Here is a 72,089-nt window from a genome sequence, read left to right on the forward strand (position 1 = left end):
TGCAAAAGAAGAGCCTGTGGAGCCTCATTGAAGAGTCTCAAAACACAGGACTAGCCAGATATCCCTCTGGGAAGGACCCAGCCAAGGGGCAGCTTCTGTTAGGACACCGCCATATTAAGTGGCCCTATAGGTCAATGTAAAGACAAGGGATAAACCAAGGCTAGGTATTTATCCACATACAGCTGTTTCGGGGTGTTGCCCCTCATCAGTGTGGAGCAGGATTCTGGCTAGGTGGGAGCAATGCCTAGTAGAGCCATAAGAGAAACAGATTGCTGATATTCATGTTTCCCAGGCAGCAATGCACCTAGGACTTTACTGCATTGAGCGCTATCACTAGCAGCTGGCAGTGTTGTCGTTTGGCTGGTCCCCCTGAGATCAGCAGTCTGTTTCTCTTATGATCTCCAGAGGCTGTTCAGTGAACAGCGTCCGGAAATAATAACTGTTCACACAATGTAATATGCGGCAGCAGCTGCACATTACATTGAAGAAGTGAAGAACTCTGAGTTGTTGCAACCATTATAAGAATTCATAGGCCAAAAGGAAGGTGTGGGCGCAAAACAATCATTGACCGCTAGTCCACATCTCAGCATCGGCCATGAAATAAATTTCTTCACCTTTGCAAACGTATGTAAAGTTTTACTTTGCTACTTTAATAGTTAGCGTTTAAATGCCCTAGACTCACATCCTACATTCAGTGACCATATGCATTCAGTGACCATATGTCACAAATCACGTCATCTCAGGTTACTTCCAAGAATATGACAATAAACTCAGTGTACTGCAATGGCCTGCAGAGTCACTAAGTCTCGATCCAACACAGTACCTTTGGGATCTTGGAGATTCACAATAACAATGTGCAGCCAGAAAATCTGAGTGATGCTATATTAGATCAACGTGGACTGCAGTCTCTATGGAATATGTCCAGCAACTTGTTGATTCCAAGCCATTGGAGTGATATTTTATCTTAAAAGGCTGCTGCTAATAAAGTAACCACTGGGTATGCTTACATAAAAATCTATTTTTTTATTAAGAGCTGCATTCATTGCTGCACTGAAATGAGCAGCATGTTTTAATAACAGCGCTTATAAGTGATGTGATGCTCTTATAGGTTGCCATGGTGAATGCTTAGAAATTGCGTAAGTTCTCTGTTTAGATTGCACAAAGAAACAGTAGATACATCGCTCCTTATTGGCAGGCATCCATTATAATGTCAAGAAGTTAAGAGCAGAGCATAAGCAGAGGGAAAGAACACTATATGACTTTTGAAAACATTTGAAGAAATCTCTGCTTGAAATCTTTTACCGTTCTTGGTACTACTGAACAGCAGAACACAGACTGCACTGGTGGATAAGTTATTTGTTACATTTTGTAATTTTCATTTTCCAGACTGTTCCTCATTTTTTAGCTTTTCATTTAAATACAAGTAAATCTCCTGGATTATTATGGTGCACTAAAGTCCTGAAGTGGTAATGTGATTTGTCCATTATATTAAAAATAAAATCTCTAAATATGATCTTTTTAAATGACACCTGATACACCCATGTTAATTTACAAAGATAAAGTGCCATAAAATTAAAAGCTGTTTAAAAACAGATAGGCATTAGAGAAAAGAAGATAAGAAAAAGCACATAACGTTTGTGTATACTAATGCCAGAAACCTTACTAATAAGGCTGAGAAATTGGAATTAATAATGTTGGAAGAAAAATCTGATATAGCGGGGTAAAGTAAGAGATGGCTGGATGATGGATATGACAGGGTGGTTAATTAGCAGGGTTACAGACTGTTTAGGAATAATTGCCCCTTGTAGCCAGTAGTAATTCCCCTGTAGCCAGGTGTGCCCTATTTAGATGGTTATAATGTCCCTGCAGCAAGAAAACCACCATGTAGCTATTAATAATGGTCCAGTAGCCAGTTATACACCATGTAGGCAGATATACCTCCTGCAGCCAGATATTTTCCCCTTTAGCCAATATTACAAGCAACCTGCAGCCAAGCATACCCCCTGCGGCTGGGTATGCCCCTTGTAGCCAGCTTATATCCCCTGTAGCAAGCTATCAACCTGCAGTCAGGTATGCCCCACATAAGGCAGGAGGAGATTGTGTGGATGTTGGAGAGTTCATGCAGGATGGCAGCTACTAGGAAGTGCTTGGGTTCAGGACATGTAGGGCAGAAGCTGATGATGATAATGGAGGAAAGAAGTATCTGTGCAGCCTCCAGAGTGGCGTTGATTGGTGCTTGGAGAAATTGATGAATGATAGTTCCAGTGGCATTTTTTTTTTTTTTTTAGACACAGTGCCTCCTTAAAGGGGTTATCCAGTACTCGCACATTTTTAACATGTTGCTGCCATATAAGAAAACATAACAGATATGTTATACTTACCTCTCTGCGCTCCCGGGTGTCCCAATACAGTCGCTGATGCCCCTGCTGTCAGTACCCGCCGTTTCCAATAATGCAAAAAAAATTCTAAAGTGTCGTGTTTGGGGGTCAAACAAAATTTAGAAAGCATATTTCTGTTTTAAAAAGTAGTTGCTCCCAGATCATTAACAGACAGCACAGATATGAGGTCAGCAGCCGTACACACATATCTAAGAGTAAACTGGAAGTCCTGGCTTGACCATTGCTTACTTAGGACTTAACTCATGGCCTGCAAAATCTCTCTTTCTCTTTCTCTCTCTCTAATGTTTTTAAGTAAGGATATTTGTCATTTTGCCAAGAAAGTGTTCGCTTGTCATTAGTCATGTTTTTTCAATAAACATGATGTCATCTAACTTTTCTGTGTGAAAATGAATTCTGCTATCTGCTTAAAAAGCCTCCTATGAGTGTAACCCATGTGCCCTTAGAAGTGGAAGCACATTTATGTATAAGATTTCTTAATGTTGCTTCAGTGATAATTGTTTATTTTGGATGTCTGTGAATAAAAATCAAGAATGATAATGTGTAAGGCTTTGTCAAACAATACATCATTCATTCGCTGGTGGATCAGAGAAGAGAAAGTAAGCAGTTATGTGGAAATTTTCAAAGGTCATTCATTGACAACAGGAGGGCATAAACATTACTTGGTCTGAGAGACACATTGTTTGATTTTACTTTTTGAAGGGACTTCACTAAAACATGAGTTTTTTTATGAGAGAACATGACACTTTTTTGCATAAACATATAGTTAATTGATACACTTGGGTCTGCTTGTAACCAGGGGCCGATTAACTTTACCACATGCCCCGGGCTGTTCACCAAGCCTGGCCTCCACCCCACTGTAACTATGGCTGCATTAGCATGGTGTTTATAGTTTCTGAAGAACTTCCATTGTGAATTTGATGCCTAAATACTTTAATAGAGGCGCCGTTTTCACCACTCCCGTCTGTACCTGTGGGGGCTCCATTGTCTCTGCTCCCTGCTGTCTGTACCTGTGGCGGCGCCATTGTCTCCGCTCCCTGCTGTCTGTACCTGTGGAGGCTCCATTGTCTTTGCTCCCTGCTGTCTGTACCTGTGGAGGCGCCATTGTCTCCACTCCCTGCTGTCTGTACCTGTGGAGGCGCCATTGTCTCCACTCCCACTTCATGGGGTTAAGGTATAAAATAATTACCCCCCCCCCCCCCCAATTCAGTTTGCAACATTGTTCCAGACCTCAACCAGACTTATAAATACCACTGAGACAATATACCACTGAAAGTAAGTTTGTTTGGGTAACCAGGAGCTCAGAGCCCCAGGCTACTGCCTGAATCGGGCCTGATTGTAACCATTACTAGAAGAAGCTTAGAACTAGAGATGAGCAAAGTTACAGCAAGTTTGGGTTCTCATGAAAGCAAACTAACTGGAAATTTGGTCATCTATATTTAGAACCTTTCAGAATTTCATTATATTATAGAATTTAGAGACACATGTATCATTGAGTTTGTATTACTATTCTGGCTAATAATGAGTTTTTGCCCAAGGTGTTAAAATTGGTGCAACATTTATAAAGGCATGTGAGCAGTTTGTGCCCACTGTGCCATTTAAAAAAAACTGCTCAGAGGGGTCATGGTTTTATATTATCTACATTTTTAGTCAGATTTATCATGTGCGATTTTTCAGTGCAAAAAACTGTGCAGCAGTACTTTACTCCTACTGTGGCCTGGTTTTTAAATCTGTTTTAACCAAAAAATTAGCACAAAAATGGCACAAGATTCATCAAGGTCTATACGCTTAATGAAAAAATGTGCACATTTCCAAGGTTTTTTTGCACAGCATGTAAAAAAACACAAAAATTTGAGCAGATGGTACATCTGCCCCTTATTGTGTAAAAGTATGCAGTAAATGTTTAGCTCCCTCTAATGATGGGTGCAAGCATACAGAATTGTATTGTCCAATTATATAGGAATCATTCAAAATAACCCCTTAGTAAATACCTGTTTAGGGTGCCTTCACACCTACCGACTCGCAGCTTTAATAACGCTGCAAGTCGGCTAGGTCCTGGCAGATCACTGTCAGTACATACACGCAGCGGTCTGAACGACCGCTGCATGTATGTAAATCTGCTGGCCGCCTAACCCCTTCTGATGCCGCCCGCCTCCCGCTCTGCTCTGTATACATACCTCCTCGCTCCACGGGGTCCCGGCGTCCTGCTCTCCCGCCTGGCCAATCAGTGGCTGCGGCAGGGCAACACACTGATTGGCAGGGCGGGAGAGCAGGACGCCGGGACCCCGTGGAGCGAGGAGGTATGTATACAGAGCGGAGCGGGAGGCGGGCGGCATCAGAAGGGGTTAAGCGGCCGGCAGATTTACATACACGCAGCGGTCGTTCAGACCGCTGCGTGTATGTACTGACAGTGATCTGCCAGGACCTAGCCGACTTGCAGCGTTATTAACGCTGCAAGTCGGTAGGTGTGAAGGCACCCTTAAGGCGGTCTCTAACAAGCCTTATTCCAATCCATACTCCTTTTTTTGGTGATATCGAAATACGTGTATGCTGCATATATTGGCATTGCAGGAGATCAACTGTCAGTATGACAGCCAGACTCCCACTGTAACCCACAGTTTAACCCATTACATGTCGCTGTGAAATCATGACAGCCACATGTAACAGGTTTTGATGTAATGATGGTATCTCAATAGCCAGCGTCTGCTGCTCACACTAGGGGATAACTAGTAGTAGGTCATGCGACCGATCCAGCACCTCATAGGACCGACCTCCTAAATACCAATTACATACACATGTAAAGACGGGGGCTAACTGGCAAGAACACCTCCCAGTCAATTCCACGGCAATGCAGCTCAGCTGCTGAGTCCTGCATCGCTCGGCTGGTAACTTGAGCCTGTGGCACCCCTGGTTAGCAGGGACACCGTCGGGTCTCTCTGACAGCACCCGGCTCAGGGCAGAGATGCAGAGATGCAGGGTTCTATCTATTCGATCGAACAGTATTCGCTCATCATTAATTGTCCCCTTACTTACTGTATGTGTGGATCTCTACACCATCCACAAGCTTAGATGCTGCACATTCAGTATACAGTACATCTGTATAACACTTATCTGTGTCTTCTTTATGCTCTAAAATGGCTTAATTTCACCGTGGATAGTTACCTGCTTTGGTGACACTGTCTACCCATAAAATAAAGTTAGAGTAAGGGGAGTGACAGCATCACTTTAACATGCTGAAGAACAATTTGATGTGGTGACTACCATTTGATGATAATTTGTATGTCTGTTTCTACAGGACAAAAGATATGGGTAATCAATGCATATTGTTCATTTTTTAGGAAGATGTTGCAGAAAAAAACGTATTTGTAAAGCAGAAATTAATAGGCACATTTATGGAGTCCTAGTAAATGACACTAAACAATTTATTCTTTTGTTGTGGTTGTGTATTCATTTCTTGATTTCATGACTTTATATCAAATCGTCTGTGAAACAATTAACCTTTTAATGTCAAAAGGTGCTATCCACATCACAGTCAACATGTTCAACTCACATTGCATTTTTCATCTAATTGTTGTATATTCTTGAGAAAAAAAAGAATAAAAAAAGAAAAAAAGAAATATAGATTAGTATTTGAGGAGCTCTCATAACAACATGGTTACAGAGACTACAGCTAAACAATGACAAAGTGGGACAATGGAATATGGTTAGCCATATAAGTAAAAAGATTAAGTGCCCAAAATTCGACTCTTTATCTAACCTGTGTGTGTGTGTGCGTGTACCGCAAGACAGATATTACCAATAACACCAGCATATAGGAAGAGAATATATTGCCACCATACATATTACCGCCATACTGTTACTGACCAAATTCTGTATACTGAGACCAATATTACCAATAATATCAGTATATAAGTAGGAAATATTACTACCACACCACCATATTGTTACTGACCAAATCCAGTATTCTAAGACAAATAAAACACAGTACCAGATAAAAGTAACAAATATTACCACCACATACTGACTAACACCACCACCACATACTGACTAACACCGCCACATACTAACACCACCACTGCTACTAAATAATCCACTGTAAACACATCACTATCACCTCATACAGTCATATATAGGTGGATGCAGCTCTACACAGGTTCTGTACACCATAAATTACATACAGTACACATACATGCACATAAATTACAGTGCAGATATAGTGACTCAGTGCAGTGCAGTTAGTGACTCACAGGGGACGTCTTCTCTGATCGGAGTTCTTCCTTTTTCATCTTCTTCTCCATCTTTCCTGGGCAATTAGAACTTCTCCGAGCCACGAATCCACAGAATCTGCCAGACAGACATATTAGGCTGCTCACTCTGACACCATCCTCATCTCTCTGCAAACTGCACATCTGTATTGGCCCCTTTACACACTCATTTAGTGGGAAAGCTGACTCTATGTAACCCCCCTTATAGTATATGCCCCCCTTATCCCCCTTATAGATAGCATCCACTGCATGTTGCCCCCCTTATAGATGGCCCCTTCTCCCCCCTTATAGATGGCACCCTCTTCCCTTATGTTGCCCCCCCTTATAGAAGCCCCCTCTCCCCCCTTCTAGATGGCCCCTTCTCCAACCCTCCCTTATAAATGGCCCCTTCTACCCCCACCTTATAGATGGTCCCTTCTCCCCCTTATAGAAGGCCCCCACTGCATGTTGGCCCCCACTGCATGCTGCCCCTCCTCATAGATGGCCCCCTCTTCCCCCACCCCCTTATAGATGGCCCCTCTCCCCCCCTTATAGATGGCCCCCTCTCCCCCCTTATAGATGGCCCCCTCTTCCCCCACCCCTTATAGATGCCCCCCGCCCCTTATAGATGGCCCCCTCCCCCCCCTTTATAGATGGCCTCCTCTTCCCCCACCACTTGTAGATGGTCCCCTTCCCCCCTTATAGATGGCCCCTCCCCCCATTATAGATGGCCCCTTTTTCCCACCCCTTATAGATGGCCCCCCTTATAGATGACCCCCTCTTTCACCCCTTATAGATTGCCCCCTCTTATCCCTCCTTATAGATGACCCCCACTGCAAGTTGTCCCCTCCCTTATAGATGGCCACCTCTTTTTCACCTCCTTATAGATGGCCCCCTCTTCTCCCCCCCTATAGTTGCCCCCCCTTATAGATGGCCCCCACTGCATGTTGCCCCCCCTTATAGATGGCCCCCTCTTCCCCCACCCCTTATAGATGGCCCCCTTCCCCCACCCCTTATAGATGGCCCCCCTCCCCCTTATAGATAGCGCGCTCTTCCCCCACTCCTTGTATTTGGCCCCCTTACCTCCCTTATAGATGGCCCCTCCCCCTTATAAATGGCCCCCTCTCCCCCTTATAGATGGCCCCCTCTTCTCCCCCCTTATAGATGGCCCCCTCTCCCCCCTTTATAGATGGCCCCCTCTTCTCCCCGCTTATAAATGGCCCCCACTGCATGTTGTCCCCCTCCCTTATAGATGCCCCCTCTTCTCCCCCCCTTATAGATAGCCCCCTCTCCCCCTTTTATAGATGCCCCCCTCTCTCCCCACCCCTTATAGATGGCCCCCCTTCCCCCACGCCTTATAGATGGCCCCCTCCCCCCTTATAGATGGCCTCCTCTTCCCCCACCCCTTGTAGATGGCCCCCTTCCCCCCCTTATAGATGGTCCTTCCCCCCATTATAGATAGCCCCCTCTTCCCACCCCTTATAGATGGCCCCCCTTATAGATGACCCCCTCTTTCACCCCATTATAGATTGCCCCCTCTTCTCCCCCCTTATAGATGGCCCACTCTTCTCCCCCCTTATAGATGGCCCCATCTTCTCCCCCCTTATAGATGGCCCCCACTGCATGTTGCCCCCCTCCCTTATAGATGGCCCCCTCTTCTCCGCCTCCTTATAGATGGCCCCCTCTTCTCCCCCCTATAGTTGCCCCCCCTTATAGATGGCCCCACTGCATGTTGCCCCCCTTATAGATGGCCCCCTCTTCCCCCACCCCTTATAGATGGCCTTCCCCTACCCCTTGTATTTGGCCCCCTTACCTCCCTTATAGATGGCCCCCTCTTCTCCCCCCTTATAGATGGCCCCCTCTTCCCCCTCTTATAGATTGCCCATCCCCCCCCTTATAAATGGCCCCCTTTTCCCCTATTATAGATTGCCCTCTCTTCTCCCCCCTTATAGATGGCCCCCTCTTCCCCCTCTTATAGATTGCCCCCTCTTCCCCCCTTTTTGGATGGCCCCCTCTTCTCCCCGCTTATAAATGGCCCCCACTGCATGTTGCCCCCTCCCTTATAGTGCCCCCCTCTTCTCCCCCCTTATAGATGGACCCTCTCCCCCCCTTATAGATGGCCCCCTCTTTCCCCACCCCTTATAGATGGCCCCATTTCCCCCACCCCTTATAGATGGCCCCCTCCCCCCTTATAGATGGCCTCCTCTTCCCTCACCCCTTGTAGATGGCCCCCTTCCCTCCCTTATAGATGGCCCCTCCCCCTTATGGATGGCCCCCTCTTCCCACCCCTTATAGATGGCCCCCTCTTTCACCCCTTATAGATTGCCCCCTCTTCTCCCCCCTTATAGACGACCCACTCTCCCCCCCCCCTTATAGATGGCCCCCTCTTCTCCCCCCTGTCATTGTGTACTCATTACCCCATAATTAGGATGTAATACAAAATGTTAGATTTTTTTTTTATAATTTATTAAACAGGAGAAACAAAGATTTTGCATGGACTTAAGAATCTATGATTTAGAGAGACACAACCCTGTCTATATAAGGTCTTACAGCTGACACTGCTATCAGAGCAAAAACCTAGCCATGAGGAGAAAGAACTACTTCTAAAGCTCAGAGTTAGGATTTTGTACAGTCAGATCTCAAAAAAAGGTACAAAAATTTTTTGTTATCCTAAAAGTTCCCAAGAGCACAGTGGCTTTCATAATTCTTAAGTAGCACAACCAGGATTCTTTCTATAGCTGCTGGCCCACCTAACTAAGTAATTGGGCGAGAATGTCCCTGGTAAGAGAGGTGACCAAGAACCCAATGATCACTCTGGTACAGCTCCAAACGTAAACTGTAGCACTTCATCAATCTAGATTTTATGTGTCCAGAAAGAAATCTTTTTCTCAGTAAAAGACACACAGAAAGCTGCCTGGAGTTTGAAAAAATACTCTCCGCCTGTAAGAAAAACAGATTCTTTCATCTGAAAAAACAAAGATTTGGCCTTAATTCTAACTGTGATGTCTGGAGGAAATAGGTACTAGCCAATATCATCAATACAATGAAGCATAGCGTTTGAAGCATCATTAAACATCTCTGGAGAGACCTGAAAATGGCTGTCCACTGATTATTTCCATCAGTCTCATCTTCTGCTCCTTCATTATGCCCCTTGGGCCTCCTGATAGAGGGATTGACAAGCAGGGCTCTCACACTTATTATTGACACTTTGCTGCGCTGCCTCCCGCTACCTTACAATGTCATCTACTCCTCTTCACAATGTGATTGACAAGCAGGGCTTTCATTCGCTCTGTATAGAGTGGAAGGGCACAGCAGGGCAGGCATCATCAATGGCACAGCTGTTACCTTGGTGTAGTAGCTGAGTGGGTCTAGGGTCACTTGGGTACTTGTCACAGTAGCCTGGAGTGGACAGTTTTACAATTAACCCAAGTGAATAGAGGTGTGTGCAGGTGCGGAAGAGATAAACCAAAGTCCAGTGCTTTTGAAAGATAGAACAGTTTACTTGGAATAGCCATAGTGCAATACAAGAGGATACTTGGGGGCAACCATAAAGTCCAGTGCAATACAGTAGTTACAATCTTGTAATAACTCAGGTGCTTGTAGTTGAGGTAGAGACCAGGTGTTTGTTGTAAGAAGGTGCTTTGTAGTAGAGAGGGAGTAAAGGAGAGGAGTTGCCAGAGTTGACAATGTAGAAGTGTGCTCTGCCGAAACAGTAGAGGTGTGTAGTAGAAGAGAATAGAGAACACTCGTACTCACAGATAACTGCTAGTTTTGACCGCCTTATGCCCCCTAGTTATGAGCTACCCATCCTAGGTGGGTAATACGAGCCCCAGGCCTTGTTATCTGAGTTGAGCAGACCCCCAAGCCTTCCCAGTTGTCCTGCACTTCACAGTGGAAAACATAGACCTTTCCTAGTACATTTGTTCCACTAGGGTCACTTCCTATTACTTCTGAAGCTAACTGCCCTGCACAGTTTAGAGAGATTCACGGCATGGGCAAGGTGATCCCTCTTAGGCTTAAAGGAAGCTTTGTGAAGTCTTAGTACTGCATAGCGGTTATAGTGCTCATAAAGAAGAAAACTTGTAGCTTGCTAGCTGTGTCTCTGTTAGAGTAACTGCAACCAACTCCAACTCACTAGCTGGACTGAAACTAAACAGATTACTCCTTCCACCAGTCCTAACTGCAGGGATCTATCTAACCCTGTATGTGATTAGTGGGCTATGTGTGAGTAGAAGAGAGAGTAAAGGAGATTGGCTAGAGAAAGGAGGGAAAGCACCTGCACCTGTGAGTGGTCAAACATATTATAGAAGCAGACAGCAAGAAAAGTACCACAACACTGTATTTACATATTACTATTTATTCATGACTGTGGTTTTATAAGTAACTCTGATGTTTTAATTTCCCTTTAATTTTTCATTTTCAATAAGAAAAAATTTCTAATATATATATTTTTTTACTAGAAATTGACAGTTTCTAGAACTGACTGATAATTGCCTGTTTTTCTGATTAGATTGTCTCTGATTAAATAGTCTCAGGAGTCCCACTGAACAATCCTTGTGGTGCTTATAAAGATTACTTATGTCTTAAGATCTTTTTGAGTAGCACAACTCAATGTACTATTCAGATTGAAGGCTAGAAGCATATTCTTAGACTGAAGTCAGTTATTTAGTAATAGTACTTAAAGGAAAGGATGTGGGTGTTGCTGTGATTTCAACCACATAAGTGTTTTTCTGAAAAGGAACGATCATGAAAAGTACGACAAGAGCATCTCAAAGAACCCCTATGATTCTATCCACCCTTCACAATGCACCAAATCACTGACTGAATAGAGCTCATCTAGAATTTCCTTTATCATTGCCTGATAAAAAAAAAAAAAAAAATCTGAAAAGTCATTTTTCCTTTTTATATTACTGCAGCAGTGCTCACTGCGGTTTTTCTTTTTTATTTGCTAATTTGGAAAAAAAAATCCTTCCAATGCATCCTGGAATATTACTGCATTTTGATCTAGTCATTATATTTTCGATTAGACCAACCTACAAAAACCAGCAACAAAACACAACCGTGTACTAAATTGTCTGTATATTATTTACTTCTCTATGTAGTACAAAGAGCCAAAAGAGACAATAGGTTGATGAGGGTTTTATAATAACTAGGTTGGCAATAAAGTCTTATCAGTGTTTTTTTTTTTACTATTCTGCTTATTTCTTAATCCTGTCTGTGGAAGGTCCTGTCTGAAATTATGTAGACCTTTGCAATGAGCCAAATAATGTTAATTTGTGTTCATATGATGTGATAACTTAGATTAAAAATCTTTTAATCATAGGTGGGGGAAATAGTGGTGAATCTTTTTTAGCCATGTCTGCTTTCTGACTCTGAACCTACATTACACCCTGGCATGAATTGCTAAAAAAAAAGATTTTTTTTGTCCCTATGTTATGCTGACTTAAAGGGGTAGTTCACCCCAAAAAAATTTCTTTCAAATCAACTGCTGCCATGAAGTGCCAGAGATTTGTAATTTACTTCTATTAAAAAATCTCAAGCCTTCCAGTACTTATCAGCTGATGTATGCCCAACAGGAAGTTGTATTATTTCAAGTCTGGAGAGCAGGAGAGGTTTTCTATGGGGATTCGCTCCTGCTTTGGACAGTTCCTGACATGGACAGAGGAGGCAACAGAGAGCACTGGGTCAGACAGGAAAGAAAACACCACTTCCTGCTGGACACACAGCAGCTGATAAGTACTGGAAGACTTAAGATTTTTTAATAGAAGTGAATTACAAATCTCTGGCACTTTAAGGCACCAGTTGATTTGAAAGAAAATATTTTTTGGTGGACTACCCCTTTAAGTAGAATAGATTAACCTAACTGGCATATTAGAATAACCTAACCAGCTAGTTCACTTAAGGGCTGTCTCTACATCATTATTCCTGATCACGTGACCAGGAACAACCATGTTGCACTGCCTAACGAACTTCCTGGAGGCATGACTCCATCCATCTGGGGATTGGGCAACCCCATTCATCAAATGGGATTGTGTTGTGATTCACAAGTGGCTGCAATTGTGACCCCACAGTCACAAAAAAATCCATTTTAGCCTGGGGCTATGTTACAGCAGGTGTTCCGCTGCTTTACAGCCAGTGTGTAGATTGGTAGTAAAATGAACATATGCTCTGGGCTGGAGGGTTGTAGTTTGCACTCCACCAGTATTCTGTATAATAGTTGGCACAACTGAAGGAGAGTTTACAAAAGAGGTTAACTGTGAACGTGTTTAAAGTCATGTATTTTACTGTATATGCTGCTGTCTGTACCATTGACTTACACACATTAGTCCCTCCACTATTTTGTAGCCTATTACAGGCTAGAGTTTAGTGTCTCCTGATGTGTTCTTGCCCAATCAGACAGTTCTCTATAGTGTATTTATTCTGTGGTAGAGCAGGTTTGGGCTGATCTAGTCCAGTGTTCAGTGGGAGCTTTTCAGAGAAAGAGCAAAAAGTGCATTGTTCCTGCTGCAGTACTTCCCAGGGCCTGGCCTTGTGGCCATGACCAATGTAAGGGGACTTTCTATACAGAGGCTATTCCTTACTTCAACTATCCTCAGTCCTAGCTATGTCGGGTTAGTGTGCCCTGCAGTAAGGCTGCCGTAGACAGGGATAATGGGAATCATAACCACACCAGGGGACTATTTTTTTCTAATCCTGCTAACTTGACAGGAGTAAAAACAGCAGTTAGATTGGAGCAATCAAAGCCAATAACTCTGCTACAATGTGCTAGGTTTCCTTAGAGATCCGGGGATGGCATACACCACTCCACTCCGTGACAATAGCTTAAGAGGTACACCACCTGCCCTTGATAATACCACCTCGCTGCACTGGGATATTGACACTAATGATGGCTGTCAATTAATTGACAAATAATGGCCATCTATCGGTAATATTGGCCACAAATAATGTTCATGAACATTATTTGCTGCTGTCATTACCGATAGATGGCTGTAATCTACCACTAAAATGAAACATTTTAGTGGGAACATAGCCTTAATGTGTCACTTGAATTTAAGTAACTTTAGGTTCAGGGAGTTTCCAGGAGCATTGCCTGTAATTATTTACTATTTTTCTGCTTGTCTTGCATAATTTACAGTGTATTTAGTTATTTTGTTATCCATGATTAGCAACGCTATCCAATGTACATCTTATGCAGCATTCCTTGAACAGTCTTTTGAGGGTACATATTGCTGTGCAAAATTTGTGCACTTTGCAGATATGGAGGCCCAGATCCTGGATCTAAATTATGAACTTGCAGTACAGAGATCCAGTGATAAAATGGGAAAGAGTTTTCTCTTCACTGAGCAGGCACTTGCTGCTAAAATAAAAAAGGTTAGTAATCATGGTAGAATCAGATTTTAAAATATATTTTTTTTGGCTGTTACTGTATATGGGTTCCTTGTTATAATTTTCCATAACATTCCAAATCACTAAAACTTTAATAGAGCACTGCTATGTGTAGTGGAATGTATTGTATAGAAAAGAACACAGTAATTAAAACTAGTGCAAAAATTTTTATAAAAAAAAAATTACTTAGCTTCCAGTAAAGCCCTTTTCTGACCATCACCTTAAAAGGCAGCTGGCATGAGTGGAGATGCTGCGGGTGATATGTCCATTTTACAAGAATTTATTACATAGTTAGGCTTTAGTCACTGGGTTTCGGTAACTGCACTTTTCAGAGATTAAAAGCTGCCCACGTGTAATTTGGTGCCATCAGGAATTAGTCTGCATGTTCCACCTCTTGCTCAGGGTGTGGGTTGAATTCCAATATTTGTTCCACTGATCGCAATTCTATTTTCAGTGCACTTACACTGAACAGTGGACGGGAAACTAATGTCCTCATTACTGCTCAATTGTGTTGCTTCCTTGAAATTAATAGCTAGCATAAGTAATGTTCTCCTAGCTTAGTGCTGCTGGAGTGTTTGAGTTGTGAGTAAAAGTTCAGCTGTTATAGTTTGTCCGTCACTGGTAGAGACCATGAGAGGCTGCACTGACGTGTTCAGATGGGTTATACAAGTGTTTCCCTCCTATGTTTACTCTGTCCTAATAGATATTGACATTTACTTTTACTTATTCAAACGTTGTGTAAAATTAGCAGAGGTATTTTTATCCATACTTAGGAATACATAAATTCTCAGATGTCTTTATTAGATAATACGTTAGGGTGGGAAACTTCAGCTTCTCTAATATCATTTATGTACTTTTAACCCAACGGGACACAACTAACAAGTCAAGACAAAAAAGAAATCCAAATATTGTTTTTATACTATTGAAGAGCTCTAGGTACTGCATTATGTCATGTTTCTTAATTATTTTTTAGAAAAGCATTCATAAGTGTCATGGGTTCTAGTAATAATAATAATAACTAGATTTGCATTTCCAGGGAAATACATAGTGCTTGAAAAGAGCGCCCCTTTACCAGTGACTTCCATTTAACTTTAATCCTGGGTGCCGTCCCTTTAAGAGCGACTTGGGTCCCATCCCTTTAAGAGCAACTTGGCTCCCGTCCATTTAAGAGCGACATGGGTCCCTTTAGGAGCGACCTGGGTCGCTTTAAGAGCAACGTGGGTCCCTTCGCTCTTAAAGGGACCCAGGTCACTCTTAACGGAACCCAGGTCGCTCTTAAAGGGACCCAGGTCGCTCTTAAAGGTACCTAGGTCGCTCTTAAAGGGACCCATGTCGCTCTTAAAGGGACGGGAGCCAAAGGGACATATTTTGCTCTTGAAGGGACTTATTTTGCTCTTAAAGGGACCCAGGTCGCTCTTAAAAGGGACCCAGGTCGCTCTTAAAGGGACCCGGGCCGCTCTTAAAGGGACCCAGATCGCTCTAGCAACATGGGTCCCTTTTAAGAGCAACATGCGTCCCGTCCATTTAAGAGTAACTTGGGTCCCGTTTCTTGGGACCCAAATCGCTCTTAAAGGGACCCAGGTCACTCTTAAAGGGACCCAGGTGGCTCTTAAAGGGAACCATTTTGCTCTTAAAGGGACCCATTTCGCTCTTAAAGGGACCCATTTCGCTCTTAAAGGGACCCAGGTCGCTCTTAAAGGGACCAATTTCACTCTTAAAGGGACCCAGGTCGCTCTTAAAGGGACCCATTTTGCTCTTAAAGGGACATATTTTGCTCTTAAAGGGACATATTTCGCTCTTAAAAGGGACCCAGGTCGCTCTTGAAGGGACATATTTCACTCTTAAAGGGACCCAGGTCGCTCTTAAATGGACCAATTTCACTCTTAAAGGGACCAATTTCGCTCTTAAAGGGACATATTTAGCTCTTAAAGGGACCCAGGTCGCTCTTAAAGGGACCCAGGTCGCTCTTAAAGGGACTAATTTCACTCTTAAAGGGACGTATTTCACGCTTAAAGGGACCCATTTTGCTCTTAAAGGGACCCAGGTCGCTCTTAAAGGGACGCATTTTGCTCTTAAAGGGATATATTTCGCTCTTAAAGGGACATATTTTGCTCTTAAAGGGACCCAGGTCGCTCTAAAAGGGACCCATTTTGCTCTTAAAGGGACCCATTTCACTCTTAAAGGGACCCAGGTCGCTCTTAAAGGGACCCAGGTCGCTCTTAAAGGGACCCATTTCGCTCTTAAAGGGACCCATTTCGCTCTTAAAGGGACCCAGGTTGCTCTTAAAGGGACCCAGGTTGCTCTTAAAAGGACCCATTTTGCTCTTAAAGGGACATATTTCGCTCTTAAAGGGACCAAGGTCGCTCTTAAAGGGACATATTTCGCTCTAAGGGACATATTTCGCTCTTAAAAAGACCCAGGTCGCTCTTAAAGGGACCAATTTCACTCTTAAAGGGACCAATTTCACTCTTAAAGGGACCAATTTTGCTCTTAAAGGGACCAATTTTGCTCTTAAAGGGACATATTTCGCTCTTAAAGGGACCCAGGTCGCTCTTAAAGGGACATATTTTGCTCTTGAAGGGACTTATTTTGCTCTTAAAAGGACCCAGGTCGCTCTTAAAAGGGACCCAGGTCGCTCTTAAAGGGACCCGGGCCGCTCTTAAAGGGACCCAGATCGCCCTAGCAACATGGGTCCCTTTTAAGAGCAACATGCGTCCCGTCCGTTTAAGAGCAACTTGGGTCCCGTTTCTTTAAGAGCGACTTGGATCCCTTTAAGAGCTACATAGGACTTTTTAAGAGCGACTTGGGCCCTGTCCCTTTAAGAGCGACTTGGGTCCCGCCACTTTAAGAGCGACTTGGGTACCTTTAAGAATGACTTGGGTCTCTTTAAGAGCGACATGGCTCCCGTCCCTTTAAGAGAGACTTGGGTCCCTTTAAGAGCGACTTGCGTTCCTTTAAGGGCGACCTGGGTCCCTTTAAGAGCGATCTGAGTACTTATAATGGTAAAGATCATTGCTCGTTACCATGACAATCTTACTCATGTCAGTGAGACAAAATCGTTAAGGACCTTCCATATATTACATCTTCTATTGGCCAATAGTGGACATGTGACTGTGGATGGTGTGATACATTGCATGACGAGACCTTAGAGTTCCTATTGGCTGCTATATTTCAGCTATTTGCATATGTGCTGTGATTGGCTGTTAGCGGTTAGAGTGTGGCCATTATTTGCAATGGGCCATTATTTTCTATGGGAAATTCAGGGTCTTTAAACGTAAATTTCTTAAAAACTACAAATCCGATCGAAACGAAAAATAGATAGCACACCACACACCACCGAGGGCTTCGAAACGCAGTTTGAATGGAGTGTGTGCACAAAGCGGTTCGGGCTGTATTACGCGCAGAAAAATTGCTGGAAGAAGAAGAAGAAGAAACGGAAGAATAGGGATTACAATATAGTGCTTTTCAAGCACTATAATAATAATAATAATAGATGCCCATTTAATTTTTTAAAATTACAGCCTGTTATTGATGTGATCTGATTTATTACCCTCCACCTTGTTTGTTAGACCTGTGGAGAGGAGATCGCTGCGGCTAATATGGCTTGTGCCCCAACTGTTCAGAGGCTCTTAGTAGCCACATGGTGTGCCCCTATGATGTGCACCACCTTAACCAGTATGTTTTGCTTTGGAAAAAAAAAACAGCTCCGTATATGTTACATATTAAATATTTTTTTCCTATCCACAGGACATGACTATTTCCCTGAAAAAATGCTATATTTTCACATTTTGGAGGTTTTTTTTATGTATCAACCAAATTTTACCACTGACATAAAATATCACAAAAAATCCCTCTCAGAATCACTTGGGTTCTGCCTTAGAAACTATGGAACAAAAAAGTCAAGGCTTTGTAGATAACAGTAATAATAATAATAATAATAATAATAATAATAATAATATACCACTAATAATAATAATAATAATAATAATAATATACCAATAATAATAATAATAATAATAATAATAATAATAATAATAATAATAATAATAATAATAATAATAATAAAACTCAGAGGGTAAACCTAAGGGGGAAAAAATAGGTAGTACATAGTAACAAACTAATCAAAACGGCAGAAGATAGAAATAAAGGCCTTGTTCACATGAGCTTACAATCTATTAGGAAATAGAGGTGACACAGAGGTAAACAGCATTTGTTTCGTAAATGCTCTAGTTGGGCAGACAGACCTTGTTTAGTAGACATATAAACATTATGTATCCTCTTTATAATACTGCATAATGTAAGATTAAGCAGAAAAAAAATGCCTTTAAACTCAAGGTCTATCAACATTTAATGTGCAGTTAAAATTTTATGAAGTCTATTGTGCCTGAGTAGCCATTTGAGACTGACCATTATGTGATTATAACTACTAGTTCACTGCTACTTTCTGCATTTTTGGCAACGTTTATAAAAGCTGCAGGAAAATATTTTCCAATAATTTGGAGATTATCATAAAAAAACACATATTAAAGGGAAACTAGCAGCAAGTTAGACGTATATCCCTATAGTGTGTGGGGATAAAGATGAAGGTAGTTTCCTTACTATGATCCTCAGCACTGTTTTTGTTCAACTTGTAGTATATTCCCTATGTAAATTAGGTGGTTTTTGCACTGGGGGTACCAAAGCAGAGGTGGTTGCTTTTCTTGCCTTCCCATGCACAGATTGACCCCTGCCACCCCACCCGTTTCTGAAGAATTAAAGCATCAAAGAAATATTTATAACTGGTCAGATACTCAGCTACTTTTTGCCTGCATATATCACATTTTGGCAGTGTTTTTTCTTCTTTTTTTTTAATGGGCTGATCGCACTGCCAGCTTCATATCCTTTAAACTTGTGTAGTACATGCTAGCTAATGCATAATTGCCAGGTGGTTGAATGATTCTATTTGTTTACTGTAAGTTGCTTCTAAAATATTGTGTCTTTATTGCACAATAATACATTCTTATTTCTTTCATATACTTGTTGTGGCCCAGGGCACTGGATACTTGTGTTGGACAAGCTGGTGCCCTCTGGTGTTTTGGGGACACTTGTCATGGTGGCCAGGAGTGGTAGTACCAACTCCAGCACACAGGAAACGGACCTTTGGTATAACTAGTGTGAGGTGCAGGGTGTGGTGAGATGACAGTTAAACTTAACCAACCAATGCTTAAAGGGGTACATCATTTTCCAAGTATTTGAAACACATTACAAAGTTATATAACTTGGTAATATACTTCAATCACCTATCTCCCCCCTTCCCTATCCCCCCCCCCCTCAATCCCCCACCAGGAATTGAAGTAAACTCATTCCTACCTAATGACTGTTGACCCCAGGTTGTTCTGTGGAAGCCATTTTGTGACAATGACACCATCAAGAAGGAAACTGGTGTAAGCCCTGTTAAGCCAGCCTCCCTTTGTCTGATGACTCAGGTTGCTCAGAACTGATTGGCTGAACAAGCTGTAAGCCATCTAACAGTTTTAGGGAGTCAGTTAAACATCACAGGAGACAAAGTGCATCAAGGGAAAGCCCAAACCAGGAAGTGAAGAAAAAATGAATCCACAAACTGGAGCTTCAGGGACCTGCAAACAGCGGAAAATTCAAACAGAAACAGAATCCGGAGGGATGGTAAATGTAAAAAATATGTTTCATTGATTGTTTTTTGTTTTTTTTAATCAGCACCGGAGCACCCCTTTAAACTTTACTTAAAAATTTCTTCAGTGCAAAAATGTAACAGTTTTTTGGTGCAATAAACAGTAGATATCTCAACAGTAGCTTTAGGTTAAGGTAAAGTAGAAATAAACTGTAGCAGTAGATAGGGGCTGAATAGGAGCCCTTGTCTAGGTAATACTTTACTCTACCGGGATGTGTGTGAAGTGTGTATCTTGAAGAAACTCCTTGTACTCACATTTAGACAATTCTGCGTTATCTGACCTGCCTTTGCCTACACAGTATCAGTGACCACCCTGCGAGGAACAGTAGTATGAGTCCCAGGCCTCTGTCTCTGGGTGAAGCTAGCTAGTAGAAGTTTTCGCACATAATCGAACATAGTCAGTAGAGAACGGCTAACTTGCATCTGTGCTTTACTGATGGGTCACACATCCTCTCTTTCCTAGGGGGTGACTGTCCTGAAGTGAAGAATATACGGCATCTGCAATATTATCTATATTATATCTAAATGAATTATTGATAACTTTACTCACGTTTACATTTTTCCTTTTTTCCGACAACCCTGGGGCCGATCACCCCGAGGTCTGCTGGTTTTGGTTCTATCTACTTTTATCGTTTCGACTTTAGGACTTTTTTCCTATAAACATTTTTTGTTCATGTGCAATATATAACTGTTTTTAATACTCTTATGATTTATTATTCCTTTAAATTATTAGTATATCATATATTTTATGCATTTATTATAAGCAATGACTCACATAGTAAATAAATTATATGCTTTATACCATCTACTACTATCTCCATCTATATTTTGCCAAATAGTCTTCCTTGAGGACCTGTCCCACCTATTTTTCTATAAGTCTGTAGTAGTCTGGCCCAGGCCTGCATAGTGTGCACATCTCCCAGTTCCTACTCCTGATGGGGAGAATTTTTCACAATGTTAAGCTAATAAATTATCTTTTTTTTACATGAATTATGAAACCTCTTTCAAATGTATAAGAATCTATAATCAGTGAAATACCAAGTGAAAAGTGAAAAGATAGCTATATACAATGCAGAGGTAAAAGAAAAACAATATTGTAAAAAAAAGTGTTGTTGAAACATACCCATGAATATATAGAGAGAAATGTTAATTCAATCCATTATGTAAATCAGTTCTGGGCATTAGCCCATAAAAAAGATGCCCTGGCATTGGAAAAGAGCCCAGAAGGGCAACTCTATCGATAACAGACACAGGGGAACCTTAATTATGGGGAAAGAGTAAAGAATTACTTGTATTTAGCCTTGAAAAGAAACGTTCATTAGATCCGTTTGTACAAATATATAAATAAGCTATACAAATATACTGTGGAATGTTGCTCATTGCCTTAAGGACCTAAAGATTTTTTTTTTTACTCTCAACATTTTTGTGGGGCTATTTGTTCTTTCTTTTGGTACCAATTTTGTGCACACATTTATTCCAACTATAGTGAAATCCAGTATGTGTACATTATTTGTTGACTTTTAAAGGAAATCTGTCACTAGGTTTATTCTGCCTTATATAAGTGAACATAAACTTGTCACAGAAATTCTAAAAAGATCAGTGTTTTACTTGTATTATTATGTTCAGCCGTTCTCCTAATAAGTAAGAGAATAGGATTCTTGTCACATTACTACTCTCACCCTAACATAATAAAGAAGTATACTTACCAATCCCTGTACCACATCACCACCTTACAGATTTCTGACAGCTGCTAGCCTCCTGCAGCTCCTGCTGATGAAACCTCACATACTCAGCTGATAGACTGCCTGCTCAGCCAATCAGTGACTGGTACGGGACACTGCTGCAGTCACTGACTGGCTGAACAAGCAACTTATCAGTTGAGCCATGACATTGCAGCAGCAGGAGCTGGAGGAGACTGGTGGCTGTCAAAAATCGGTAAGGCAGTGCTGTGGGGGACGGGGATGGGTAAGTATACTTTCTTATGTTATTATGTTCCTGCATGCCCCTGCCTGCCTGTGATTTTTAAGTTTCATGGGTCTTCCTCTTTAATTTAATCTCTGTAAAGAATGCTGCCTGATTAAAAGTGGATTGGACATTTCCAAATAATAAGCATTATATCTAGATCTACCACAGGTGCAATTGCTGTTGAATTCCTTACACTTTACATAGAATCTCTAGGAGTCTCTGCAGTAGCAATCCTAGTGATTATCTTATTATCAGGGGACCTCTCTAACAATAAAGGGTTGTTCAATGCTCAGAACCACTTCAATGAGTTTGTTGCACAACAAATTGTACCAGACTGTCTCTTGAGAAATATATAATCTTCCATCCCAATTGACATCTCTATTCAGAACTCCTCTTTCATTCCCTGGTAGTGATGAGCGAACCTCGAGCATGCTCGAGTCGATCCGAACCCGAACTTTCGGCATTTGATTAGCGGTGGCTGCTGAAGTTGGATAAAGCCCTAAGGCTATGTGGAAATCATGTATATAGTCATTGGCTGTATCCATGTTTTCCAGACAACCTTAGAGCTAATCAAACCGGCTAATCAAATACCGAACGTTCGGGTTCGGATCGGCTCAAACCCGAACCCGGTTTGCTCATCTCTATTCCCTGGCTTTCTCCTTATTCAAGACAATGCTCAGCTTCATGTGGACAGACTGTGGAGGCAGTTCCTGGATGCCATTGACTGGCCCTCATGTTTCCTAGACCTGAATCCAAATGAGAACCTGTGGCAATTACTTCAATTGTATATAAAAACCCTTTAGCAGACACATTGGGGGAGATTTATCAAACATTGTGTAAAGTGAAACTGGCTCAGTTGCCCCTAGCAACCAATCAGATTCCACCTTTCATTCCTCACAGACTCTTTGAAAAATAAAAGGTGGAATCTGATTGGTTGCTCTGGGGCAACTGAGCCAGATTCACTTTACACCATGTTTGATAAATTTCCCCTATTGTACTTTATATTATTGACAAATTTCAAAAATTCATTTACAAAATTCAGTGCTTATTAAAACGTATACATTTTTTAAAAATAATATGCCATTTTCAAAATGTTTAAGATAATGCTTAAAAGATGACTGAAACAAAATGACGGAGAAACTTAAGAAATGTAAGATCTCCTTTATAGTAAGATGTTCTTCAATCACCATTTTGGTTTTCCAGAAGCCTTATTATTAAATTATCTAAATAGAGGTTTTAAATTATAGAGGTATTAAATTATCTAAATAGAGGTATACGCTAGAGATGAGGGAATTTGCCGGTTTGAACCTGAACTACCGGCTTCTGATTCCCGCTGTCTTCAGCCTCCGTGAACAGGGTGGATACAGCCTAAGGACCGCCTGGAAAACTGGGATACAGCCTATGCCAATGTCTGTATCCCAGTTTTCTAGACGGTCCTCAGGCTGTATCCACCCTGTTCACGGAGGCTGCAGACAGCGGGAATCAGAAGCTGATAGTTCAGGTTCATACGAACCCGAAATTCGGCAAATTCACTCATGTCTAGTATACGCTGGTCCAAGAATGGGTGCAGAAAATTCCCCACAATTTACCCTAGAAACTCCCTGGTGTAGTTTCCCTACCTATGTAAACCTGTGGGTGTAATATTTAGTACTTTCATACATTTTATATAAATTTTAATTCCATGCTTTGTCCTCTTAAAGCAGGCATGTCCAAAGTCCGGCCGGAGGGCCATTTGCGGCCCGCGTTCCGAACTTTTACGGCCCCCCAGGTATCCAGCTTGCTATTATCTGCCTGTGTTATAAAGCATATAGCATGTAGCATGTAAAATGGTCGGCCCTCGCACATGTTCACTTCATCAAATTTGGCACTCTTCGAAAAAAGTTTGGACATGCCTGTCTTAAAGGAAGATATTAATAGCATTATACTATATTTTTAATATGTATCAGAGACTAGAGACATGGAGGTAGTAGCAGCAGCAACAGCAGCACTCTCTTTGACTCAAAGGGGCCAAGGACAGACAGTTCAAGGTGGCAGCAGCCAAGATAGCTAGAAAATACTTTATGGGGTAATAAAAAACTGATGATGATGCCAAAATATATCCAAAACAGGGAATGGACATAATATGCCAGGGGCTTCAGTGGGTTAAATTCACCCAAGATAACCAACAAAAATGTTGTTGGGAACATTGACATAATAAGCATAGTGCTGCAAACTTAACACAAGGAACTGATATAACTTGCTAGTGCCTCAGTGGGTTAACTGACACACTGATTGACAGCTCCTTCTCTATAGCAGTCCTGCCTCACTTTCTATTTCTAAATTGCCCTGACTAAAGCTATAATCTCCCTTTATCTCTCTGTCCCTCAATACTCTATTGAGGTGCTTCCCTGCCTGAGTCCAGCAACTGAATGGTGACTTCCTGTTCCCTGCTACACTATATAGAAGGGGCGTGTTCATAAATAGGGGTAGACTTTGAGCAGAAATTACACTCACAAAAGAGATTAGGGATAATCCCATGCTCAAGCCACTGTCCTAAAACACCTGAAAAATATTTTACACCGCCATTTTGTTAAAGGTTCTATTGAACTCGGCCAAAAGATTTTCTGTCAAAGTTAAAAACGAACCAAGGTTCAACAGTTTGGTTCACCCATCTCTACCTATCGCCTTGATTTACAGTGGTGTCATGAACGAGAAACCTCGACTGCTATGAACTGAAATATCTTTAGAGATTAATCCAAGTTCTGTTCGGGATCTAAAGGTGGCCTGGTTTGCAAATGGAGACCTTGCACTACAGTCCTGGCTGGAGCAACACACAGCCCCAACTGATGGTGTAATGATCTGGGCAGTCATCACACATGACAGTCAATCACCCCATAAAGTGATTAAAGAGACACTAACAGCTCTGTGAAGGACATTGTGCAGCCACAAAAGTTGTCTCTCATGGCAGGGCATTTTTCAGCGTCATTCACAAACACTGAGCAAATGTTTTTAGCCAGATTCCAACACCGTCTTCCTGTTTGGTCACCAGATTTATTTCAAATTGTGCATTCATGGTAAGCTTTGGCAACCTAGAATGTCACCAGATGCCATACAAAACATGTAAGCCTCCTTTCAATTTTACAAGTTTGCCCAATAAACATATTATTTTGCTATGAAATTGATTTGTAACTATAGGATGCAGTTCAAGTTTTAATACTAAACTATACTCAGTATGCTTCCCTCATGATGTGACTATGTGAGAAGACTCCATGCCAATTGAAGAAATATTTTTATAGTAAAATATTTTTTCATATCTCTTGATAGATCTAGGAGTGTTGATAGTTCATCTTTAAAAAACTAAATTTAATTAATATTTCCCACCATCAAATAGGTTAGATAGCCTTGCTAGGTTGTATAAAGCAAAGAAATATTTTCTTAAACATTAAAAAAAAAAAAACTTACACAGATAATTTAATCTCTTCACTCCAGGGTGCTGGGAAACCAGTTTTCTTAGTTTACCTGCACAATACTCCCTTTGTTTAATCCTAATTTAATTTCTCACATTTCGTAAAGCATATTATTATAAAGAAAAACATATTAGTGCTTAAAATCCAGTACAATACAAAATGTGGAGGAAAAAAAGAGTGTGCTCGCTTTAATTAAAGGGTTCCACTGTGTAGGGAGTGATCTTTCAATGGATGATGACATCACGGTGCACCAGCAATACATAGGGGAACTGATTCTGAAGCAAGAATAACATACACAGAATCATTTACTATACATCACAAGCTGTCACTACTGACAACACAAATGGCAAGACTATTAGGATATACCCTACAATCATGCAGTCATTCCCTGGTTCCTAGAAGTGACAAAGCTGGTTAATTTGGTGCAACACATGATAATTAATGTTAATGTTAAATAGCGTCACTTCAGCTTATGCCTGATGCTGCGACAATGTTAAAGTTTTCCTTTCCTATCAAAAACTATTGGCTCTTTTTTTCCAGTTATCGGATCATCACTATAAACAATTTTATCATGATGATCCCTGAAGCTGTGACCTGTGCCTGCTCTTCTTTCTCCCCTGCAGCTGTCAAAAGATCCCCTGAGCTGCCGACATCTTAAGAGCCCCTAGTGTAATGACAGAACCTATTGGTTTTGTCATTGCAATAGAAGCTCCTATGATGCTTCTATTGCAATGACATAACCAGGTTCTGTCATTACATGAAGGGCTTTGAAGATGTCGGCAGCTCAGGGGAGCTTTTGACAGCTGCAGGGGAGAAAGAAGAGCAGGCACAGGTCACAGCTTCAGGCAATGGGATCATCATGGTAATAATGATTGATTATTATGATCCTATGGCAAGTGCAAAATTTGACCTGGACACTGCAGCATCAATGACCTTTGGTCCTAAAAGGGTTAATACAAAGGGCATATGGCCTCCTACAACATACCATGTAACTGCCATAGCAGTCTGTGACTCAAAGGCAGCACCACAGGAAATTCTTTATAGTCACACACACAGAAAATACCCTTTTTCACTTTTTGCACTCTTCTCTTGGGTGCTTATCATAGTCTAGTGAGTCTTATTGTTGTCTAGTTTTTTTTATTTTATTTTATTTTTCAAGTTGAGTATTTTCCAAGTTGAAGTTATATAAACACCTTTACTGTAAGGCCACAATGTCCCTTTCCATTGTTAATTTTGACAATGTTGTGACTTCTCTTTTTCTAAGTATAGACATTTTTAGCTTGATATCATTTACATAGATAACAGAAAGTTCTCTTTCTACTGTACTGAGTTTTTTTTTTATACACAATGAAAAGCAATGGTGGATTTGCAAATACAGTAGCTGTACTCACAAGTATTTGCAAACAATAATGTGTTACAATATGGGGAAGTTGACATTTGAAAAGAATTGGTTGCAATCACTTTAAATGAGCAAAGTTTTATAACTTTTTTTATTATGTTCTCGTAATTTCTTAACTTGCAGTTGGGGGGGGGGGGGGGGGCCATGACTGACAGCATAAAACCTTAGAGATAGAAATGTATTTAGGATACACTATGGCCAAAATTTACCACACTGCCTAAGGCTAACACTGTCTGTTTTTTTTCCCAGAGAAACCAATCAGCTTAAGTTTCATTTTACCAGAGCTCTAAAAGATATAAAACCGGAGTTGTGATTGGTTGCTGTGGAAAACAAACAGACAATGTGAGCTTCAGGCAGTGTAAAAAATCTGGGCCTAGATGTGGTACTTTAGAAAGGACACCCTGTAGCTAGTATTGTATGCGAGCCATGCTGTGAGTGGATCTGTATGGGAGATATGTGCCTTACACTTTACAAGAAAAATACTTTGTCTAGCACCATAATACATGTCAGCAGCTGCAGATTCCAATATTAAGGCCGGGTTCATGCTGCATAAGATACCGGCCGTTGTTTGACCTGACCGTCTCACAGAACGCCAGTGTCTATGAAGATTATCCCGGTCGGTACTGCAGTACCTGCCGGATGAACTTCAATTCTATTGAATTGGGATGTGGGCACATCCATGTGCGCCCCCATCCCAATTTACCGAAGCACACAATAGAAAGTGCGACCGGAGCCACACTCTACATTGTGTGAAAAGTCAGTGGCGTCCAACGGCCACTAGAGATCCCAGCCGGAGCGTATACTAAGTGTATACACTCTGTCTGGAATTCCCTCTGACTGTCAAAATGGCCGTGATTAATAGAAATATTTAAATTCAAAATTATAGTAGTATAATGAATTATGTGATCACCTAATATAGTTGGAACTACATCTGACTATAAACTCTTTCCCATTCTTACTTACAAGAATAACATTTCTTCAGAAAATGTAAGCCATAACATATACCACTTGTACTTCAGCTCTGCTTAGCTGCCTATATTTACCCTGTCAAGCCTGTGCTAGTAATTGCAGGTCTCGTGCTAGAACTCAATTATAGCTATTTCTATTAATTGGGCCAATGATTTTATCTGTGTAATCAACCTTGTTGCATAGTAGAGACTTCTGGATGCTTTCAGATGGCTATCTTTACTATACAGATTCACATAGAAGGATGTTAACCAACCTAGCAAAACTAAGGAAAAACACTCAATGCTTTGATGCCCAGATTTAGTAGAGCATGGCTTTTATGTCAGTCTTTATCCAAAAACTTTCCAACCATTTAATATAGTCATTTTTACCCACATACCCTGTATTAAAGGGGTTATCCGGTTAGGTAAAGTATATGATGAATCATCATATTCATTTCTATAGATGTCATTACCTTATCTGTTGCCTTTCTGCTAAAGACACAAAAAACTGTGTGAAATCTGTTTAGTCCGTCTCTGCCAGATGGATGATATAAAAAAAAAGTACCTGAAGATTTTTCTGCAACACTGTAGCTTTTTTTGGAATTCTGGGAGGGATAATGTGAGGTCAAGTTGCTGATGAACTCATTGTGATTATTCCTCCCAGCATTACAAGAAAGCTACAATGTTGCAGATAGGGAGTTGTTTACATGAACCATCTAGAAGGGAGGAGGGAGGAAGCGGTTGAGAGCAGAGACAGACTCACCAGCTCTCACACAGTCTATGTTTTTAGCAGAAAGTAGCAGCTCAAAACTAAGGGAAGGAGACAGATGAGGTAATGACATGAATTGAAGTCTTCAGGAGGGGGATGATTCAAGATATGTTTCACCAGTTATTTTTTTGCATGTACAATAGTGCCTTGGATTATGAGCATAATTTGTTTCGGGACCATGCTTGTAATCCAAATGACTCTTAAACCAAAGCAAAAAGAAGTCATGACCACAATGGGGAAGGGGTGTGTGTTCGGTATGGACCAATCAGAAAGTGAGAATGACAGAGCTGTGCAGGAGGACAGTGACAGAAACCTTTCTATACAGCAATGTGAATGGCTGTGTGTAAGTGCAGGCACATTATAATAGCAGTGTGTATAGCTGAGTGTGAGTGCAGGCACATATTAGCAGCAGTGTTTATAGTTGAGTGTGAGTGCAGGCAAATTATAGCAGCAGTGTGTATAGCTGATTGATGTGCAGGCACATCATAGAGAGGATGAGAAAAACAAGGGATGACAGAGACTGCAGGAAGGAATGAGCAGGGCATGTGTGGGCACAGTATAGCAGTACTCTCTGTCCAGGAAAAGAAGGGTTACAGCTATTGAGAAATTACCTCCACAGTCCTGTCCCCTAATGCAAGACCCAGCCTGAAGCGGATCTGCATTGATTTGGAAGGTAAGGAGGACTCCCTGGGTCAGAGTACAGTGCTGTAGACCACACTATGCAAATTACTCTTAAACCAAGGTACTACTGTATAGAATGGCATTTCAACAGCATAATAGTTGTATTTTAATGATGTTGTTACAAAACTATTTTATTAGGTGTATATATTCTGCCAAATATTCGTAAAATGCATAGGATACTACTGTTCATTTAACAGGTCAAAAGTGGAAATAGGGTATTGAGTATTTGAAAAAGAATGTTCCAAATGAATCATGTGTCACATCTTTGCAGATATGGCATCACACCATACTTAAGATGCTACATTACAAACTACATAACTCTGAAAGTATCGTACATTATATCTCATGAACTATAAAGTATTTTTGTTTTTCTTAACCTGACTACCTAATTACTAAACCTGCCAGTGCCCTAAGATCAAAGTATCTGTACTGAGCCAATGTAAACACCAACTCACATCCTGTTAATACACAGTGAAGACTTATTTATTGTAGACTTAGTATGACATGTCCCTATGGCCTGGGTGTCTTGTTGCTGTACTGTTGAGTCATGTCTGCATGCTTTAAAGGAGAACTCTGGGGAGGGGTAATTTTTGGCAGAGTGTTGGGGAGGGGACTTGCCTCCACTGCTGAGTGGCTATGTGGGCCTAACACATCACACCCCAAGTCCCCTCTCAGACCCTGAAGGGGGGGACCGGAGGACCGGGGGACCTGAGCTGTTGGACACCAGCACCTGTGCTAGAGTCATGGAGTTGAGAGCATGTTACTTTTTTTCATCCTTCCTAGCACTCTGCCAAAAATCAGCCCAGGCCAGAGTTCTTTAATTCCTTGTGCCTAACCTGATATGAATTTATCTTCTGGATTTATCCTGTAGTACCCACCTTCCATGGTATTAACTCCACCCATGCAAGTATATCAGTGTCAGAAATTAAGATTCTAGTGGATACTGTTTGCCATAACAGCATGGAGAATGGTCCAACTAATAATTGGGGGGATGGTCATGTAGGGTAGGGCAACACATGTAGTTGCTTTAGGGAATTCTATAATCAGGAAGACAGACAAAATGCAAAAGAATGGTTTGGACCATCTTCTTTGTGCCAGGGTCCTTCATGGGTTTAAATGGGTGAATATATTATTGGGAGGGGCTGCTGATGACCCTACTGCTATGGTCCTTGTAGGTACCAATGACAAAGAACATACTGGATGGAAGATTCTTAAGAATGATTCTACTTCCCACCTCATTTCCACCATTCCACCGCAACATTTTTTTGGGGCGGGGGGGTTAGGAAAGATAGCTTCATATTGAAAGTGTATGACTACCTTAACTATAAAAGGCCCCCTCTTCCCATGCATCCTCTTGTTATGGTCTATTGCCTCTATACTATGTACACTGTTGATTTTATCTTGCAGATGTGGGGAGGGCCATATAAGAAATAGCACAGTACTTAACCGTTGAATAAGGCAATGGCTTAAAGGCCCTTTTCAATAAGCCAAAGCCATTTGTAAACATCTTGGTGACCAACGCTCCATTACAGAGCCTCCACTAGGGTGGAGCCATTGTGCAACTCTTTCCGGCAATCAGCTGCACCTCCCTCTATTTCATGGGGAGCTGTACAGCCGATGGCTGTTCGTCCCTATGGGCTGATAGCTAGCATTATTACACAGGAGGATATACTGCTCATAATTGCCTCATGTAAAAATACACGGAAAGATTATTGGCCGATATCGGCTGATATCGGCTGTTATGGACGATAATCGTTCTGTGTAATAAAAGGCAACGATCAGCTGACATGAACAATGTCGGCTGATCGTTGGAGTCGTTTGTCTTTCAACATTTTTGATAGACAAACGACTCATACAGCAACGATCTGATGCCGTCACTCCGTGGAATAGGAGCCTGGCAGCAGACCACCGCTATCCTCTATGAGCTGCTAGCGATCACCCGGGCAGCCCCCCGCAACTCCCCAGGCCCCCCAGCTTTCACCTGCTCGCTGCTCAGCGGCAGCAAGTGGGCAATGAGAAGCAAAGGGTCTTTAACCTTCTGTTAAGCTTCTCTTGCACATTGTGTACTGACATGTTTGATAAGCCACTGTATCTTTTTTATTATTTTGTAATAATTAGTAAGTCATGTAAATCCTTTGAGAATCAATACCAGCAAAGAGGAGCTATTTATTTTAGAATAGGCACAGACAAGAAAAAATTAATAGGCGTTGTCTGTGTCTATAAATATTCTTTATTTAGTTTAGGAATTGTAGCTAATCTGAAATTATCCTAGATTCAGCCATTAGTCACGCATACATATCACACTGTTGTTTAAGCCTCTAAGCTTTTAATGAACTGCGTGTAATAGAGAAGTATGAAGTAATTGCTATAAATCTGAGCAGTTACCCGATTTAGATGTTATCTTCATCATTATCATGTGTCTATGTGTTTACTGAAAGTGTAGCTTTCCTTTGTGACAGTTTCCTATTCTGTCCTAGTTAAAGGGGTACTCCAGTGATTTTTTTGGTTGTTTTCAAATCAACTGGAAAGTTTCATAGATTAGTAATTTTCCTTTATTTATAAATCTTAAACCTTCCAGTACTAACTAGCTGCTGTATGTTCTACAGGAAGTGGTGTATTTTTTCCTGTCTGACCCAATGCTCTCTGCTGCCACCTCTGTCTGCGACAGAACCTGTCCAAAACAGTAGCAAATCCACAGGTTCTCTCACGGATAGAGGTGGCAGCAGAGAACATTGCATAATTAAAAAATCTGCATAACTGAATGCATGAATTTAAAGGGGCTGCAGGAGATATGTCTGGCTGGCTATATTTCCTCCCCACATGCATAGAGTTTTGAATCGCTATAACAGCACTAATAGAGGCATCCCCCATCGTGATGACCCTTTTTTGTGTGTTCTAGTTTGCAGTTTGGTATAGGTACTAAATCTAAATCTAGCAGGCAGCTGTGATACTTTACACTGGGTCACTTAAGCAGTTTCCCACAATAAGATGTTTTAAGTTTGCCAGCTATCTGTATGCCAATGAAGGATGTTTTATACACTAGTGTAATCATAATATGGTACCATTGTTGTTGCCCCAACGGGCAGTAATGGACCATCATAGGGGATTGTTGCCGTACTTGAGTCAGCACAGTGTCCGGGAGCATCAACATATAATGAACGCCATCAGGTGTTTAGCAGGAAGTGGGAAAAAAGATGGAAATATTATAATCTCCAGTAAAACAATAAATCTTACACCTTTAAAGAGTCTTGTCTATTTTAAACAACTCCTATCATTCTTTTGTTAAGCTGATACATAGAATTCCTGTCAGAATTCCTTAAAGCGATGACAGTTGCGGTTAGCGGGGGGCCCGGGAACCAACAGCTGTGGTGGAGCTGGACAGGTAAGTATACCTACCTATACTTTACCCAGTGCCCCGGCAGAATAGTAGATTTTCAATTTGAGGGGAAAAACAAGCAATCTGATATGTAGCTAGGTGCATGGTCAGGGTACGGGTTTTGGGGTACTTTCCGAACTGAAATATTCTCTGTAAGAGTGCTTTTGTTTCTCTGATTGTATATATCCTTTATACTTTAGGTTTCCTAGGTTTTGCTCCATTCATAACAACAACAGACTTTAAAGGTAATAAAGATCTTGAAATCAGCTTTGGGTAATCCCTAAGGCGGACATTTATCAAACATGGTGTAAAGTGAAACTGGCTCAGATTCCACTTTTTATTCCTCATAGACTCTATGGAAAATGAAAGGTGGAATCTGATTGGTTGCTAGGGGCAACTGAGCCAGTTTCACTTTACACCATGTTTGATCAATCTCCCCCTAAGTGTCTATTAGCTATATACTGTTTACAGGAAGACTTACTTCTGGGGACGTATGGATTAGCTGTAATCTGTAGGACAATTTTGAAGTAAGTCTTCATATTCCAAATGTGCTTGTGATAATTTATGATTTATGACTTCCACAATTTTTTAAATGTTTTATACTATTATATGATTTCAACTATAATACCTATAATAAGCTGACAATCTGAGGCCGCATTCACGTTTTGCATGGAACACGGATGTGGAATGCCTGTAACGGACCCCCCCTCCCCCCCCCCCCCCCCACACACACACCTGGGCAGCATCTGTGATAAGGTGCTGGGAGCGGGGGAACTGTATGCATATGCGCTGCTTCATTACAGCGTGGCACATATGCATACAGTTCCCCAATCACAGCTAAGCCTGCCTAAATTCCTGGGCAAGAACTGTGTCCACATTTTGTAAGATGTCTTCAGACTATTAGTAAAGCAATCCATGAGTTGTTTTCAAGTGACACTTGAGTCTGGCTACTTTTTTTTTCACACAACCACCCAGGGCGCCCCAAATGCCATCAACCAAGACATCTACACAGGGAGAGTTAAGGGGCACTATGACCTCTGGCACCAGCTTAAGGAGTGTGAAGAGTTCCTGGGAAAGCTCTTTGCTCATTGTCACCATAGTGACTTAGACCATGATTAATGTGAGGACTTGAAGCCTCAGCATTCCCAGAAGTCTCCATCCATTGTCCCATCTAAACTTTCTTTAGACTGTTTCATGTTTTAATGCATGGGCACACATGGTCCTTTAGAGTAGAAGGGCATTCTCTTTAAAGCAAATGTACCAGTAGTACATAATTTTTTATTTATATGAATAGACTGGCGCTGGCACAGGGATGCCAGTGCCACAGTCCTTATTTTGAACCGAGGCCTGGTTCCCGAGCATGGCGCCGTTTTATTCCCAGGCACAATCCAGGCACAAAGCTGTGAAGGTGGGCTGGCCGATCCCCAGTGTGACGATCTCCTTTCTCCTCTGTGACGCAGCTCAATTGATTCTAATGACTTAAAAGCAATTTGTATGTACTAGGGGTCTAACATGTAGCTGTAATTTTTTTATATTCCTGTTCTTGCAACTTGAACATGATTAGAAATAGAGTCTGAACATTGCAAAAAACCTTAAAGTGATCTTAAATAATGTTTTGCATTATAGGATTTCAGGTTGTATACTGGAAATGTTTCAGATTACAAGCATTGACTTGTCAAGAAGTTATCTGGCTATGACATATGATGGTAGATTTCAGTGAACAACAGTTAGAACCAACAAAGATCTTTGTTCATTCTTAGGGCCCTATTCCACAGAAGCCATAATCAGCTGATCATATCGCTCGGTGGAATAGAGAAAACGATCAGCCGATGATCGTGTCATCGGCTGATCGTTTATTTAGGGCCAGACCTAAAATCATTGGTCCCCCACCACGCATCGCTACGGTGGAATAGCGGTGCGCGGCGGGCGACCGACGATTTGAGAAGCAGCAGCATCATACGTTACCTGTCCGGGCTGCAGGGCTTCTCCTCCGCTCCGTCTTCCTCCCCGGGTCCCGCGCGCTCTAGCTTCGGAATGGCCTGTCAGCTGTCAGAGCGCTCAGCTAATCACAGGCCGGGACCGCCGCGGCCTGTGATTGGCTGAGCGACCTGTCAGCTGACAGGCCATTCTGAAGCTAGAGCGCGCGGGACCCGGGGAGGAAGACGGAGCGGAGGAGAAGCCCTGCAGCCCGGACAGGTAATGTATGGTGCAAGGGCTGCAAGGAGATCGGTAACGATGTCCCTGCAGCCCTGGCTCAAAAATCATCGGACCGTGGATCTAGCAGATCGGCGCTCATTTACATCATTGATTGGGCCCTCCTCGGCCCGTGAAATAGGACCCTTACAATTGCATACCTCCCCACTTTTGCTCAGAGGAAAGAGGGACAGTCACGGCAATGTGCCACGCCCCCATTGCTTATTACCATTATATAGGAAACAAATATTCCCACCAGATCTTCACCGCATAGTGACTTATCCCCCCCATACTATTACTGCATAACATCCACTATACACAAAGCAGTACTGTCCCTCAGCACTGACTATATAGCAGTAGATGAGGCTGTACACCTGCAGACCTTATAGGTGATTATAGTGCAGTTATTCAGTCACTCACAGGGGACGTCTTCTCTTGTTGATCACTTTTGTGGTTCTTCGCCATCATGCACGGCTATCTTGAAAACCTCTCCGGCCATCTGTGAGACAAACATTTTAGGCTCCTGTCTCCAGTATAATCCTCATCTGCTTCACAGTAACTCTCTGTGCCCCATATCCCATTGTAGTAACCCCCATCTCCCCAAAGGTCCAACTGTAGTAACCCCCCCTCCCCCTAGAACACACTGTAGTAACCCCCCCTCCCCCTAGAACACACTGTAGTAACCCCCCCCTAGGGCACACTGCAGTAACCCCCCCTCCCCCTAGGACACACTGTAGTAACCCCCCCTCCCCCTAGGACACACTGTAGTAACCCCCCCTTCCCCTAGGAAACACTGTAGTAACCTCCCCTCCCCCTAGGACACACTGTAGTAACCCCCCTTCCCCTAGGACACACTGTAGTAACCCCCCTACCCCTAATACACACTGAAGAAACTCCCCTTCCCCCTAGGACACACTGTAGTAACCCCCCTCCCCCTAGGACACATTGTAGTAAAACCCCCTCCCCCTAGGACACACTGTAGTAACCCCCCTCCCCCTAAGACAAACTGTAGTAACCCCCCTCCCCCTAGGACACACTGTAGTAACCCCCCTCCCCCTAGGACACACTGTAGTAATCCCCCCTCCCCCTAGGACACACTGTAGTAACCCCCCCCTCCCCCTAGGACACACTGTAGTAACCCCCCTCCCCCTAGGACACACTGTAGTAACCCCCCTCCCCCTAGGACACACTGTAATAACCCCCCTCCCCCTAGGACACACTGTTGTAATCCCCCCTCCCCCTAGGACACACTGTAGTAATCCCCCCCTCCCCCTAGGACACACTGTAGTAACCCCCCTCCCCCTAGGACACACTGTAGTACCCCCCTCCCCCTAGGACACACTGTAGTAACCCCCCTCCCCCTAGGACACACTGTAGTAAGCTTTCTCCCCCTAGGACACACTGTAGTATCCCCCCTCCCCCTAGGACACACTGTAGTAACCCCCTCCCCCTAGAACACACTGTAGTAACCCCCCTCCCCCTAGGACACACTGTAGTAATCCCCCCCCTAGGACACACTGTAGTAACCCCCCCTACCCCTAGGACACACTGTAGTAATCCCCCCCCCCTGGGACAAACTGTAGTAACCCCCCCTACCCCTAGGACACACTGTAGTAACCCCCCCTCCCCCTAGGACACACTGTAGTAACTCCCCCCCTCCCCATATGACACACTGTAGTATCCCCCCTCCCCCTAGGACACACTGTAGTAACCCCCTCCCCCTAGAACACACTGTAGTAACCCCCCTCCCCCTAGGACACACTGTAGTAACCCCCCCCCCCCTAGGACACACGGTAGTAACCCCCCCTACCCCTAGGACACACTGTAGTAATCCCCCCCCTGGGACACACTGTAGTAACCCCCCTACCCCTAGGACACACTGTAGTAACCCCCCCTCCCCCTAGGACACACTGTAGTAACTCCCCCCCTCCCCATAGGACACACTGTAGTAACCCCCCTACCCCTAGGACACACTGTAGTAATCCCCCTCCCCCTAGGACAAACTATAGTACCCCCCTCTCCCTAGGACACACTGTAGTAACCCCCCTCCCCCTAGGACACACTGTAGTAATCCCCCCTCCCCCTAGGACACACTGTAGTAATCCCCCTCCCCCTAGGACACACTGTATTAATCCCCCCTCCCCCTAGGACACACTGTAGTACCCCCCCTTCCACTAGGACACACTGTAGTAACCCCCCTCCCCCTAGGACACACTGTAGCAACCCCCCTCCCCCTAGGACACACTGTAGTAACCCCCCTCCCCCTAGGACACACTGTAGTAACCCCCCTCCCCCTAGGACACACTGTAGCAACCTTCCTTCCCCTAGGACACACTGTAGTAACCCCCCCTCCCCCTAGGACACACTGTAGTAATCCCCCTCCCCCTAGGACACACTGTAGTAATCCCCCCTAGGACACACTGTAGTAACCCCCCTCCCCCTAGGACACACTGTAGTAATCCCCCCTCCCCCTAGGACACACTGTAGTAATCCCCCCTCCCCCTAGGACACACTGTAGTAACCCCCCCTCCCCAATTAATCCCACTGTAGTAACCCCCCTCCCCAGTTAATGCTATTGTAGTAATCCCCCCTCCCCCAGTTAATCCTATTGTAGTAATCCCCCCTCCCCAGTTAACCCCACTGTAGTAACCCCTCCACCTGTTAATCCCACTGAAGACCCATCCCTGACAGAAAATAATAAAAACAACATATACTCACCTAGTCAGATTCCAGCCGGCTGTCTGTCTTCTCCCAGCTGGTCACAGGTCAGGGACACTGCAGGAGAGGAGCAGGCAGCCTGACACGCAGCTCCTGCCCCACGGTGTCTGCTTTCATCTTCTCTGGCCTGTCCCTGACCGGCGAAGTCACCAGCAGCCGCGGCAGCAGAAGGAGATAACAGGAGAGAAGATGAAAGCAGGTATCGTGCGAGGCTGGAGCAGAGGGCTTCCGGGGCAGCAGCTGAGCTGTGTGTGAGGCTGGCTGTCTGCTCCACAAGCTCCCTGCTTATGCAAACAGCGTCCCTGAAGCCACCTGACACTGTAAGCAGCCGCAGAAGCCGCTCACACTGTCAGATGGCTTCAGGGACGCCTGCGGGACACAGGGGAACCTTCCCGGGACAGCGGGACATCACCCCCAAATCGGGACTGTCCCGCTTGATCCGGGACGGTTGGGAGGTGTGCAATTGTCGTAGCCACATTATTACACCAACAGATTTCTGCCCAGTTTATCTGACAGATTTTTGAAGCCAAAACCAGGAACTGACTATAAACAGAGAACAGGTCATAAAGGAAAGACTGAGATTTCTCCTCTTTTCAAATCCATTCCTGGCTTTGGCTTCAAAAATCATATAAATTGGTAAGAAATCTGTTGGTGTAATAAGGCCCTAAGTCTTGACTTGTTGATGCTTAAGAAGATGGAAGTTTTCTTCTAAACCAGAAGCACAAAATTCAAGATGTTATCTGGCTACGAAAATTGTTAATAAATTTGGGTCGACAACAGTTAGAACCAAGAATGATCTTTAAAGGCAATCCAAGGACCAGGCATATTGATGTTAAGTTCCTTTTTCTAAAGGGAACTTTAAGAATAAAAAATTCCGGAATTATAGTATTGCCCAACAAAGATGATGCTTGCAGATATATTGAAAAAACCTCAAAGTGCAGAAACATTCCACGAAGAAGCTGGACCTAATGGATTAAACTTTAGCTGTTGAGTAGGGGTGTTGGACTACTAACAACAGATTCAGTTTATGCTGGAGGACCTATATCATACAGACAGCAGGTGGCACTGTTTTAATGTGTATTTAAATGCCTAATTCTACTAGTCCTTATGTTCACTCATTCATTCTCTGTCTGGTTCATCTCTGTTTCCTCCATCTTGTATTGACTCCTGTAATGGATGCTGCTTGTCTCAAGTAAAGCAAACTAGTGAATGTCTCCTACTATGTCTGTGTGCTGATGCTTCTGCTCTATAAAGCTGCAATCTAAAACAGGAAATACATGTAAGCCTTGTTCTGGTTACAGTGGCTATGATTTAAATGTATTGTCACACTAACCTGTGTATATAACATATATTATTTGTAAATATGCAGTACTTTATGCCTCTTCCATTGATGACTTTCACTGTCTGACCCTCACCTGAAGCTGCATATCCTGCGCCTGTTCTGCTGTATTGCTGTCTCATCTCTGGTACCATGCTGATTTTCTTGTTGTTGACCTAGCTTGCTAACTATATTTAATTGGCCTGTTTCCCTTTGTCTCACAACAGTACTGTCCGGTCCTTTGGGCCAGCTGCTACCCACACTGAGACTACAATTGTAGAGCAATCTGGTCTTCTGTAGCTGAAAAAAGTCCTGCTTCCACATTCTGGAGCTGGATAAAGGGTGAAGACCTAGAGGACCTGGTTGGGTAGCACAGTGGGTCCATATTTTCTGCCTGTTACAGAAAAGATGTTGGGTATGTAAATAAATACTGGCTACGGTCAGCTGTATTGTCCTCTTACATGGTAAAACAGTTTAACAGCAAGATGGAAAAGTAAATCGTAGACCATAGAGACTGTAACTAAACACATGCAGTAATCCGTAATGTAAGACCCCAAGTCTATTACCCAGTATCTCAAAACAAACATTAGTTCATCACAATAATACTATCTCCTACAGACTTTAGCACAGCCTTCATTCCCCTTACTGTGATCACTGGTGGAGAGGTTGGGAGGGAGATCTACTAAGAGACTTTAAAGGGGAACTCCAGGTAGAGTTTAAAAAAATGAAACTTCTGCAGAAGCATAAAGCATTACTTACCTATCTATTCCATTTTTGAAACTACCAAAAATACATTTGTTTTGGGGGGGTTTGTTCTGTTTTGTGTTTCTGCACTTCTTGGTTTATAAGTTGTACACAGTACTACAGGTTCGAGAATGCAATGCTTTCCCTCAGCTGTTCATCACAGTCCCCCACCCTGCCCATTTCCCACTTACATCTGTTTCAGAACATTTAGGCTGTGTTCACACATTGCAGTTTCATTGGGTTACTGAATTATTTGCAGCAATTTATGATTTCATTGTGGTCCCACCCACACAGCGCACTGTATTCTCTACCTGTAACACCACACAGCGCACTGTATTCTCTACCTGTAACACCACACAGCACACTGTATTCTCTACCTGTAACACCACACAGCACACTGTATTCTCTACCTGTAACACCACACAGCACACTGTATTCTCTACCTGTAACACCACACAGCATGCTGTATTCTTTACCTGTAACACCACACAGCGCTCTATTCTCTACCTGTAACACCACACAGCACACTGTATTCTCTACCTGTAACACCACACAGCACGCTGTATTCTCTATCTGTAACTCCACACAGCACGCTGTATTCTCTATCTGTAACACCACACAGCACGTTGTATTCTCTACCTGTAACACCACAGAGCACACTGTATTCTCTACCTGTAACACCACACAGCACACTGTATTCTCTACCTGTAACACCACACAGCACACTGTATTCTCTACCTGTAACACCACACAGCAGGCTGTATTCTCTACCTGTAACACCACACAGCACGCTGTATTCTCTACCTGTAACACCACACAGCACGCTGTATTCTCTACCTGTAACGCTGATATTGGAATAAAGTAAATAACTTTTTGATTTTTTTTTTCTTTTCATTTCCACACACATATTATGATCAAACATCTTTTATCTTTGAAGTTGAGCCCTACAAAAAGGCTCTGATCCTCTCTGCCATTCAGCATCATTTACTTGTGTTTTGGTGAATACGCTGCAGTACTGCATTGACACTCCAACATGTGTGAACACAGCCCTAATTTCACTGCAAACTTCTGCACAATTACAGAAATCAGTGCAACAGCTGCTTCTGGCTGGTCAGAGATGGTGAATCACTCAGGGGATTCGGGGATCCAACCAAGCCTCCTGTGACATCACGCCCTGCCCCCTGTCTGCATCATCAGCCTGATCTCAGCAAACACACACAATGTGAGACAGAGGCATGGAAGATTTGTCTCCTAAGGGGGGGATAGCAGACGGAGCAGGAGACAATGTGGATTTACACAGATGCCATTTTTTTCACTTCCTGGATTTCTATCAGCTACCAGTGTGGCAGAACCGTACAGATACGGTAATACATTGTATAGACACATATATTTAACTTTTAATGTACTTTTAATAGAAAACAAGTTTTTCTTATCCGGAGTTCCCCTTTAAATTACACTAAAAAGCTTAAAGAGTACCCGTCAGAGGGCATATTTAGACCCTGAACGATTGGTAGAATGAGCGGAGAGACAACTAGGGATAATCATATAAAAATATGTTGTGGACATAGCCTTATTTATGTGTCCTCATAAATCCTAATATAATATTATAAAAAAAAAAAAATCACATCTCATACAATTTCATGGCATCTGACAACCTTTTCCCAATGCAGATGAAATAATTGTAGGATTTTCCACTATAAGTTAGTGTTAATCCTCTGTAGAGACATCTTGAGAAGAAATTTATCTAGTATGATTAACTAGTCTTTTCCGAATTCCTAATGGGATTTATTGCCATGCAGTCACCAGTGTAGCAGCTGATGATGGTTTTTGATGAGATGGTAAATTATGGATGCTGAGCATCTGTTTTTAATGCTTAAAAGATAAAGATGTTTCAATAGCGACTATGCACTACAAGGATTAGGTAAAGGCCTGAGAATGCATATGACCTCTTCTGTTTAATAACAGTACATGAAACAAGGTAAACTAAGTATCCTATTAATATAAATAACCTGCCATGCATGGAATGTGTCCATGTAGGCTGCCACTTACGGCACATCTGCTTTACATTTTCTGTTTGAGTTATCTCAGTCTCCCACACTGGTTATAAATGTTAGGTGGCAACCATTAGTGGCCACTATAACAATGGCTGTGAGGTTGTTTTTTATTATTTTCTTCTTGGAGATCTGTGGTTTTGACATTATATTTAGCAATTATAAACTGTCTGGAAATAAAAAGACAAAGAAAAAGAAGAACTGAAAAATGCTAATGTACAGTAATACACAAATGCTTTTGTGGACATTTTATCACTAGGCAAAGTTAAAGGACAAGTGCCATGAAAACCTTTTTCCCAGTAATTGAAGCACATTACAAAGTTATATAACTCTGTAATATGCTTCAATCACCTATCTGCCTCCCTTCCCTGTCTTTGTCTCCCTTCACCCACCCCCCCACCAGGAAGTGTCCTGACTCACACAGACCTGATTACTGTCGTCACCGTCACCAGGCAGCTCCTTCTTGTGAGGATGAGTCATCAGCAGGAGGGCTGCTCTAGGTCCTGTTACACCAGCCTCCCCCTCCCCCTCCTTGTCAGGTCACCCTGCTTGCTCAGCTTATCTTCTCCAGTGACATGACTCCTTCACTGAGTCCACAGCAGCAGGAGAGAGGGTATGAGGGGAGGGGGGAGCTGCCTATGTGCCGGAGTCAGTCTGAGGGAAGATAAGCAAGTGAGATGTGACAAGTGATGGCTTGCAGTTGTTCAGCCAATGGGAGCTGAGCAAGCTGTCACCTGACAAGGCAGGGGAGGGGGGGAGGCTAGTGTAACAGGAGAGGGAGCTGAGAGAAGAGCTTGGTGACGGTGACGACAGTAATCAGGTCTGTGTGAGTTAGGACACTTCCTGGTTGGGGGTGGAGGGGGGAAAAGACTGGGAAGGGAGGCAGATAGGTGATTGAAGCACATTACAGAGTTATATAACTTTGTAATGTGCTTCAATTCCTGGGAAAAAGGTTTTCATGGCACTTGTCCTTTAAATATTCTTCATTATATTCTTTATTATGGGGTCTAACATCTGCAGAGAGGCTTCCACTCACCCAGAGGCAAACAGGTAAATCCTCTGGTGTACCCCTGGGCTGGAGAGGGTCCATTACTGTGTCTCTGTGGCTGTCTGGCTGGCTGTTCAGGTGACAAGATACAGTAACAATGTATCGAGGGCAAGTCATATTGCCACTTGCACCCCGTGTCAGAGTAACATTGGGCTCATCTTCTTCCTTCCTTGGCCCCCGCCTAGGCTCACAGTGATGCCAAATGCATTTCCCTTAACCTAATAGCCTGCAAATTCTTGCTGCAGGCATCTCCTCTGCCTCAGCATACCACTGTACATTGGTTGCACAATACTTTATACAGTGGTATATTATAGTGCAGTAGTCACTAACTCCTCACTCATCCTTTACTGTATAGTGCATCCCCACCCCCGGTACTGTACAGGATGGGGGATGGTGGTGCACTGACTGTACTACTACTGTACTGTACATGCACTCTAGCAGTTTTATACAGTACTGTACTGTATGTAAAGCCTCACCAGTGCTAAACTCCCCAGATACAACCTACAATTCATGCTCGCAAAAAACTTTGGACCCCGAGCAGTTCGAATTCCGAATGTTACTTCCGGGTAAATTTTAGTTCGAATGCCAAACATTTCAAATTCAAATGCTTTTGAACACCAAGTAATTACTGTGCTTTAACCCCTTAAGGTCAAAGCCAATTTTCGTTTTTGCACTTTTTCTTTTCCCACTTTATGTTTAAAAGTCCATAGCGCTTGCACTTATATGAGTAGTTATTTTTTGCGAAACCAATTGTACTTTGCAATGACAGGCATTATTTTTCCATAAAATATGCTGCAAAACAGGGGAAAAATCATTTTCGCTGTCAAATTGAAAAAAAAAAAACGGAATTTGTTTGGATTTCGGGGAGTTTTGCATTTACGCCGTTCACCCTGGGGTAAAACTGCATGTTCCTCCAGTCGTTACGATTACAACGATATGTAACATGTATAACTTTTATTTTATCTGATGGCTTTTAAAAAATTCAAACCATTGTTAACAAATATATGTTCCTTAAAATCACTCTATTCCCATGCTAATAGCGCTTTTATGCTTTGGTCTATGGTGCTTTGTGAGGTGTAATTTTTTGCGCCATGATCTTTACTTTCAATCTGTACCTTGTTTGCACATATGCAACTTTTTGATTACTTTTTATTACACTTTATCTGGATTTGATGCGACCAAAAAATGCGCAATTTTGCACCGTGCGAGATCAGGAATGTGATAATTTAATAGTTCGGGCGATATTAAAAATATTTATTTATTTGTTTCTTTATTTATTTATAAAATGGGAAAAGGGGGGTGATTTGGACTTTTATTAGGGGAGGGAATTTTTTATTAATAAAAACACTTTTTTTTACTTTTTTTTTACATTAAGAAGAAGTCCCCCTGGGGGACTTGTATATACACAGCACTGATCTCTTTATAGAGATCAATGCTGTGTATATACACAGCAAAGATCCATTTGATCAGTGATACATTGCATTGGCCTGCTGCAGGCCAGTGCAATGTATTGCCGAGCCGGGATCAGCGTCATTGCAACGCTGAGGGCCGGCATGGGCAGAAGAACAGATCTCCGGAGATCCGTCCCACTAGACACCAGGGATATGAAGTGTAAAGCACTTCAGTGCAGCTGTCAGGTTTGACAGCTGCATTGAAGTGATTAATTAGCCGACGGAGCAACGGGACCCGTGCCAGCTAATAGAGGCGCTCCCCTGCTACAGATCACAGCCGGGAGCGGCGCCGTTCAGAGCGGGGTCCCGGCGGGACCCCTCTCTGAACTCCCCCCGTGGCACCATGACGTACCAGGTACGTGATGGGTCGCTAAGGGGTTAAAACTGGGTGCCAAAAGTGTTTGAGAACCGAACAAAAGTTTGAGAACTAAAGCAAACTTTCCTGGGAAATATTGTTTGACAACTGAACAGTTTGAGTTTGTCATAAAAACAAATAGCTTCTTTTAGAAGGAGGAAAAAATTTGAATTGGTTGCAAAATTAGGGTTTAACTCCTTTCCACACTTAACATAATATACCACAAGGGCCTTAGACAGTAAGCTACCATAAATTACTGTTACAATGTGTTACTGTGCATGAAACCTAAAATGATCAGGTGATATTTTCATCTACAGTAACTACAGTAAACTACAGTAACTACAGTAAAGTAGGTGCCCCCCTCCCAGAATTCCATCCCTTGGCACCCCAGTCTGATATTGTCTATGCAGCAATGTACACAGTACACTGTATGCATTGCATGCATACACATACATATGCATGTACACTTGTCTAGATCACACTTACCAACGAGCGCATTGTGGTAGCAGGATCCACTGCTGTGCTTATAATAGTGGGCCCTACTTTAAACTTATGGCCGCTGGCTGTCCGAGCAGACCAGACACGTCACGACCAGGGTCCCAACTCACATAACTATAATTTTCTTTTAACAAATGTACCTGTCAAGAGGTGGGTTATATTAAAGGGGATAATGAATGCTACAAAAACATTGCCACTTCCTTTCAGAGACAACAGGACTCTTGTCTCCAGTTTAGGTACGATTTGCAATTAAGCTCCATTAACTTAAATGGAACTGAGCAGCAAAACCCCGCCCAATCTAAAGACAAAAATGGGTCTGTCTCTGGAAGAAAGTGGCCATGTTTTTGTAGCGCTGGATAACCCCTTTAAGTTGCAAATCAAGAATTAAAAGGCTAGACTAAATCACAGAGAGACTTAGGTGGATATGTAACTCAGGCATCTACCTGGGTCTGGGCAGAGATCACAGAGATCGCAGAGAAATTCCTTCAGTTTTCCTTCCTCTATTCCATAGTCAGCATTCCAATGTGGTGATGTACAAGCATTAGCCATCCAGCACTTGTGCCATCACTTGTGCCACCACTTTATATTACACATTACATTTCTAAGTTGTTCTATATTTAGAACCAATAAACCTGAGTCATTTTCCTTCTTACACAAGTGCAGTCTACAGTAGCTGAAAAGCAGTAAAAAATGTGTATAAAGTCATATTCACGCATACTGGTCCAGATGTATTAATCTGTGTGGAACTGGACATACTTTTGTCGCAGACAGATAGCAACCAATCACAGTCCTTGAAAGTTGAGCTGTGATTAGTTGCAATTAGAGATAAGCAAGTACTAAAATGCTCGGGTGATCAATTCTTGAGACAAATATTTCCCGATGCTCGGGTGCTCCTTTCGAGTAACGAACCACATTGAAGTCAATGGGAAACTCAAGCATTTTTGCAGGGGACCAAAGCTCTGCACAGAGAAGGTTGCGTGAAAACCTGGAAACCTCAGAAAATAATGGAAACAACACGGAAATGGACAGGAAACAGCAGGGGCAGCATACATGGATGCCTCTGGGGCTGGCTAATCGCAACATTACGCCAAAGAGAATGTCAGCAACAGGACAAATTGACTACTGAAAGCAGATTTGGGGGTAGTCGTATAGAGTATGTGTGTAACTGGTGCAAAGGACACAGCACAGTGAGGATAGGTATAGCTGAACTATAGATCCCAGCCAGCCAAGAGAATGTCAGCAAGAGGACAAATTGACTACTGACAGCTGCACTACAAGTCCAAACCGGCAGCCAAAAGTAGCAAAAAAATATATGTTTTAAAAATTTTAAGCCCTTAGAAGGACTGTCATTTTTTTTTGTATTGGATTCCTGCCTAACTGCACAATAATTCCCTGCCTAACACTCTCCCTGACAGACAGCAGCTCTCTCCCTAAGCTCATCCAGCCTGTGTCTGAAGCGAGCATCGCGAGGCCTGATTCTTATATGCACAGGTCATCTGATCTGGCCAGCAAATCGCTGCTATCGACATATAGGGTTCCCACGTGATGCTATAAGCTCACAAAAGACTCTCCTGCATGATGATTGGCTGAAAAAAAGCTATCAAACATGCAGGAAGTGGAAGATGCCATTGTCTCAAGTATCGCAAGATGCTCGTCCGAGTAACAAGTACCCTAATACTCGAACGAGTACCAAGCTTGGACGAGCATGCTCGCTCATCTCTAGTTGCCGTTTCTCTATTGAGACAAAAATGTGTCCAATTATTGTCAGATTGATAAATTAGGGCTGTACTGTTTGTAGCACGGCATTAGTGATACAGTCCTGAACTGCACCACTATCACAGCAAATACACTTGTTTTACTGGCACCTATAGCTTCAGGGTACATGGTAGCTTTGTTAGATTAGGAGTAAAGGATACATTTTAAGGATTGCTTGCAGGGGTGTCACTAGATCAGGGTGCACCGGATTACTGCTCCTAAAAGATGTTCCCTGCACCCGTTCAATTTCAAATGTATTTGCATCCAATAAAGGGGATCATAAATTCCCATCTATACCAATAAGGTACAAATAAAACTTTAGATCATGACACAAAAAATAAGTCTCCAAATAGCCCTGTCAGTGGAAAACTTAAGTGGTCACGATAAGGCATTTTATTATATTAATTTGTAAAAAAAAAAGCAAAAAAAGGCATTGCAAAGTACAATTGTTCCTGAAAAAAATAAGCCATAATATGGCCCTGTAGAAAAATAAAAATAAAATATAGCTCTTAGAAGGTGAAAAGGAAAAAAAAATGAAATGCAAAAATGTTTTCAAAGGGCCAAAATCTACTGCGTCCCTGAGGGGTTGTGTCTTTTTTTTTAACTTTTAAACTTATGGGTTGATAATCATAATATCAGTTTTTAAGTTGCTAAAACTCTCAGCAAGTTAGTTTCCTAGTGATTTTTTATAGTCTGGTATCTTATTAGAGATGAGCGAATACGATTCGATCAAGATGATATTCGATCGAATATTGCGGTATTCGAAAGATTCGAATTCAATCGAGTAGTGTGACGAATACGCGGAAAACATTCGAAAGCCCTCCCATCACACTTGCCACTTTTTTTAATCCAATCACCGTGCAGGGAGGCCGTGAGGGACCCTGGGAGTACGCACGCAGCACGAAAACGGCACCTACCCTCATTGGATGGCTGAACCACATGACCTCGAATATTTAATAATAATATTGACTTCTGCTTCTCGACCGCAAATGCGCTTTCAATCTGGCCAGGGAGAGATCTTTGAGCAGTGAGAGATAGGTTTTAGTAGCGTTTTGGTGAGGAAGGATTACTACTGAACCCAAAAATCCTTTTCAGGGCTAAGATCAAGCGAAAAAGTCATCTCTGAATCCAAAGCACTTCTCTGTGCTAAGACATAGATGATATAACAGCATCAGCAGCAGCAGCAGCAGCTGTATTCATTCTAGTACCCTGTGTGTACAAGTGACTTATATTGTCCCTGGTTTAGCCCACTGAAGGCACGTTAACGTTATACATATTGTTCCAGTTGCCCAGTAAAAGGCAAGTGATACCTATTGTTCCAGTTGCCCAGTAAAAGGCAAGTGATACCTATAGTGGCAGTTGCCCAGTAAAAGGCAAGTGATACCTATAGTGCCAGTTGCCCAGTAAAAGGTAAGTGATACCTATTGTGACAGTTGCCCAGTAAAAGGCACGTGATACCTATAGTGCCAGTTGCCTAATCTCTGCTCTGCTGTGGCCTAGCGTTCATACAGCGTAATGCGTGATACACGCGAATAACGTGACGCTCAACGGACGCACATTGGAATCATGTAGGTAACGCTGCGCACGAAATTTCAAAGGAAATATGTGAACATTGCCATAAACATTCGTAAAGCGTTCACAAATATTTTTCCTTCCCAACTGCGGAGAGTGGCATTATACTGCGATTTTGGGGCTTTGGGTGCACCCAGGCATGCTCCACCTAATGTCCCAGTGTCATTCCGGAGGTGTTGACATAGTTTAGGGAGGTTTCATGGGGGACTTGGTGACCTCCAAGTAGTCGAATTTGGATTTTCAAGTGCTGTGAATTTTTTCCCATAGATTATAATGGGATCGAATATTCGAATAGTCGAATATCGGTGCCTATTCGATTCGAATTCTCTAAAGTCGAATATTTCACTACTCGCTCATCTCTACTTATTATCCTGTATGATGAAATGTGAGATCAGACAGTGCTCAGTGAGGCATTCTATGGAGACAATGTCTCCTGAATAATCACAGTGTGAAGCAGATATCTGGGAAGAGCACATGGATAGACACATGGCTCACTTTCCATGCTTACTGGAAGTCACAGCTGCCTTTCATGCCTGTGTCACCTTGCTACTATTGTAGGCACATCCTGTCTACCACTTATGTACTAGGATCCTGAACATTACATTCCAGAGATTACTTTCTCACCTAAAATGTTTTAAATAGTAATCCCAGAACGCAGACCAATGATTCAGAGGGGTTACTGTCATTCCAAATGTTCTTATATAACAGATAACTGTTATCTCAAGGGAAGTAAACTGACTTGCAGTACATCACATTATAATTAATTCTATAGTAAATTTATACACTGTGGGGGACATTTATCAAGACGGGTGTACGAGTACCCTAGTCTTAAATACCCCCCCCCCTTTTCCCCCGCCGGCCCTGTGTTTGGCACAGGCATCGTAGAACTTTTCCATGGTGTACACCAGGGGCAGGTGTTCTTTAGTCTCTGTTACATTAAAGAGGTACTCCAGAGAACCAGAGAAAGAAAATGTTATTAAATCAACTGTATAAAATCAAGTGTATAAAAGTATAATGACCTCAATTTACTGTGCACTGCTTTGAGTAATTACGTACTGGAATTATCTGAATCACATAAATGTCCAAAAGGCACCAAATGACCCTTTATTAAAGGGGTATTTCACCAAAAAACATTGAAATTATTAAAAACCCCACCCACAGCATTATATATTTGCAAAATAAAGTAATTATGAGTTCTGCACTATTTTCTCTCTGTCTTGCTCCTTCCTCCTGACCCACACCTTATAATATGTGGGCTGGGTTAGTGTGATTAAGGACACGTGATCCACTGACATCACCTCCAGTATGCTGTCACCCAGGGCCGGCGTCAGCACCCGGCTAAGTAGGGCAAATGCCGGGGCCCCCAGCTCCTCTAGGGGCCCACTCCCGTTTGTTACTACATTTTTTTTGTTAGTAAAAAAGAAAAAAAAGTGTAGTAACAAAGAGGACTGGGCCCCTAGAGGCCGCATGTGACAGTTAGGGGCCCGCCGATCCATACTGGGGCCCCCGAGCACCTGTCTTCCATCACAAATCTTCCCTACAGCCGAGTAGGAAAGAGGACCTTTGAGTCTGAAGGACCTTTGATGATGTCACGGGTCATGTGATCGGACACATGACCTGAGGGCAGCAGGTAGGCTCTGCAAACTAAGTGTCCTGTATGTGCTGGTTCTTCTACTTGTTTTGTGTATAGAGGCCCTGCTGTAATATATATCTATATCTATTACAGCAGGACCTCTATACAGAAAACAACTAGATATCTGTATCTATCTATCTATCTATCTATCTATCTATCTATCTATCTATCTATCTATCTATCTATTTCCCTATCTCCTATCTATCATATGAACATGGTGAGACCTCTAGTTCTCATATATCCAGGCCCTGCAGTGATATACAGTGTGTGTGTGTGTGTGTATATATATATATATATATATATATATATATATATATACACACACACTGTATATCACTGCAGGGCCTGAATATAGGAGAACTAGAGGTCTCACCATGTTCATATTATAAATAAATATATATATATATATATATATATATATATATATATATATATATAATGCTGGTGCTGCTAGTTCTCTAGTATACAGCTCCTGCTCTGTGTGTGTGTATGTATATACACACACACACACAAACACACACAGAAGGAGCTGTATACTAGAGAACTAGCAGCACCAGCATGATATATATATATAATCCTGTGACTGGGTCTGACTCCTCTAGAGTCCTGACTACCACAGAGATCAGGAGATACAGGAGGAGAAAGATATGCAGCAGCCGCATGTTTCTTCTGCTGCAAATCTTTCCTCGCCTGTCTCTCCATGATTTGCTCCTCAAAGGGGCCCGCCGAGGCTCTGTCGCCCAAGGGCCCACAAAAAGCTGGAGCCGGCCCTGCTGTCACCACTCATCCACCCTGCCCCCAGCAGCACTGTCCATTACAGTACCCCGCCCCCATCACCACAGCCCATCCTGCGCCGGGATGCAGGGAGAAGGGAGCAATTATTTGTGTATTACTTGTGGTTGGTTTAGAGGCCTCGGTGCACTTATCCACCCATCGGCCTGCCTCTTTTCAGGAATAATGATCTGGCGTTCGGCAGAGGTTAGATTTTTCTAACTTGCTGTTAGTTTTGTAAACATTGTTTTGTTGCATTAGTGTGATTTGCTAGGAATAAAAAAACCTATGTGAGCATCCTCCAAATGTGGTGATTTTATAATTTTTGCCATAGGATGTCGCAACCCCTGAGTAATGTGAATAAAAGCTTTGTGTCAGTCTATATACTTACAACCTACGCTTAGTGCTATCCATACACTTGTGTTCATGATACAAAATATAAATTCCATCTGTATATATTCCATTTGTGTATGTTTATGTCAGATTTCTAAATCTACTGTGGGTAACATTGAGCATATGGTGCCTTGTAGTGTAGTTATTAATCTGTTAGCTTAAAATATATTAAATATTGCCTTCTTTCAAACCTAATGTATCTGAATTGATTAGTAGTTCAGCAGAGCCTATGCACCTAGATGTACAGTATACTGTCATTGGAACCCAAAGCCTTGGCTCTGTTTGCTGCTTGGCAGCTGTGGTGGGTTACTACAGCTTACATTTCATTAGAGTTAAAGGAAGTAAGTTGACCTGCAGCATACAATGTACTGGACCGAAGCTTCTGACTCCCAGCGTGCCATACCTTGCAAATCAGATTTTTTTTATTTCACTACCCCAGGTAAAGGGGGTGCCTTAGGATAGACATTGTTGGAATATCAATGTATGAACTGCAATTGTCTATTAGATTGCCTATCTGACACAATCCTGCAATCACTGTAATTCCCAAATATTACATTAAAGTTCAGGATTTTCTACTCCATTTATCTTTTACGTTACCTGTTATGGCAGACATTGTGATAATTATAGTGCTTGAAAAGCACTATATTGTAATCCGTATTCTTCTTCTTCTTCCGTTTCTTCTTCTTCCAGCTATTTTTCTGCGCGTAATACAGCCCGAACCACTTTACACACAGACTCCGTTCAAACTGCATTTCGAATCCCTCGGCGGTGTGTGGTGTGCTATCTATTTTTCGTTTCGATCAGATTTGTCGTTTTTAAGAAATTTACGTTTAAAGACCCCAAATTTCCCATAGAAAATAATGGCCCATTGCAAATAATGGCCACACTCTAACCGCTAACAGCCAATCACAGCACATATGCAAATAGCTGAGATATAGCAGCCAATAGGAATTCTAAGGTCTTGTCAGGCATGTATCACACCATCCACAGTCACATGTCCACTATTGGCCAATAGAAGATGTAATACATGGAAGGTCCTTAACGATTTTGTCTCACTGACATGAATAAGGTTGTCATGGTAACCGAGCAATGATCTTTACCATTATAAGTACCCAGATCGCTCTTAAAGGGACCCAGGTCGCCCTTAAAGGAATGCAAGTCGCTCTTAAAGGGACCCAAGTCACTCTTAAAGGGACGGGAGCCATGTCACTCTTAAAGGGACCCAAGTCGTTCTTAAAGGGACCCAAGTCGCTCTTAAAGGGAAGGGACCCAATTCGCTCTTAAAGGGACGGGACCCAAGTCACTCTTAAAGGGTGCCATGTAGCTCTTAAAGGGATTAAAGTCGCTCTTAAAGGGACGGGACCCAAGTTGCTCTTAAACGGACGGGACGCATGTTGCTCTTAAAGGGACCCAAGTCACTCCAAGAGGTATGGGACCCATGTCGCTCTTAAAAAGACCAATGTCGCTAGAGCGACCTGGGTCCCTTTAAGAGCGACCCGGGTCCTTTTAAGAGCGACCTGGGTCCCTTTATGAGCGACCTAGGTCCCTTAAAGAGTGACCTGGGTCCTTTTAAGAGTGAAATATGTCCCTTCAAGAGCAAAATATGTCCCTTTAAGAGCGACCAAGTTCCCTTTAACAGCGACCTGGGTCCCTTTTAGAGCGAAATATGTCCGTTTAAGAGCAAAATGGGTCCTTTTAAGGGTGACCTGAGTCCCTTTAAGAGCAAAATGGGTCCATTTAAGAGCAAAATGGGTCCCATTAAGAGCGAAATTGGTCCCTTTAAAAGCGACCTTGGTCCCTTTAAGAGCGACCTGGGTCCCTTTAAGAGCCATCTGGGTCCCTTTAAGAGCGATCTGAGTCCCTTTAAGAGTGAAATGGGTCCCTTTAAGCTTGAAATTGGTCCCTTTAAGAGTGAAATTGGTCCCTTTAAGAGCGACCTGGGTCCCTTTAAGAGCGACCTGGGTCCCTTTAAGAGCTAAATGGGTCCCTTTAAGAGCGAAATGGGTCCCTTTAAGAGCAACCTGGGTCCCTTTAAGAGCAAAATATGTCCCTTTAAGAGCAAAATGGGTCCCTTTAAGAGCGAAATTGGACCCTTTAAGAGAGATCTGTGTCCCATTAAGAGCGAAAAGGGTCCCTTAAAGAGTGAAATTGGTCCCTTTAAGAGCAAAATATGTCCCTTTAAGAGCGAAATATGTCCCTTCAAGAGCAAAATGGGTCCTTTTAAGAGCGACCTGGGTCCCTTTAAGAGCGAAATGGGTCCCTTTAAGAGCGAAATGGGTCCCTGAGCAACCTGGGTCCCTTTAAGAGCGATCTGGGTCCCTTTAAGAGCGAAATGGGTCCCTTTAAGAGCGAAATGGGTCCCTTTAAGAGCGACCTGGGTCCCTTTAAGAGCAAAATAGGTTCCTTTAAGAGCAACCTGGGTCCCTTTAAGAGCGAAATATGTCCCTTTACGAGCAATATGGGTCCCTTTAAGAGCGAAATTGGTCCCTTTAAAAGCAACCTGGGTCCCTTTAAGAGCGACCTGGGTCCCTTTAAGAGCGATCTGGGTCCCTTTAAGAGCGAAATGGGTCCCTTTAAGCGTGAAATTGGTCCCTTTAAGAGTGAAATTGGCCCCTTTAAGAGTGAAATATGTTCCTTTAAGAGCAAAATGGGTCCTTTTAAGAGCGATCTGGGTCCCTTTAAGAGCGAAATGGGTCCCTTTAAGCGTAAAATTGGTCCCTTTAAGAGTAAAATTGGTCCCTTTAAGAGCGAAATTGGTCCCTTTAAGAGCGATCTGGGTCCCTTTTTAGAGCGAAATGGGTCCCGTTAAGCGTGAAATTTGTCCCTTTAAGAGCAAAATATGTCCCTTTAAGAGCGAAATATGTCCCTTTAAGAGCAAAATAGGTCCTTTTAAGAGCGACCTGGGTCCCTTTAAGAGCGAAATGGGTCCCTTTAAGAGCGAAATTGGTTCTTTTAAGAGTGAAATTGGTCCCTTTAAGAACGACCTGGGTCCCTTTAGGGTCCCTTTAAGAGCGAAATAGATCCCTTTAAGAGCAACCTGGGTCCCTTTAAGAGCGAAATATGTCCTTTTAAGAGCAAAATGAGTCCCATTAAGAGCGAAATTGGTCCCTTTAAAACCGACCTTGGTCCCTTTAAGAGCGACCTGGGTCCCTTTAAGAGCGATCTGGGTCCCTTTAAACGTGAAATTGGTCCCTTTAAGAGTGAAATTGGTCCCTTTAAGAGCGACCTGGGTCCCTTTAAGAGTGACCTGGGTCCCTTTAAGAGCGACCTAGGTCCCTTTAAGAGCAACCTGGGTCCATTTAAGAGCGACCTGGGTCCCTTTAAGAGCAAAATGGGTCCCTTTAGAATCAAAATGGGTCCCTTTAAGAGCGAAATGGGTCCCTTTAAGAGCGACCTGGGTCCCTTTTAGAGCGATCTGGGTCCCTTTAAGAGCAAAATGGGTCCCTTTAAGCGTGAAATTGGTCCCTTTAAGAGTGAAATGTGTCCCTTTAAGAGCAAAATGGGTCCCTTTAGAATCAAAATGGGTCCCTTTAAGAGCGAAATGGGTCCCTTTAAGAGCGACCTGGGTCCCTTTAAAAGCGACCTGGGTCCCTTTAAGAGTGACCTGGGTCCCTTTAAGAGCGATCTGGGTCCCTTTAAGAGCAAAATGGGTCCCTTTAAGCAAAAAATTGGTCCCTTTAAGAGTGAAATTGGTTCCTTTAAGAGCAACCTGGGTCCCTTAAGAGCGAAATATGTCCCTTTAAGAGCAAAATGGGTCCCTTTTAAAGCGACCTGGGTCCCTTTAACCCCTTTGTGCTGCAGCTAGTTTGGGCCTTAATGACCAGGCTAATTTTTCAAAATCTGACCTGTCTCACTTTATGCTCTCATAGCTCAGTGATGCTTTAACGTATGCTAGCGATTCTGAGATTGTTTTTTCGTGACATATGGCACTTTATGTTAGTGGCAAAATTTGGTCACTACTTTGTGTGTTTTTTGTGAAAAACATCAAAATATCATGAAAAATTTAAAAAATTTGCATTTTATGAACTTTGAAATTCTCTGCTTCTAAAAAAAGAAAGTCGTAGCACATAAATTAGTTACTAAGTCACATTACCAATATGTCTTCTTTATTCTGGCATAATTTGGTAAACATATTTTACTTTTTTAGGGTGTTATGGGGCTTAGAAATTTATCAGCAAATTATCACATTTTCGTGAAACAGATTTTTTTAGGGACCAGTTCTTTTTTTAAATGGATTTAGAAGTCTGGTATCCTGAAAACCCCCATAAGTGACCCCATTTTGGAAACTACACACCTTAAAGAATTAATCTAGGGGTATAATGAGCATTTTAAACCCTACAGGGGCTGGAGGAAAGTATTCACAATTAGGCAGTAAAAAAATTGAAAATTTAAATTTTCCAATAATATATACGTTTAGATTAAAGTTTCTCATTTTCAAAAGAAATATGAGACAAAAAGCACCCCAAAATTTGTAATGCAGGTTCTCTTGAGTACAACGGTACCCCATATGTGGGCGTAAACCACTGTATGGGCACACAGCAGGGCTCAGAAGGAAGGGAGCGCCAATTAGCTTTTCCAATGCAGATTTTGCTGAAGAAGTTTCTGAGCGCCAGGTGCGTTTGTAGTGCCCCTGTAGTGTCAGCAGAGAGAAAACCCCCCATAAGTCACCCCATTTTGGAAAGTACACCCCTCAAAGAATTCATCTTGGTGTGTGGTGACCATTTTGACCCCACAGGTATTACAGGAAAGTATTCAAAAGAAGACAGTAAAAATGAAAAACTTGAATTCTTCCAATAATATGTTCGTTTAGTTTGAAATTTCTCAATTTCACGAGGAACAAGAGGAAAAAAGTACCCCAAAATTTGTAACGCAGGTTCTCCTGAGTACAATGGTACCCCATATGTGGGCATAAACCACTGCATGGGCACACAGGAGGGCTCAGAAGGGAAGGAGCGCCAATTAGCTTTTTCAATGCAGATTTTGCTGCAGAAGTTTCCGAGCGCCAGGTGCGTTTGCAGAGCCCCTGTAGTGCTAGCGGAGTAAAATCTCGCCATAAGTCACTCCATTTTGGAAAGTGCACCCCTCATAGAATTTATTTTGGGGTGTGGTGAGCATTTTGACCCCACAGGTATTTGAGGAAAGTATTCAAAAGTAGACAGTAAAAATGAAAAACTCGAATTTTTCCAATATTATGTTCTTTTAGTTTGAAATTTCTCAATTTCACGAGGAACAAGAGGAAAAAAGTACCACAAAATTTGTAACGCAGGTTCTCCTGAGTACAATGGTACCCCATATGTGGGCGTAAACCACTGCATGGGCACACAGGAGGGCTCAAAAGGGAAGGAGCGCCAATTAGCTTTTTCAATGCAGATTTTGCTGAAGAAGTTTCTGAGCGCCAGGTGCGTTTGCAGCGCCCCTGTAGTGCTAGCGGAGTAAAATCTCGCCATAAGTCACTCCATTTTGGAAAGTGCACCCCTCATAGAATTTATTTTGGGGTGTGGTGAGCATTTTGACCCCACAGGTATTTGAGGAAAGTATTCAAAAGTAGACAGTAAAAATGAAAAACTCGAATTTTTCCAATAATATGTTCCTTTAGTTTGAAATTTCTCAATTTCACGAGGAACAGGAGAGAAATGTCACCCCAATATATGTAAAGCAGGTTCTCCTGAGTACAATGGTACCCCATATGTGGGCATAAACCACTGCATGGGCACACAGCCGGGCTCAGAAGGGAAGGAGCGCCAATTAGCATTTTCAGTGCAGATTTTTCTGAAGAAGTTTCTGAGCGCCAGGTGCGTTTGCTGAGCCCCTGTAGTGTCAGCAGAATAGATTCCCCCCAAAAGTCACCACATCTTGGAAAGAGCACCCCTCAAAGAATTCATCTTGGGGTGTGGTGACCATTTTTACCCCACAGGTATTAGAGGAAAGTATTCAAAATTGGCCAGTAAAAATGAAAAACTCGAATTTTTCCAATAATATGTTGGTTTAGTTTGAAATTTCTCAATTTGACGAGGAACAGGAGAGAAAACGTACCCCAAAATCTGTAACGCAGGTTCTCCTGAGTACAACGGTACCCCATATGTGGGCATAAACCACTGTATGGGCACACAGCAGGGCTCAGAAGGGAAGGAGCGCCGATTTACAGGAGCAAAACCGCAGCTAGTAATGGTTATTAGAATAGCGCAGTTACTAAAATAAGATAAAAAAAATTAGATTACAGGTAATGTGGGGTGGTTACGGACAACCAGGGATGGTTATGGGCAACCTGAGGTGGTTACAGGTAATCTGGGGTGGTTACGGACAACATGGGGTGGTCACGGGCAACCTGCTGTGGATACAGGCAACGTGGGGTGGTTACAGGCAACGCGGGGTGGTTACGGGCAATGTGTGGTGGTTATGGGCAACGTGTGGTGGTCACGGGCAACCTGCTGTGGTTACGGCAACGTGGGTTGGTTACAGGCAACGTGGGGTGGTTACAGGCAACGTGGGCTGGTTACAGGCAACGTGGGCTGGTTACAGGCAACGTGGGCTGGTAACGGGCAATGTGGGCTGGTTAGGGGCAACCTGCTGTGCTTACAGACAATCTGGGATGGTTACGGGAAACGTGGGGTGGTTACGGGCAACCTGCAGTGCTTACAGACAATCTGGGGTGGTTACAGGCGACGTGCGGTGGTCAGAGGCGACGTGCGGTGGTCAGAGGCGACGTGCGGTGGTCAGAGGCGACGTGCGGTGGTCAGAGGCGACGTGCGGTGGTCAGAGGCATTGTGGCGTGGTCAGAGGCATCGTGGCGTGGTCAGAGGCATCGTGGCGTGGTCAGAGGCAACGCGCAGTGGTTACGTGCAATCTGGGGGGGTTACATGTAATCTGGCATGATTACGGGGAACCTGGGGGGGTTATGTGCAACCTGGAAGGGTTACAGACAATCTGGGATTGTTACTGATAAACTGAAGTGCTTATAGGTAATCTGGGGTGGGTACATGTAATTTGGGGTGGTTACGGGCAATCTGGAGGGGGTCACTGGCAATTTGCGGTGGTTACGGGCAACGTGCGGTGGTTACGGGCAACGTGCGGTGGTTACGGGCAACGTGCGGTGGTTACGGGCAACGTGCGGTGGTTACGGACAACGTGCGGTGGTTACGGGCAACGTGCGGTGGTTACGGACAACGTGCGGTGGTTACGGGCAACGTGCGGTGGTTACGGGTAATCTGGGGAGGGGTTAGGGGTAATTTGGGAGTAAACTGCAATTATTACTATAATAAAAAGTGTGTGTTTTATTTTTTTGTATGTTTGTCACTTTTTGTACTTTACATATTCATTTTCACTGTATTACTATGATTATTGTGATATTTTCTATCTCAGTAATCATAGTTCAGTGACAGAGACCAAATTGGTCTCTGTCACTTTAAATTTTCAGAGTTGGCTGGTTGTGAAGCGCATGCGCACTTCATAACCAGCCAGGACGTCGAGGAGGAAGGAGCTCCGTCGATCCGGTGAGTATATGGGGAAGGGGGGGGTGACTGGGGGACGGGGGTGACAGGGGGGGTGGGGGGCGACTTGGGGGGTGGGGGGACATCACTTTTTATCCCCTGTCACCAATCATTCATGGTGACAGGGGCTAAAAAGTGCCGGGAGCACATGGCACAAGCGATTAGCGGTATATAGTATATACCGCTGATCGCTTGTACCGGGACCCCACAGGGGGGTCCCCGATGACTGCCCCATGCTCTCCGCTACCTCCGGTGGCGGAGAGCATGGGGCTTTCATTCATTTTAACCTTTTAATCGCTGTGAACCAACGTTAGTCGGTTCACAGCGATAGCGGCGGCCATCTTGGAAATGATGGCCGCCGGGGGAGGGGGGTTAGTTATCGGGGCACTAGGGGGGGCTGATCTGAGGTCTGGGGGATACTTATTTCATCTCCCCCCGCCGTAGATTCACGTCGGGGGGAGATGAAAGGTGGCGGCGGCACCGGTACTCTCATTTACCGACGGTCGCCGCTATAACGTTAATAGCGGCGATCGTCGGTAAGGGGGGGGGCCGGGACGGACCTCACACACTGCCCCAACCCCTCAGCTACCTCCGGTAGCCGGGGGGATGGGGTGGGGGCCGTCCCGGCCCCGCAGCCTTATTCTCTGCCATCGCCGTAAAAAGCTGATGGCAGCAGAATAAGGCCCATTAGTGACCGCCGTAGAAAGCCGTATCGGCGGTCACTAAGGGGTTAAGAGCAACCTGGGTCCCTTTAAGAGCGAAATATGTCCCTTTAAGAGCAAAATCTGTCCCTTTAAAAGCGACCTGGGTCCCTTTAAGAGCGACCTGGGTCCCTTTAAGAGCGATCTGGGTCCCTTTAAGAGCAAACTGGGTCCATTTAAGAGCGAACTGGGTCCCTTTAAGTGCGAACTGGGTCCCTTTAAGTGCGATCTGGGTCCGTTTAAGATCGACCTTGGTCCCTTTAAGAGTGAAATGGGTCCTTTTAAGAGCGACCTGGGTCCCTTTAAGAGCGACCTGGGTCCCTTTAAGAGCGACCTGGGTCCCTTTAAGAGCGACCTGTGTCCCTTTAAGAGCAAAATATGTCCCTTTAAGATCAAAATTGGTTCCTTTTAAGCGTGAAATTGGTCCCTTTAAGAGTGAAATTGGTCCCTTTAAGAGCGACCTGGGTCCTTTTAAGAGCGAAATAGGTCCCTTTAAGAGTAAAATTGGTCTCTTTAATAGCGACCTGGGTCCCTTTAAGAGCAAAATGGGTCCCTTTAGGAGCAACCTGGGTAAAGTTAAAAGGAAGTCACTGGTAAAGGGGCGCTCTTTTCAAGCACTATGTATTTCCCTGGAAATGCAAATCTAGTTTATTCATGTAAAGGCTCTGATTTAAGAATATGCAGTGGGAATTCATACTTGGCCATATTCAATGACCTTGTTTTGATTTATTTTCTTATTAACAAGCTGCTCGGAGTTTAATAGAAAAAGATCTCTCTATAGCATATAGTTTACATTTGTCATTTTAATATCTTATCTCACTGAGATTGACTGTCCTCAAAATTCATTATGTACAAATATTGTAGTTAATATTACTGAGGATTAATACTCACTATCACTTGTGTTGTATTATTACTAGTTTCCATTTCCAGATTTTCACAATCTCATGGTAACTCAGCACAGCAATACAAGGACACATATTTTCTTACTTATTTTCCTGACACTAGTTGTCCTTTTCCAGCAGTTATCCTCCTATTATGTTTATTTCTAAATACTCCATATATCTGATGTACGATGTGTGTGTCCAGTATGTAACAGCTTAAGTAATAAGGAAGAATATAAGTTGATCAAAGAAAGAAGCAATACTTGCAATATTTTATAGCAAGTATTAGGTCAGGCTTAGAAACCTGTCAACTAAATTGTGGCATATTTGAAAGATCTACAGCCCACAGCTGAGAATTGCACACAGGGACCTGTGTACCCCACAGTTGGAAATTAGACTGGTTGAAATTGACTGGAAAGAAAATGTATAAAACCAGCTGTCTGCCTAATTTAGAGACCTGACTACTGAAGGATAGAAAGAAACAAACAGAAATTTGGGAAACAACTTCAACAAAAACTGTTTGGAAAAGACTGGTTAAAGACTGGTAAAGACTAGTGATGAGAGAACTATGAGCAAGTTCATTCACCAATAGTAAAGACATCTTAAAGTGGAAGCATTTGCCAAGTAACAACCACTTGGCAATAAATGGTTTACGTTACACCAGTCTTTGGCTTTGCTGCACCTCATTATGAAACCCCCAAAATATCATAACAAAATGAAAATAAATAAATACATACATAAAAAATTAAGATTTAAAGAATAAGAAGAAGCAGATAACTAATATGGGTAAATCAAGTCCTTACGTACAATTGTCAGAAAGAGCTACTGGAGGCTGTCCTGTGCAGATGACACAGAAAAATAAAATGATGCCATCCTTACCTGGTGCCCAAATAAGCAACTCATACTGGCACAAGTAAAGAACAGTACAGGACATGTAGTATCACATTAACGGTAGAGAGCAGATACTAGACACACACAGCAGTACAGGACATATAGTATCAAACAGTATTGTACAGAGGAGATACTAGACACACACAGCAGTACAGGACATATAGTATCACACAGTATTGTACAGAGGAGATACTAGACACACACAGCAGTACAGGACATAAAGTATCACACAGTATTGTACAGAGGAGATACTAGACACACACAGCAGTACAGGACATATAGTATTACATGGCATTGTACAGAGGAGATACTAGACACAGCAGTACAGGACATGTAGTATCACACTGTACTGTAGAGTCCCTTTAAGAGCGAAATTGGTCCCTTTAAGCGTGAAATTGGTCCCTTTAAGAGTGAAATTGGTCCCTTTAAGAGCGACCTGGGTCCCTTTTAGCGTGAAATTGGTCCATTTAAGAGCAAAATGGGTCCTTTTAAGAGCGACCTGGGTCCCTTTAAGAGCGAAATAGGTCCCTTTAAGAGTAAAATTGGTCTCTTTAATAGCGACCTGGGTCCCTTTAAGAGCAAAATGGGTCCCTTTAGGAGCAACCTGGGTCCCTTTAAGAGTGACCTGGGTCCCTTTAAGAGCAATCTGGGTCCCTGTAAGAGTGAAATGGGTCCCTTTAAGAGCAAAATGGGTCCCTTTATGTGCGACCTGGGTCTCTTTAAGAGCGACCTTGTTCCCTTTAAAAGCAAAATAGGTCCCTTTAAGAGCGACCTGTGTCCCTTTAAGAGGGAAAAGGGTCCCTTTAAGAGCGACCTGGGTCCCTTTAAGAGCGAAGGGACCCACGTCGCTCTTAAAGCGACCCAGGTCGCTTTAAGAGCGACCTGGGTCTAGTAGTCGAGGAGATACTAGACAAACACACAGCAGTACAGGAACGTGTAGTATCATGTAGGTGATCTCAACATCAGTGAACTAGCCAGACTTTCCTCCGGGAAGGAACAACCAAGCCATATTGCATATACAGTATTGCATATTTGATTTCCCAGGGGGCAATGTTCCTACATTGACTGACATTTAGAAACACATGATTGTTTCTCTGCAGTGTTGTGGTTGATCTCCCTAAGGTCAACCATCATTCTCTTAAATGCATTTACTAGGCTTTGCTCCCTCTAGCCAGAATCCTACTCCACACTGATGAAGGGCAAATACCCTGAAACAGCTGTCTGTGGATGGATACCTTGCTGAGGGGGTTTCCTTGACTGGAGACCACCCTTGTCTTGGTTGTTCCTTCCCGGAGGAAGGTCTGGCTAGTTTACTGTCTTGGTTGTTCCTTCCCGGAGGAAGGTCTGGCTAGTTTACTGCCGTTGAGAAACACTTGATGGTATCTCCGCAGTAGTTCTGCATATTTGATTTCCCAGGGGGCAATGTCCTAGATTCACACTGTACTGTAGAGAGGAGATACTAGACAAACAAACAGCAGTACAGGACATGTAGTATCACACTGTATTGTAGAGAGGAGATACTAGACACAGAGCAGTACAGGACATGTAGTATCACATTATACTGTACAGAGGTGATACTAGACAAACACACAGCAGTACAGGACATGTAGTATCAGACTGTACTGTAGAGAGGAGATACTAGACACACACACACACACAGAAGTACAGAACATGTAGTATCACACTGTAGAGAGGCACTACTAGACAACCAGTCAGTACATGTACTTTAATAATACTGGGGTTTACCAGTAAAATGGCTACTTTTATTGGTCAATCATTTAGTTATTCACATGTGCCACAGCAGATCCTGTCTGTAGCATTGTATGTTGAGTCTGGTCTCAAGTTACAATGGTTTAGAAAGGAACATTGTATGTTGAAAATATTGTAATCTGAGGCCATTGTAAGTTAAGGGATCACTGTATACAGTATGAGGAATTGCATATAACAAGATCCCTGCTTACAAAGGTCAATAGACCGACTATGCATAGAGAGCCCCTGAAGCAGGGAACCACAGCAACAGAAACCTATTGTTTAGTTAAAATGCACTGGACCTGCCAGGTTACTGTATAAACAGGTTTGTGCCTCTTAATTAGAACCAGGAAACAACTAAAAAAAAAGAGTTGTTTGAGCATCAAGTTTTGACAAGTGCCCAGTAATATGAAGAGTCAAAACATAACCATATTTTCTATACACTATTGCGCACAATAAAGGCAGGGAGTCAGGGAGTGAAGCGCTTAGCCACATGCTTCTCCTCATTCTAGCAATACAACAACACACCCATACGCTAACCAATCAAAACTTTTAATATGTCTGTGGGACGCTTTAAGAGGTGTCAGAAGGCTCGGTTTCCCCATTCTAGTAAAAGGCATGCCTGTTTGCCAAGAAATGGGTAATACTACATGTTAGCTCAAAGGTGGGTCTAATACTATATGAGATATGCAAAAGTACTGTGGAGACACCATCACATGTTTCTCAATGTCAGTTCTCCGGGAAGGAACAAGTAAGCCATATTGCATATATTGCATATTTGATTTTCCAGGGGGCAATGTTCCTACATTGACTGACGTTTAGAAATACATGATGGTGTCTCTGCAGTGTTTTGGTTGATCTCCCTAAGGTCAACCATCATTCTCTTAAATGCACTTACTAGGCTCCCTCTAGCCAGAATTCTACTCTTCATTGATGAGGGGCAACTACCCTGAAACAGCTGTCTGTGGATGGATACCTTGCTGAGGGGGTTTCCTTTACTGGAGACCACCCTTGTTTTGGTTGTTCCTTCCTGAAGGAAGGTCTGGCTAGTTCACTGATGTTGAGAAACACTTGATGGTGTCTCCGCAGTACTTTTGCATATTTGATTTCCCAGGGAGCAATATTCCTAGACGTTGAGAAACATGTCATGTTGTCTCTGGGGCCTAATACTATATGGGGCACAGATGTATGTCAAATACTATAGAGGGCCATGGTGATGGGCCTAACTACTCCATGAGGGTACAGAGGAGCACAGAGGGGTTATACACATGGATGTGTATAGAGGGGAAGAGATGCTGAAGTATGGAGCCTAAAATGTTTGGCAGATTCTGCATAGATAATTCACAGCCAGGAATCGTCTTCATGATGGCTTCTACTGGATGAAGAACAAAAATTGAACAACTCTGATCATATTAGACATCTTGTTTGTAGAGCTGGTATCTACCTGCATATGGCCAATGTATGGATGAAATGTTGGTCTGTGTATAGTGGATTTTATTTATTAGAAGTATGGTGGTATTAGTTAACAACAGGTTGTACCGTGTTTATTTCTACACTGTGCAATATAATGGTATTTGGCATTGCACAGTACAATTTACTTGATGGTGACGTTCCAGCATCAACATGGGTTGGCTGGTGGGGCCTGCATTAAAAAAGTTAGAGACGTCCTAATATAATGTGTAACTGTCATTTAAATTTTTATTACAGAAATCAATAGTACAACTTCTTATCTGTTCATTATCAGGCAAAGCTGTCTTCATTACAGAGGAGCAAAGTGAAGACAGATTTGTTGAGTCCATTGTGCTCTATGGAGGGGGAGGGGGCAGAGGTGAATGAGTGAGCAGGAAATGCAGACAAACAGCAATACAGTTTGCAGCTTGTCTGGGCACATAAAACACTGGATTCAGGGGTCAGAAAGGTTAGTGCTTAGCTGGGAGCTTGGTGAGAGAATATTGCAGTATGTAGTGTTTTGTACAGCCCTGCTTTTCTCCTCTACGTGTTCACTCACCCTCCTAGACCTCTTCCCTCTCCATCGAGCATAATGGATACAGAAATCCTTCTTCTTCTGAAGTGAAGGGGGAGGAAGGAAATCAGCTCGTTGAATACAGAAGGAAACTCTTTTGCTTAATAGCACCTTTTACGGGGTTTCTTAAAATCGCTTGTACTATTGATACTTATTGATTTCTGAAAAATTACATTTAAATAACACTTAAAATAAATATATAAGACCTAAAAATGTAATTACATTTGACAACCTCCCTACTTACCAGCATGGCTTAAAGGGGTACTCCAGCGAAAAGCCTTTATAAAACTTTAAAAAATATGCTTCAATCACCTATCTGCCCCCCTTCCCTATCTTTCCCCCCTCAACCTCCCACCAGGAAGTGAAGTAAACTGATTCTTATCTAATGACTGTTGACCCCAGGCTGTTTTGTGGAAGCCATTTTGTGACAATGACATCATCAAGAGGGAGGCGGGTCTAAGCCCTGTTAGTCCAGCCTCTCTTTGTCAGATGACTCAGGTTGCTTAGCTCTGATTTGCTGAGCAAGATGTAAGCCATCTAACAGTTTTACAGAGTCAGTTAGACATCACAGGAGACAAAGTGCATCATGGGAAAAATCAACCCAGGAAGCGAAGAAAAAATGAAGATAACAACTGGAGCTTCAGGGACAGGAACAGCGGGAAATTCAAACGGAGACAGACTCAGGAGGGATAGTAAGTGTGAAAACTATGTTAATGATTGATTGATTTTTTTTTTATATCAGTGCCAGAGTTGTTCTTTAAATATGTAAAGGCAATATGATTTATTAAGTTGAGCAACTAGTCCAGCAAATAAACAATTACAAATTAAATTAATTAGTATTAAACACACACATAAAACACATAAACACAAACACACACACACACACACACACACTACCTCTCAGTTCACTGCAGACAATACCAAGCCATCTTCGTGATGACTGACAATAACCCCCATACATACATACATACATACATTATACTATTCTTTGTGATCTTCTTAAAAAGTAAAGGTCCAATATTAATACAATTTACTCTGTTTCCATGGCTGCTAAAAACCTTGGTGCCACTTCAGTAGGCTATTCAGTAAGTACTACATGCTTTACTTATTTATTACTTGGCCTAAAAGCAATAACATATGACCATTCAAAATAATCACTTACAAGCATAATAGGGGAATCAAAGCAAAATGAAAATTGGGAACAAGAGCAGGTAAAATTATATTTCTGTACGCAAGCACAGTTTGTTCTCATGCATCCGTTTAATCCCTGCGCTCATTTAAGTGAGTGAGAGATCTTATCCAGCAAACTGGAAGTTCCGGGTGATAGATATCTAACGATGGCATCATAGATTTCATCCATGCTGTTTTTCCAAATAATCCTTATTCAATTGTATTTTGCAATGCGTTCACATGAATTTAAACAGATCGAATATCAACATAACAAACACAAAGGTCACTGTTAAGGCAGGTGACATTAAAATAAATCAAAAACATCCTTATTACTAACTATAACAAAAGATGGATTATCATATCAGTATAAATATCATTATCAATTGTAGAATTTCAGAAGCTTTTAAAGTCTTAATAAAATCTCCTTCCTGAATCTAAAATAAAACATATGTGATGACTAATAGAAAGCTTTGTGGACATTTTCATATCTTTTCATTACGATACCTGATAAGAGGAAGAATAAATTAAAAGCATGTTCACAGAAAAAAATTGCCCATTTTAAAAGTATTTAGTTTTTTAACAAATTCAAATAAATAACATCAATTCAGGCTAACTTAGGCTAAGTTCACACCAAGAGATTTTGCAGTCGTCATTGACGTCTGTTATTGGGTAATGATGGCTGTGTTTAAGGAAGGATCATGATCATTATAGAAGGCCGTCTTTGGTAAATAACAGACGCTTTTTTGATGACCATCATCAATGATGGCTGCAAAATCCCATCGTGTGAACATAGCCTAGGAACAATACAGTAATATAAAACAGATAAAGATCCAATACGGGAACAAACCAAGGCCTTATTCACACGTCCCACAAAATTGTCACCCGGATCCGCAATCGTGAGTCAAATTAGTGATCATTGATTTCTATTGTGCTATTCATATATTCCACTTCTTCACGGATTTGCAATACGCTACATGAAAAAAAAAGGATATGACCTAGTGTGGATCGTGATTAGCCAATAGAAATCTATTGGACCAGTTTTTTTCATAGACATCACAGATGTTACATCCATCCACAAACACTGACAAATCCCCTTTTAAGAAACTGTATACAAAACATAGGTTTACTTGGATTAATTCAAAAGGTCGTCGAACATAAGACAAAGGTTTGGTACATTGATCATATGCTAAAAATTCTGGCACAGCCTATATTCAAATCGATAATGTACTGCACACAGAGGGGCACATTTACCGCAAAAGATTAAAAAAATCCAAAATCTGAACAGAACACAGGTATGTCAAGGTCTGCCCCATGTTGAACATGGCATACGGCATGCTTCACACTCATGTGCAATGTGTGAATACCAGCGTGCCTGTCTGCCAGTCTGAGCTCACTCACCTAATCTGTGCTTCTCATGCCCCTGTGGTTGTCAGCTGCACTTACTTGTGCTGCACCACCAACCAAAAATGAGTCGATGTGACTGTACAAAAGGTACATTAAGGCTATGTTCACACAATGCAAAAACAATGGCTGTTTTCGTCGCTCAAAAGCAATATTATAGATGCAGGTTCAGAGTATAATGATGCAAAGCCTTAAAGTTTACTTAAAAAAAAGAAATAGTAAAAACAAAGTAAAAGTACTGTGATCATAGTGACCTGCAGAACATTGTGAATAAAGAGATATCCAACCCCAACTTCTTTTTTCTGCCATTTTAGAGCCGTAATTTTGAGCATCCATTATTTTGAGCTGAAAACGTATGTATTCTGCAAATTGAGGTAATAATTTGATAATATGGCCTCATTTTCGCTTAAATATTTTGTCCATCCAACAGGATAACCTAAATATGGCCAAAAGAAGACATTGTAGCTGATTTACTAACAATCCATCAATTTTAGGCCGCTATGCTGTCGGTTGTGTCTGTTTTTTTTGCGTCAAATTCATTAATGTGGTGCATGCCCTTAGTAAATCTGGAAGGTTTTTAACAGAACAAATTTAAAACCCGATCATCCCGCCAAACTAGAAGTGGCTGTTTTTTAGAATAGAAACCCCTTATTAAAAAAATGATGGTTTGGCAGGTTTTGAAGGACTGCATGACACACCCACTAAATGCTCACTTGGCAACAAAGCAGGTTTGTCGGGTTTTTGGAAAAATTGTATTGCACACCTTTAGTAAATATGTCAGAATACCAAACCAACAGGGAAAATGGACAAAAATCCTTCACCTTTTTTGACAGGAACACGTTAGTAAATCAGCTCAATGTGTGAATATAAAAGTTACTTTGCTTCAACTTCCACGAATTGTGCTATGCAATCATAATGGCCCACAAACAATGTCATAAATATTCAAATGGCCCTTGGCGAAGAAAAGGTTCTTCACCCCTGCTTTTTACAGACTGTAAAAACAGTGCGCTTTCCTTACCTGAATTATCGTCTGCCACAACACTGCCACAATAAAAAATGCAATCCAATGTGTCCATACCCTTCAGATAGCCGAAATAGTCATAGTCAAAATCAATATCTCTACACCTTTTCATGACATAAGTGATGTAAAAATGTCAATACTTCACAGCAAATGCTTTGCTTGGTTGCTATGAGCAAATTACACCATTTTCATTCACAAAGATTGATGAATCTAGGCCAAAGTGTTTTCTACATACATGATGTTTTACCTTTTTACATGTGTAAGATCTATATATTTAATATGGTACATCAAATAACTATAAAAAGCCACAGAGATGTCTACCGTATTATACAGCTAACACATACATACATCTTAAAAATAAGAGCCAATAAAATAAAGAACCAGTAATAAAAAACTAGACATTGCCCACTTCAAACAATTCTGCTATGTTTTTTCTCCTTTTGCTTTTCTTTTTACTCTATTATTTTTCCATTGCAACCATTTTCTTCTTTTATACCTTGCAATTCGTTCTTTGCAAAACAGGCATTGGTACGCCGTGGCTTGTTATATACAGCTTACAGTATATGATGATACAGCATATTCTTAAAGAGAAATTGAAGTTAGGCCAGTAAATATATCTTAGCAATGGAGCTCCAAAAATGAATCACAATGGAATTCCTCAGCAATTCTTTCCCCTGCATGATGTAGACATGTTATGTGCTTTAGATCAGAGCTTCTTAACCCTTAGGCGACCCTGGACGTACCCATACGTCCAGGGCCGACTCCCCGCATCCAGAGTGGGGCCGCGCTCCCAGCCGCCATGGTTCCAGGTGCCGCTTGTAGCCCCGGACCGCAGGTATTAGCAGGCACGGTCTGATCGCCATGCCCGCTAATACAGTAATCGGATGCAGCTGTCAAAGTTGACAGCTGCATCCAATTATCAAATGCAGCCATTCCCTGGTGTCTAGTGGGGAGGATCCACACATCTTACCCCGTCTGGGGTCAGCGCCATAATGGCGCTGATCCCGGCTCGGCACTCGATTGCTTCCGGCTACAGCAGCCGGAAGCAATCAATGTGCCTATCTCATCGATCTGTGCTGCATATCTATGTAGCACAGATCTCAATGAGAGATCAGTGCACTTATACTAGAAGTATTATTACAAAGCCCCCTCCCCTAATAAAAGTCAGAATCACCCCCCTTTTCCCATGTTATAAATAAAAATAAACAAATAAATAAACAAACATGTTTGGTATCGCCGTGTACGTAATCGCCCGAACTATTAATCACATTCCTGATCTCGCACTGTAAATGGCGTTAGCGCAAAAAAATCCCAAAGTGCAAAATTGCGCATTTTTGGTTGCATCAAATCCAGAAAAATTGTAAAAAAAAAAAGCGATCAAAAAATTGCATATGCGCAGTCAAGGTATCGATAGAAAGAACACATCATGGCGCAAAAAGATTACACCTGAAACAGCTCCATAGACAAAAGGATAAAAGCGCTATAAGCCTGGGAATGGAGCGATTTTAAGGAACATATTTATGTTAACAATGGTTTGAATTTTTTACAGGCCATCACATACAATGAAAGTTATACATGTTACATATCGTCGTAATCGGAACAACTTGAGGAACATATATAACAAGTCAGTTTTACCCCAGGGCGAACGGCGTAAAAACGAAAAAAAAAACAAATAAAAGAAATGCTTTTTTTTTTTTTCAATTTCACCACACTTTGAATTTTTTTCTGGTTTCACAGTGCACTTTATGAAAAAATTTAGCCTGTCATTGCAAAGTACAATTAGTGGCGCAAAAAATAAGGGCTCATGTGGGTCTCTAGGTGGAAAAATGCAAGTGCTATGGCCTTTTAAGCACAAGGAGAAGGAGGAAAAAACGAAAATGCAAAAATGTAAATTGGCCGGGTCCTCTAAGCGTTAAGCTTTTTCTACTGGAGCCTCAGCCTACAGACCAAGGCAATGCCTGAGCCTCACTATCTGTGGTGAAAGTCCAATTAAAAGTTGAAAATAATGCTAGGGCTACCTTTCACCTGTCTCCTAACCTCTATATGCTAATAAAGCAAGTACAACATAAGTTAATAATGTTGCTAAAATGGAGATTTTTGCAAACAGCAAAAGGACTGTGCAGATCATAGCTACTTTGTGAAAACTGGCTCCTCAGCTGGGCCTCACCAACAACTAGGGGGCGCCTCACTGGTGAGGCCCGCCTCACAGTTTGAGAAGCATTGCTTTAGATTAACAATAGCTCCAAGTAGGGATGGTCCGAACCAAGTTCGGTTTGGGTTCGTACGAACCCGAACTCTCAGTAGTGATTCCCGCTGTCTGCCCGCTCCGTGGAGAGGGTGGATACAGCAGGAGGACCGCCTGGAAAACTGGGATACAGCCATAGCCATAGGCTGTATCCCAGTTTTCCAGGCGGTCCTCCCGCTGTATGCACCCGCTCCACGGAGCGGGCAGACAGCGGGAATCTGATGCCGAGCGTTCGGGTTCATACGAACCCGAACCTCGGCAGTTTCGAACCATCCCTAGCTCCAAGCATTACTGGCTTCAGCCCAGGGCTACAGCCTGCAACTTGGTTGCTACTTAGTTAGGCATGCATGGATGCATATATCTACATACTGCTTTTATATAGTGTGCTAACTGCTGGCAAAAAGATTAACCCTTTGAGGACCAGGCCCAAAATGACCCAGTGTGGACCACGCAAATTTTGATCTTTGCGCTTTCGTTTTTCCCTCCCCCCCCCCCCTTCTAAGAGCTCTAGCACTTTCAGTTTTCTATCTAAAAGCCATGTAAGGGCTTGTTTTTTACAGGAGTAGTTGTACTTTGTAATGGCGTCTTTCATTCTACCATAACATGTATGACGGAATCCCAAATATATTATTTATGAAGATATAAATAGGTGAAATCGTAAAAAAGAATGCAATATGGTAACGTTTGGGGGGTTCCTGTGTCTACGTAATGCACTATATGGTAAAAGCAACATGATACTATTACTCTATAGGTCAGTCCGAACACAACCATATGCAGGTTACACAGATTCTCTAATGTTATATATATTTTTTTAATGAAATGCTTTTTTTTGGCAATTATTTATTAATAAAATGGCCCTATTGTGACGCTTATAATAGTTTTATTTTTTCACCTACGGGGCTGTATGGGGTGTCATTTTTTCTGCCATGATCTCTAGTTTTTATTAATACCATATTTGTGAAGATCGGACGTTTTGATCACTTTTTATTAATCTTTTATATATATATATTATGTAACAAAATCGGTAATCCGTGCACTTTTTTCCCTCTTTTCGTCTACGTCGTTCACCGTTCACAATGTCACTTGTTACATTTTAATAAATCGGACAATTACGCATGCTACGGTATATTATATGTTTATTTATTTTTATATGTTTTATTTATATAATGGGAAAGGGAGGTGATTTAAACTTTTATTGGGGTAGGGGTTTTGGGGTAGTGTGTTAGTGATTTTAACTTTTTTTTTATACATTTTAAGTCCCTTTCGGGGACTTGTACATACATTAGTTTCATTTTATACACTGATCATTGCTATGCTATAGGCATAGCATTAATCAGTGTTATCGGCGATCTGCTCATTGAGCCTGCCTGTGCAGGCTTAGTGACCAGAGCGCCGATCGGACCGCACGGAGGCAGGTGAGAGACCTCTGGCGGTCCGTTTTAACGATCGGGACCCCCGCAGTCACACTGCGGGGGTCCCGATCGGTAAGTGACAGGGGACTCGTGGCGTTTAAGGAGTTAATGTCATGCTGCAGCGCGATCACTGCAGCATGATTGCAGCCGGCCCCCACCTGCTATGAGGCACGCTCCGCTCCGGAGCTTGCTTCATAGCTCAGGACGTACCGGTACGTCCATGGTCGTCTGAGGCCCGACTTTCAGGACGTTGCCGGTACGTCCTAGGTCGTCTAGGGGTTAATTGTTGAGATCTTGAGTTTTTATAAACATT

Source organism: Dendropsophus ebraccatus, chromosome 1, assembly GCF_027789765.1.
Source record: "Dendropsophus ebraccatus isolate aDenEbr1 chromosome 1, aDenEbr1.pat, whole genome shotgun sequence".
NCBI lineage: Eukaryota > Metazoa > Chordata > Amphibia > Anura > Hylidae > Dendropsophus > Dendropsophus ebraccatus.